The sequence below is a fragment of the Euleptes europaea genome, chromosome 18, assembly GCF_029931775.1.
Source record: "Euleptes europaea isolate rEulEur1 chromosome 18, rEulEur1.hap1, whole genome shotgun sequence".
Classification (NCBI taxonomy): Eukaryota; Metazoa; Chordata; class Lepidosauria; order Squamata; family Sphaerodactylidae; genus Euleptes; species Euleptes europaea.
The window spans coordinates 33,126,556-33,198,436 of record NC_079329.1 but is presented as its reverse complement, the minus strand read 5'-3'; the positions used below and the strand labels follow the sequence as shown (position 1 = coordinate 33,198,436).

General features: G+C 46.8%; 1 protein-coding gene across 1 annotated transcript; it reads right to left on the bottom strand.

Annotated features, from left to right (window-relative positions):
• Window positions 1–15,622: 15,622 nt before the first annotated feature.
• On the bottom strand, window positions 15,623–64,944 carry TLK2 (tousled like kinase 2). Its single transcript, XM_056863053.1, has 21 exons — window positions 64,863–64,944; window positions 63,406–63,477; window positions 62,646–62,715; window positions 60,067–60,113; window positions 58,996–59,091; window positions 48,695–48,862; window positions 46,953–47,048; window positions 44,072–44,164; window positions 42,596–42,706; window positions 40,886–41,022; window positions 36,248–36,400; window positions 34,772–34,838; window positions 33,102–33,199; window positions 31,908–31,989; window positions 29,330–29,421; window positions 28,079–28,168; window positions 26,098–26,267; window positions 23,479–23,617; window positions 17,941–18,052; window positions 17,337–17,444; window positions 15,623–15,814 (listed from the first exon to the last, which is right to left on the bottom strand). Exons 1-21 carry the CDS (start codon window positions 64,941–64,943, stop codon window positions 15,641–15,643), a joined length of 2,256 nt encoding a protein of 751 aa, XP_056719031.1. The 5' UTR covers window position 64,944; the 3' UTR covers window positions 15,623–15,640.
• Window positions 64,945–71,881: the final 6,937 nt, after the last annotated feature.

Sequence of the window (71,881 nt, the reverse complement as noted above, 5' to 3'; positions counted from 1 at the left end):
GAGAACCGGGTTTGATTCCCCACTCCTCCACCTGAAGCCTGCTGGGTGACCTTGGGCTAGTCACAGTTCTCTTTGAGCTCTCTCAGCCTCACCTGCCTTACAAGGTGTCTGTTGTGGGGAGAGGAAGGGAAGGAGAAGGTAAACTGGTTTGATTCTCCTTAACAGGTAGAGAAAGCATATAGAAACCTCAACCACCGCCACCACCACCTCCTTCTCCTCCTCCTCCTCGTCTTCTTCTTCCTTCCATCCTGCATGCACAATGGCATTCTGCCACCCAGACACCTCCTGGAAGGCAGGAGTCTGGGCCTTCCTGCTCAGTCTGTGCTTTCTCTCTCCCACAAACTACGAGAGGTGGCTCAGCCCAAGCCTGATGAGACAGCCACCTGGGGTGGAACCAAGAGCACAGGGTGACCTGCCTCAGCCAACATGGCACAGGTGATAGAGCGTTGAATTAGGATCTGGGAGGCTCGGGTTCAAATTCCCACTTTGCCACAAAGTTTGCTAGGTGACCTTGGGCCAGTGACTGTGTCTTAGTCTAAGATCCCTCACTGGATCGTTGTGTGGAACAAGAGGAGGAGGGGAGATAACCGTGCCTGCTGCCCTGAGCTAGGCAGGGTGAGGTGACAGTGTGTGAGGGGTGCCAACTCCAGACTGGGAAATTCCTGGAGATTTGGGGGGGGGGGGTGCAGCCTGGGAAGGGCACGGTTTGGAGAAAGGAGACACTTCAGCAGGGTAACATGCCATAGAGTCTAACCCGCAAAGCAGCCATTTTCCCCCCAGAGAACTAACCTCTGTAGTCTGGAGACCATCTGGAATTCTGAGAGATCTCCAGCCCCCATCCAGAGGTTGGTACCGTATTCAAAATCGGGCTACAAGTACAAAATGGGAGAATGAGGAATCAAAGTTATGCACTTGTTAGGAGCTCAATAAAGCACATCTAAAGCAATATGCAATAGGTTGTATTCTGAGGGCGATCCTCACCTCAACAATATCCCAAGGATATAAATACAGAGCAAGGACTTGTTAATATACAGTAAGAATACAAAAAGGTAAGTATATATACAAGAATAAATCAGGTGCACAAAAGTTAACAATCCAGAATGGATTTATATATATGGATTTGTATTTATATCCTTGGGATATTGTTGAGGTGAGGATCGCCCTCAGAATACAACCTATTGCATATTGCTTTAGATGTGCTTTATTGAGCTCCTAACAAGTGCATAACTATGATTCCCCATCCAGAGGTTGGCAATTCTTAATATATGAATACAAAATGATTGAAGAGGAACTAATAACAATAATAGGAAGAGGAGCTGGTTTTTATACCCCAATTTTCTCTATCTTTAAGGAGTCTCAGACCGGCTTACAACCACTTTCCCTTTCTCTCCCCACAACAGGCGCCTTGTGAAGTAGGTGGGACTGAGATAGTTCTGAGACTAGCCCAAGGTCACCCAGCAGGCTTCGTGTATAGGAGAGGGAAAACCAACCCGGTTTAACAGATTAGAGTCTGCCTCTCTTAACCACTACTTAGGGTTGCCAACCTCCAGGTACTAGCTGGAGATCTCCTGCTATTACAACTGATCTCTAGCCGATAGAGATCAGTTCACCTGGAGAAAATGCCCGCTTTGGCAATTGGACTCTATGGCATTGAAGCCCCTCCCCTCCCCAAACCATGCCCTCCCCAAGCTCCAGCTCAAAAACCTCCCGCCGGTGGTGAAGAGGGAACTGGAAACCCTACCACTATACCATGCTGGTTCTCTGTGGTGGGAGAGGGCACCTAGATCCCAGAGGATATGACTGAGGAGAACCTCTTGAGGGTCACTGGCTGCCCAGGCTACACGTATGTGTGTTTGATTCCCCGCTCCTCCACATGAGCGGCGGAGGCTAATCTGGTGAACTGGATTTGTTTCCCCACTCCTACACATGAAGCCAGCTGGGTGACCTTGGGCTAGTCACAACTCTCTTAGAGCTCTCTCAGCCCCACCTACCTCACAGAATGTCTGTTGTGGGGAGGGGAAGGGAAGGTTTGAGTCTCCCATAAGTCGGTTTGAGTAAAGTGCCATTAAGTTGCAGCCGACCTAGGGCGAACCCGTAGGGTTTTCGAGGCAAGAGACTTACAGAGGTGGTTTGCCATTGCCTTCTTCCACATCGCAACCCTGATGTAAGCCCTGTTGTAAAGGGAAGGGAGTCGAAAGGCACACACTGAAAGATGAGGGATGAATGTGTGTTTCTAATCAATGTCCCAGATGGTGTCTGGGAAGTCTGGTGGTAATACTAGTCTAGACTCACTAATATGGACTGCGATCATGTGATAGTCAAATCACCAGTTAAAAATAAAACGTGAAGCACTCCAGCCAACGGCTTGCTCTTTTCACGCCCTGCTGCTCCAGCATTCACACCCAAGAGGGGGAAGAGGAGTCCAGACCTGCCAAGCAGCCCAAATCCGCAGGGTGGGACAGTCCCCCCCGCCCCCAAAGGGGTTCACGTTCAACCAAGTGGTCTCCCTGGTTTACCGGGAAACTGATGACAATGAAACGGGAGGGACCATGGCTGGAGCGATGCGGTGGAAAACGTGGCTGGAGACTAACGCAGCATGGAGCCCACGCAAGAGCCTATTCTGTGGCAGCGACTATGCCAAATAGGCAATATTTCTCTACCGCTATTGTTTCCGTCAGAGCCAGCGTGGTATGGTGGTGAGGAATGACATACTCTAATCTGGAGAACTGGGTTTGGTTCCCCACTCCTCCACATGAAGCCTGCTGGGTGACCTTGGGCCAGTCACAGTTAAGAACATAAGAACTTAAGAAAGGCCACGCTGGATCAGACCAAGGGCGAAAACGCATGGTCGCTTTATCCTCCTTTAATCCCTGTTTCAGCCAGGATTCAGCCTGGATCGAACACATGCGTTTCGCCTAATGTGCGTTCGATCCTGGCTAAAACAGGGATTAAAGGAGGATAAAGCGACCGTGCGTTTTCGCCCAATGGCCCATCAAATCCAGCATAGTGGCCAAACAGGTGCCTCTAGGAAGCTGACGACTGCAGTACTATCTTGCCTGTGTCCCACAGAATAGGCATGCTCCTCTGATGTGTGTGTGTTAAGTGCCATCAAGTCGCTTCCGACTCATGGCGACCCCATGAATGAAAGTCCTCCAAAATGTCCTATCTTTGACAGCCTTGCTCAGATCTTGCAAATTGAAGGCAGTGGCTTCCTTTATTGAGTCAATCCATCTCTTGTTGGGTCTTCCTCTTTTCCTGCTGCCCTCAACTTTTCCTATCATGACGGTCTTTTCCAGTGACTCTTGTCGTCTCATGACGTGACCAAAATACGACAGCCTCAGTTTAGTCATTTTAGCTTCTAGGGTCAGTTCAGGCTTGATTTGATCTATAACGCACTGATTTGTTTTTTTGGCAGTCCACGGAATCCGTAACACTCTCCTCCAACACCACATTTCAAAGGAATCTATTTTCTTCCTATCAGCTTTCCTCACTGCCCAGCTTTCACACCCATACATAGTAATAGGGAATATGATGGCATGAATTTATCTAGTCTTGGTGGCCAGAGTCACATCCTTACACTTCAAAATCTTTTCTAGCTCCTTCATGGCTGCCCTTCCCAGTCTCAATCTCCTTCTAATTTCTTGGCTGCAGTCTCCCTTTTGGTTGATGGTGGAGCCAAGGAATAGAAAGTCTTGAACAATTTCAATTTCCTCATTGTCAACCTTAAAGTTGTGTAATTCTCCTGTAGTCATTACTTTTGTTTTCTTGATACTCTGATACTAGAGAGAATAGGTATGCATCATGACTAGTATTCATTTTGACTAGTAGCCATGGATAGCCCTCTCCTCCATGAACATGTCTACTCCTCTAAAGTCCTCCAAGTTGGCCGCCATCACCACATCCTGGGGCAGGAGGTTCCACAATTTAACTTAAGCGTTGTGTGAAGAAATCCTTCCTTTTATCTCTCTCTCTCTCTGTTTGTGTGTATGAAGTGCCAACAAGTCGCTTCAGACTCATGGTGACCCCATGAATCAGTGTCCCCCAAAACGTCCTATCTTTAATAGCCTTGCTCCTTGACTGAGTCTGAAAAGGTTTCATAAATCCCCATACCAGCTCAAGTTAGCCCTATGAATGCCAGCTTGGTGTGTATGATGGGTGCCTTGGAAACTTGCCGGGTGACCATAGGCCAGTCATGCACTCTCAGCCTAACCTTCCTCACAGGGTTGTTTTTAGGATGAAATAGAAATGGGGAGAATGTGGTATTCTACTTTTGTGTCCCCATCGGGGAGAAAGGCAGGATTTAAATGAAATTAGTGAGTTTTTTTCACTTTACTTGTGGTCTCTTTGCGTGCTGTACTGTCAAGTTGCTTCCAACCTATGCTGACCCTATGAATTAATGACCTCCAAAACATACTATTGTCAGCAGCCTTGCGCCGGTCTTGCTGATTGAGGGCCATGGATGCCTTGATTGAGTCAATCCATCCCTTCTTGGGTCTTCCTCTTTTCCTGCTGCCTTCAACTTTTCCTAGCATTATTTTCTTTTCCAGTGACTCTTGTCTTCTCATAATATGGCATTGCTGGGGAGGGGCGGGATATAAAATAAATAAATAAATAAATTAAATAAAGTACGATAGCCTCAGTTTGGTCATTTTAGCTTCTAGGAACAGTTCAGGCTTGATTTGATCTCAAACCTATTTATTTGTCTTTTTGACAGTCCACAGTATCTGTAAAACTCCCCTTCAACACCCCATTTCAAAGGAATCAACTTTCTTCCTGTCAGCTTCATTGTCCAACTTTCACACCCATATATAGTAACAGGGAATACTATAGCATAAATTAATTTGACCTTGGTTGCCCGTGACACATCCTTACACGTACAAATCTTTTCTATCTCCTTCATGGCTGCCCTTCCCCGTCTCCCCTTCCTTGATTGCAGTCTCCCTTTTGGTTGATGCCTAGTTGGCCTCAATACCCTTTTAGGTATTAATAGGGAAATCCTATTAAACTCCCACAAATAGAAGGGTAGATCGCAGCATCATAGAATACCTTATGGTATGAGAAAGAAGTATGACATGACCCAGATTACTAAAAAGCTTCATACATTTACACAGGCTCTGGGCAATGCTCCTCAACACACCTCCTGACTGAGAGGCACAATGAGAAAACTGTAAAGAAAGTGCACAATGTCTTAACCAGGAGGACTTGAACTTGGTTCTCTCAGAGACACAGAGTGACACTCTTGAGGCTTTGGACCTCATGGGTAGTCTAGATTCTATGTTAGAAGGTTATGGATGTCCTGTGTAGACCCATAATCTAAGCAGGGTCATCTCACATGCACACATGAAGCTGCTCATACGGAATCAGACCCTTGGTCCATCAAAGTCAGTATTGTCTACCCAGACCGGCAGCTGCTCTCCATGGTTTCAGGCAGGGGTCTTTCACATTACCTACTTGCCTAGTCCCTTTAACTGGAGATGCTGGGGATTGAACCTGGGACCTTCTGCATGCCAAGCAGATGCTCTACCACTGAGCCACAGTCCCTCCCTGACTCGGTGGTTCTAGATAGAGACCTTCGATCCCAAATAAAATTGTGAAAATTCTAGGGTTGCAAAACGACTCCAATAATTCAGAGTTGATTACCTATTTCGCAATTAAATGTAAACAAAATCTGCACATTTCAAAACCAACCTGTGATTGAGATGTTGAAGGGACTTAACACTTTAAATATGCAAGCCCCATAATTCCCGGTTATTAAGAAAGGCTGCCTTCAACATTCTCACTTCCCGTTATAGCAGTGGTTCCCAACCTTTTTTTGACCAGGGACCACTAGGACTTTTTTGTTTGGTGCAGGGACCCCAAGGTTCAAAATATAAATTCCGAGAATTTTAAAATCAACTTTAATCATAACTGTTAGTTAAACATTAAACTTAGAATAATATTTGAATATATATTTTTATAATAGAGAACTTTTAATTGAAAATATTAATTTATTATGGGTTTATAACTTTGTTTCGCGGACCTTAATTTTGTTCTTGTGGACCCCTGGGGGTCCGTGGACCCCGGTTGGGAACCAGTGCGTTATAGGAACATACCAGAACAAAAATGCAGTCATCTAAAGAAAAAACATAAACCGCGTCCTTAACTCTGCCTCACTGAAGAAAATTTACTGATCCAAAAATCAACCATCAACCAGACAACTTTGGCTGATTTATCACCCAGCTGCACACAGCAGAAAGCTTAATTCATTGTTCTTGAGTTCATTCCATGTCTTCTGTTTGCTGTAGAAGTTTGCTGGTTGACCTCAGGCCAATCACACACTTTCGGGCTCCTGTACCTCACAGGGTTGTTGTGAGGTTAAAACGAAGGTGCGGCGAATGATGTAAGTCAGTTTGGAGCCCCCACTGGGGAGAAAGGGGGAGTACAAATGAAGGAAACAAATAAAACGTATTATACTGGTATTTATTCCATTGCTTTTACAACTCTAATCTGCCTTGAGTCTCAATGAGAAAGGCAGATGACACATGAAATAGACAAACAGGTGGAAAGTTGCCCACCGAGCGTTGAACAAGTGGTTGACGTGCCAGCGCAAAATCATTTCATAACGTATTTTGGACTAGTCAAAAAGGGCAAGAGTCCAGTAGCACCTTAAAGACTAACAAAAATATTTTCTGGTAGGGTATGAGCTTTCGTGAGCCACAGCTCGCTTCTTCAGATCAGTGCTGAAGAAGTGAGCTGTGGCTCACGAAAGCTCATACCCTACCAGAAAATATTTTTGTTAGTCCTTAAGGTGCTACTGGACTCTTGCCCTTTTTGACTACTGCAAACAGACTAACACGGCTACCCACTGTGTATTTTGGACTACAACCCTTCCTGTTACGGACACAACCTGAAAGACAAGATGATCAGCACAAGCCAACACTCATGTTGATAACCCCAGCAGGCCCCTGGCTGTCGCTCAGCACCTCTGCTGGAAGGGCAGGTGTTGAGAGGGTGTTTGTCCGGCCTCAGTGTGACCCAAGGAGGAACCAGATAGGTCTGGGGGGAAAAATCAGGGAGAGGAGGAAGAGTTCTCCTTGACAGTGACAAATTCACCTGCCTGGCTTTTCATGGCAAACGAGAGAAGGGGTTAATTTAGAAAGCAATTTATCAGCCACTTAAAATAGCAAGGCGTGGATGGGGGCCCTGTCAGCACCCAAGAGGAGCCCGCTAGAGGGATTTGGGGAGGTCACCCGTGCTCAGTATCTATTTATACACACGTCAGCACCTTTCTGTTTCTCTCTGGCTTCCACCTTCCAAGATCACAAGCAAAGAGGCAACCTCTGGGGTCTGTCGGGTGAAGACGGGGCGAACGTTAGACAGTTCTTAGTTCTTGTTAAACATGCATAAAACCTGGTTGCAGATTAGCAGGCAGGGATGTGTGTGCATAGCCGACTCTTTTCCAGTGATACCAGTTTGCAGAGCTCTCATGTTCAGCTTGCTTAGAATACCAAGCAGTGTGTGCGTGTGTTAAATGTGTGTTAAGTAATTTCTGACTCATGGTGACCCTAGGAATCAATGTCCTCCAAAACAGTCTCTTGTTAACAGCCTTACTCGGGTCTTGCAAACTGAGGGCTGCTGCTTCCTGGATCGAATCAATCCATCTCACGTTAGGTCTTCCTCTTTTCCTGCTGCCATCCACTTTTCTTAGTGTTATTGTCTTTTCCAGTGAGTCTTGTCTTCACATAATGCGACCAAATTACAATACTCTCAGTTTAGTCATTTTAGCTTCTAGGGACAGTTCAGGCGTCACCCCCATCAATATGCCCGCCACCTGTTATGGCTTTGAACTCCTACACCTATATTTATTTATTTAGCCATTTACCCAACTTTTCTCCCCAATGGAGACTCAAAGGGGCTTACAACCATCCTCCTTGTCTCCATTTTATCTTCATAACCACCTCCCTACCGAGTAGGTGAAGCTGAGAGTTACCAGCCCAAGGTCACCCAGCAAGCTTCCACAGTGGAGTGGGGATTTGAACCCAGGTCTCTCAGAGTGTGACACATTAACCACTACACCTGAAGAGGAGTTCAATATTAAAATGAGAGTACAAGCTTTGGACATTTTGATTCTTTTTTGATCCAATGCACACAAGTCACTGTGCATCATTATCAATATATCTAATTTTCAAGATGGCCAAACCTGTGGATACTTAAATCCAGAGACTGGGGTCATGATCAGATAAATCTCTCTGTACGCCCTAGGTTTGGAGAAAAATCTGAAATATAAATAAATAAATAAATAAATAAATAAATACATTTTTTGGGGGGGGGTTAAAGGTGCCCAAAATAATCAAAGCAGCGCCTGTAACTTTTTGAAATGAATGCCATCAGTAGCCATTGCTATGCAACTACACAGTATTGCCAGACTTCAAGCCTTTTTTCATCAATAAAAGGCAGGGGAGGGGCGGTAGCGGCTCCTTTCAAGGGCTCATTGGGACCAGACCTGGCAGTAACCACTGGGTGACTTGATACCACATAGCCTATATGACTCACCCAGGGCCAGTTGAGGGCCCCTCAGGGGAGGGGCTGTGGCTCAGTGGTAGAGCATCTGCTTGGCATGCAGAAGGTCCCAGGTTCAATCCCTGGCATCTCCAGTTAAAGGGACTAGGCAAGTAGGTGATGTGAAAGACCTCAGCCTGAGACCCTGGAGTGCTGCTGCCGGTCTGAGTAGACAATACTTTGTTTTTGGGGAGGGGTGTGGGTCAGTGGTAGAGCATCTGCTTGGCATGCAGAAGGTCCGGGGTTCAATCCCTGGCATCTCTAGTTAAAGGGACTAGGCACGTAGGTGATGTGAAAGACCTCAGCCTGAGACCCTGGAGTGCTGCTGCCGGTCTGAGTAGACAATACTGACTTTGTTTTTGGGGAGGGGGTGTGGGTCAGTGGTAGAGCATCTGCTTGGCATGCAGAAGGTCCCGGGTTCAATCCCCGGCATCTCCAGTTAAAGGGACTAGGCACGTAGGTGATGTGAAAGACCTCTACCTGAGATGCTGGAGAACTGCTGCCAGTCTGAGTAGACAATACTGACTTTGATGGACCAAGGGTCTGATTCAGTATAAGGCAGCTTCATGTGTTCAGCTGCTTGCTACTATTTAACAGGAACCACCCCCCATGAACCAGTGTTGCGGTTATTAGAATTTCAGACCAGAATCTGGGAGATCCAGAATCCCCATTCTGCAATGGTGCCCACTGGGTGACCTTGGGAGAATCACACACATTCAGCTTAACCTAGCTCACAGGGTTGTTGTAAAGATAACACGGGAGGGGAATAATGCAAGCTGATTTGAGCCCCCCCTGTGGAGAAAGGTGGAATATAAATGAAGTGAAATAAATAAATAATAAACATAGCTGAAAGTGGGAGGCAGATAAAAGGTTGATGGGTCGGTGGGTCGGTGGGTGGGAAGGAAAGAAGGAAGCAAGTCAAGAAGAAATAGCGTGGGGAAGGGGAGACCGGGAAACGAGGTGCCCGTATGCAAGTCGTTGCAGGTTTCCCACTGCTCGACTGGGCCTGGCTTGGTGGCAGGCATCCTGCCACTGGGCCTCCTTGGTAGAGGCTGCCTGGGAGAGGGAAGGAAGGAAAGCTGAAGATAGGGTGGCAAATAAAGGTAGGTTAAGGGATTTAGGGAAGGGAAAGAGGAAACCATGGGGGAAGTGAAAATGAGATGACCCCTGCAAGCTCTTGAGGGTCTACCACTGTACCTGTGTAATGCAGACTATGCCATTTGGCCAAGGACCACCTCTATCTCTTTGCTGTAATTTGAGCCCTCCACTCCACTATTAGTATTCAGTGGACATCTGTGCCCTTAGCAACAAAACACATCCAGGTCATTAAAGCATCCTGTGACTAACGGCTAAATTGCCAGGAATAAGATCTGTGTATACATGACAGCCAGTGTAGTAGTTAAGGTGTCGGACTAAGATCTGAGAAACCCAAGTTCGAATCCCAGCTCTGCCATGAAAACTTACTGGGTGACCTTGGGCCCGTTACACACTCTCAGCCTCAACCCTGGCAAGTGTGTGGATGGGAGACCTCCAAGGATTACCAGCGGCATGATGTGGAGGCAGGCAATGGCAAAGCACCTCTGAACGTCTCTTGGCTTGAAAACCCTACGGGGTCGCCATGAGTCAGCTATGACTTGACGGCAAAAGAAACAAAAAACATGCATTTACTTAAGACTTCCAATAGCTAAGATGTGTTAGTCCAGAAGGTTTACTTCCATTTTTGGATTATGTAAGAGAACCGACTAGTCCAAGGTCGCCTGGCAGGTTTCATGTGGAGGAATACAGAAACCAATCCAGGTCACCAGATTAGAAGAAAAGTTGGTTTTTATATGCCAACTTTCTCTGCCACTTAAGGGAGACTTATAACTACCTTACCTTCCCCTCCCCACAACAGACACCCTGTGAGGTAGGTGGGGCTGAGAGAGTGTGACTCGCCCAAGGTCACCCAGCTGGCATCGTGTGTAGGAGTGGGGAAACAAATCCAATTCACCAGATTAGCCTCTGCAGCTCATGTGGAGGAGTGGGGAATCAAACCCGGTTCTCCAGACCAGAGTCCACCACTCCAAACCACCGCTTTTGACCACTGCACCACGCTGGCTCTTAACCACTACACCATGTTGGTTCCTGTGTGAGCCCAAACTACCTACCCAGACATGAGGCTCTCCACTGCATCTCTGAGTGATTTGTTGGTCTCTTCTGTTACTGGTATGCAATTCTCCCCTATGTCTGCTCTGGAGAGGACTGGAATGCTCAAGTCATTCTCAACAGAGATGCAGCAGAATTAGCTGCCTTCACAGGAGGCTGTCTTTTGTCTCTGTACGAGTCAATGGAATTCAGCAGCAAGGAGACATACCCCGAGGCCCGAAGTGCAGAGATGGGTATGCCTCTCTGAGGGCAGGCAGTTCTCTCTGAACTCTCTCAGCCTGACCTACCTGCTGGGGATGTGTGTGTGGGGGAGGTCATTGTTAATTTCCTGCATTGTGCAGGGGGTTGGACTAGATGACCCTGGTGGTCCCTTCCAACTCTATGATTCTACCTCACAAGGTATCGGTTGTGGGGAGAGGAAGGGAAGGAGCTTGTAAGCCGGTTTGATTCTCCTTAAAAGGTAGAGAAAGTCGGTATATAAAAACCAACTCTTCTTCTTAAAATTCTTTCTTGCAGGACGAGAGCAGCTCTCTCTCAGCACTCTGGAGAGCCCTGGCAGCTTTGGAACTACTGGCTTTGATATTTACGCTTAGTCTGTCCTCTAGTGACTAAAGAAAGAATCTGCACAAGGGACCCTTTCCATGAACTGCCCCTTAAATCCATGAGAAGTGATCCAAATAGCCAGTTTCCCTCCTTTACTACTGTAACATGATTATACACCAGGCCTCCATGCTTTTAATTCACTTTTTCTCCTTTGAAAAAAACATAAAGTCCAGCGGCACTTCAAAGAAACGTCTGACGAAGTGAGCTCTGACTCACAAAAGCTTATGCCTGGAACACATTTTGTTCGTTTTTTAAGGGGCTATTGGACTTTTTCTGCAGATTAACATGGCCACCCCTCTGACACTAACTTTAAAAAAGGCATCCAGACACCGTCTCAATCAGGGCAATTCTGTATAAATTATGCAAGTCTATACAATTGCTAATTTTTTAATCATTTTGGGCCTCTGCTCTCTGGGTCAGATTTCACTGGGCATTCTGCATATACTTTCAAGCATATTTTGCAGCCCGAGAAGAAAGAAGCCACCTAAAAAAAAAAGTATAGTAGATTTTGCTGAGTACTGAAATTCCTGCTTGTAAAGCATTTACTGTGGCATATTCCTACAGGAGAATTATACAACTTTAAGGTTGACAATGAGGAAATTGAAATTGTTGAAGACTTTCTATTCCTTGGCTCCATCATCAACCAAGAGGGAGACTGCAGCCAAGAAATCAGGAGACTGAGACTGGGAAGGGCAGCCATGAAGGAGCTAGAAAAGATTCTGAAGTGTAAGGATGTGTCACTGGCCACCAAGATTAAGTTAATTCATGCCATCGTATTCCCTATTACTATGTATGGACGTGAAAGCTGGACATTGAAGAAAGCTGATAGGAAGTAGATTCCTTTCAAATGTGGTGTTGGAGAGTGTTACGGATACTGTGGACTGCCCAAAAAACAAATCAGTGGGTTATAGATCAAATCAAGCCTGAACTGACCCTAGAAGCTAAAATAACTAAACTGAGGCTATCGTATTTTGGTCACATTATGAGAAGACAGCAGTCACTAGAAAAGACAGTCATGCTGGGAAAAGTTGAGGGCAGCAGGGAAAGAGGAAGACCCAACAAGAGATGGATTGACTCAATCAAGGAAGCCACAGCCCTCAATTTGCTAGATCTGAGCAAGGCTGTCAAAGATAGGACATTGATTCATATGGTCACCATGAATCGGAAGCGACTTGACACTTAACACACACACATTCCTAGTCCTACAATGTGTATTTGGGAGAGAGGAATACCTGACTTGCATCCAGGTTTGCTTTCTTCTCGCAGCCAAATTCCTGCATACCGTCCCAGCTGAGCCAATGAGAATTGTTGCCCAAACTATGGATCCATTTGGCATGGATGTTCACATTAGGGAATGAGCGACACACATCTTTCTTTCACCTTTCTGACGGGCTGGCTGTTCCCACTGTCCCTCTGCTGCAAGCTGCTCCACGGACTATCTTGCATACGCATCTCTCAACCACTCAAACATGTAACAGACAAGTGAGGAGGTTCAGTATCTTAAAACTTGTTTAATATCCATATTTTCATCTGTTGGGCAGAGCCAAAACAGTCTGGCCTAGTTTCAAGTTACAAACTCATACTTTTCTTTTATTTCAGTAAAATGAACTGTGTGGCAATAAAAAGGATTAGTTATCTGAAATAAAAACCCATTTGAGCAACAGCTTTAGTAAAAATAAAGGGGGAGGAAAGTCACAATCCGTTTCTCACCCAAACTGACGCATCACCTATTTTGCTTGTGAATGCCACAAAGCAAGGCGGAGGCTGGCTTAAGGTGTCCCTGCTGAGGCACCAGTGGGAACTTGGGAACTCTTGAAAGCCCTGATCCATAGGGAGAGAAAGGCATGGCCAAAAGCTGGGCAGGGCATTTTTGGAAAGTTTAAACTCCCAGGGTCATGGTTCTCAGTGGATGACCCAAGTGTGATGGATGCAAATTTTAACCTGTCCAAAGCAGACGTGCTTGTGGAGTGGTTTCTAAGGCAGGAAAGCCGAAGGCTGGTGCTTGAATAAGGACAGGGCTGCACATCTTCAGACTGATGGTGGGGGGAAAAGAAAACATCCCTCTGCTTCCAGCTGGCTGAAATAAAGGCTGTGGAAAGGGGGGCTTGCCATTCCCGACAGGACAGACACCAGCTTTTGCTTTCTGACAGTTTTCATGTGACTCCAAGCTGCATTTTGGTGAACAATTTTGGTGAAATAATGCCCCCTTCCCCCAGAACAACAGATGCTGGTTTTCTTCAAAGTTAAGAATTGGAGAATGGATGGAGAAAGGGAAGCATCCAGCTGTATGTTCTCTTCCATATATATTCAGAGGCAACCAATGATTTGATGGGCTGGGGAGATGATGTTGGCAACGCGAATAGGCTGTACCAGAAGGTAAGTCAAATCTGGAAAATGCAGTGTTATGCCCCTAGTCAATTTTAGGCTCTCTGCCCAGGAGAAAGGGTATGGATATCAGATATTCCTCTGGGAGAAGAACCAATGATCAGCCAAAAGATGGTAAGTTCTTCCCCAATTCTCCCCTGGTTCCAAGGCATAAAACACCTTGGACCTACGAGAAGAACCTCCTGTCCTCTTAGGGTGCTCATGGCACCTCTTCAGGGTGAGATTTAAAAAACAACAACAAAGCAACAGAAATGAGCTCTCTTAGTGCCTGGAGTAGTACTGGTGTCACATTCAGTCTTCTCGCTTCCTTGGGCAGATCTTATTCAACACCATTTGAACAGAGGACTGCCTTGACTACTGGCCAAATGGTATATCAGACCTAGATATTTGTGCATCTTGGTCTCCCGACTTGCTCGGCAAAAGTTGCTAGAAGTGAGGACGTGTGTGCACTGTGGCTGCTTCCTTATGGTGCTCTTGCACATCTTGTTCCCCCCTCAAGTTTTCATGTGGCTTAGTGCCCCTTGGCTTTGCCTCTGCTGTTTCCAAGCGCATTGCTGCCCATGGCAAGTTGAGGAGGAAAGATGGAGGCTGGATCAGGAGGTGGGTACAGAACTGATGCCCTGGCCAGAGAGCCACAACACTCAGTGGTGCTGAATATTTTCAGAAGACAAAAAAGATCGTGGCCACATGCAGGAGTAGCATTCTGCCACATGTTTCAAGAAACTGGATTAGTCTTTGGTTTTAATGTTTTCGGTAGAAGGGGAGGAATTGGAAACAAGGTTGGTATGTTTAAAAACAAAACACATCTGAACTGCTAAGGGATGAATGCTCACACCCGACATTTCAGGATCAGAAAGCCAGCTTGTTCTTAAGGATGGGTTTCCTTTAGGTTGTCAGCTGTAGCCGATGCATCTGAGACTGCACGGAAGCCAAAAAGCCGGGGGAGGGGGGAAGGGAGGTTTGACTAGAGAGCTTGATCAGAACCAGCATCCACAAGTGTTTCAGAGATCATCCTCCAAGAGACTCCCACATGAGGAGAGCCAAATTCAGTTCCCCTCCCTTAAGAGACAGATTTACACTGGGGTGGGGGTGGGGAATAATTGTCAAATGGTTGCCAAGAAGCAGTTTTTAAGGAAGAGGGGAGAGAAATCTACCTGCTCACAGCTGCAACACAACCTTGGCACTAAGCTGCAGCTCTCCTTCCCTGAATGAGGGCCAGATTAAGAAGGGGGGGAGGGGCTGCCACATCGACCTACTAGTTAGTTCACCTTATAACCAGTAAAAAAGTGTTACTTGGAAAAAAAGAAATTATTTGGGTAACTCGCTAATACTAGCGCTGCCAACAGGCTCGATCTCCAGCTCCCTTGCAAAGGGTACAGAGAGGCCTATCACCAGTTCCCTAGTAGAACTTCATCGCATCACCTCTGTGGGTTTCTTTCCCTTTCCCTCCATGGGGATAGAGCCTAAAATTTTATTTAAAAGAAAAGAACATGTTTTTTTAAAAATATTGACATTGGACTAAGTCCAGCCTCTTCCCCCACCCTGCCCCCGAGTCCACAACTCGCCACATGAAGCGTGTGCGCCCGGCATTGTGGATCCACAGCTCGGGCCCGCAGTGTTTGGAAGTTCGCAGTCCGTGGAACCATCTTTTCCCCTCTACTGCCCAGAGCAGGTCATGCCTCTGCAGTCGCTCAGCAAAAGGTCAACCAACCGCCTCGCCCGTGGCCGCGCAGCTGGGCTAAGTCGCCACAGATCCTCGCCAAGAACCGATGATGCCTCACTCGAGGGGTGGGACAAGAACGCAAGAGGAAAAACAAAGCGTTTGGCACCGGTTTCTTGAGGCCGTCTGGTAGGTTCCTCGCACCAATCCCAAGGCCGCTTGTCAAAATGTGTCTCTCTCGCTTCCTTTCTGCAGTTCTGGTTAACTTTTTTCTTTTCTTTTTTCCCCCGACAGACCTATTGTCCCTGCTCAGTTTGAAGAGCTGTTATTAGAGGATCCAGAGGTGGAGGCGATGGCAGCTCCGGCTGGGCTGCTCGTGGATACGGATTTGCGGATGTGAGGAAGCAAGTAGGGGTCGCATGCCAATTGCTGGACGTCTATCCGGTCCTCTTTTCGGTATGCCAAGCAGCGCCTGATAAATGCCTGGAGGACAAAGCACAGGGAAGAGAAAGCCGGCATGAAAAGCTGCTGCTGGGAACGTCTTTTGGGGAAGAGGGGCAATGGTCAGTGCTCCCAGAAAGATGCCTGGCTTGCCTGTACCTTTGAAGAGCAGGCCACGGACAAGTCCTTTGCTTTGCAGACAAGCTGCCTTGCCCCCATTTAAAGTCCAGTTCCCTGAAGACTTGGAGACGATGAAGGGGTAGCCCGGTCACAGGGGCCTGAACCCTGGAAACAGCTTTGGAAGACCCTTCTATTGGGGACAGATCACGATGGGTAACCGTGTTAGTCTGTCACTTGCTGTAGAAGAGAGCAAGAGTCCAGTAGCACCTTAAAGACTAACAAAATTTTTGGCAGGGTGTTAAACAAACGTATGTATTAATTAAGATGACATTATAAAAATGATAAAGATATGGAAGATCTAGATGGTTGTCTGGATCCTAATAATCTCCAGAATGGAAAAACTTTCAAAAATCTAGAACGTGGAGAGGAAGACGAGTAATGTTTTTGCTGGCTTTAATATGTGTACCTGAGTTTTTTATCTTTTTATTATTACTTTTATCTGTAATGGTATGTAATTTTGACTGATATTTTTTTTTGTTTTCTTTCCCCCAATTTTATGTATGTAATAAAATTTAAAAAAAAATTCTGGTAGGGTATGAGCTTTCGTGAACCAGGTATCTGAAGAAGTGAGCTGTAGCTAATGAAAGCTCATACCCTGGCAGAAATGTTGTTAGTCTTTAAGGGGCTACTGGACTCTTGCTCTTTTCTACTGCTAGTGACAGACTAACACGGCTACTCATCGTGAAATGTTTAATGGAGCTGAAAAACAAGGGGCTACTGGACTCTTGCTCTTTTCTACTGTCACTGCAGACAGGCTGTGGAGTCAGCCCAAAACATGGAAGACCCTGGATAATTATGTCTGGAATTCGTCAGATTGGAAAAAGGCTCTTTGAGGGAAAGATCACCCCCCACCAGAAATGCTCCCACTCCTCAACCCTCCCCACCTCCCTGAAGTCCCATAGGGACTAACACAGAGCTGGCTGCAGGGACGGAGCTATCTTTGATGAAGCAGACTGGAAGAGAGTCAGAGATGCTTTCTAGACTGAGGACACATAATTCAGAAGCATGATTGATCATATCCCACCAAGGTATCTAGAGAAGTGGATATGTTAATGGAGAATAGGGCTACCCATGGCTATTAGTCACGATGCATGCCTATTCTATCCAGGATCTGAGGAGCATGCCTTTAAGATGAGGTGATGTGGAACACAGGCAGGATAATGCTGCTGCAGTCATTTTGTTTGTGGGCTTCCTAGAGGCACCTGTTTGGCCACTGTGTGAACAGACTGCTGGACTTGATGGGCTCTGATTTGATCCAGCATGGCTTTTCTTATGTTCTTATTGCCACCGCTCTGAGTGAAAACTTGCAGGCCCCTATCAAGTGCAGATCAGCACCAGATTTTCCCAGCTTCATCATCCGCAGCAGATATACACCCTCCCTTACCTTTGCTTCTGGTGTGACTCCGGGCTTGGGAGGGAACTGCACTTCTGTAGCTTTAAGGATTGTGTTCTCCTGCAGAATGTCTTGTTGTGACTGGTTGTGTCCAAAAGGCTGCAAGGAAGGATAAAAAAAAAAACCCTTTTATACCAATGAGAGGGGGGTGTTGAGCAGAGAATGTGAACATGCACGCAAATGTGCACCTAATAAAATGCATGTTCATTAATCATGTCTCGAAAAGGGAATCATTTTTTTTAAATTAAAAAGCAGAAAGCAAGCTGAGAAGAATCTCAGGACTCTCAGTTCTTTGTCATGTCTTACACAGGATTCCATGGAGGATTGAAACCTTCCTACTTCTTACAGCAGGAGTTTGATAACATGGCTTGCTGATTTCATCTCTACCTCACTTTTCTCCCCAGTGGGGAGACAATATGGCCTAATTTGTCTTTCCCCCATTTTATCATCACAACAATCCTCTGAGGTGGATGAGGCTGAGAGGGTACGACTGGCCCAAGGCCACCCAGCGAGCTTCCACGGCATAACTGGGGACTGGAACCTAGGTCTCCCCAGTCCAGGTCTCAAACTGTTACAAGTTGCCAGCTTTCCTTACCTTTCTGCCATAGAGGCACTGGTAGAAGATTACACCCACTGACCAGACGTCAACTTTATTTGAAATCTTTGGAGGCTCTTTTCCAACCACAAAACACTCGGGCGGCAGATACCTGAAGAGGAAAGAAGAGACTGCCATCTTTAGACAAGCCCTGTTCATCCTCTTCTCTGCCCACAGCGCTTCACTGCACAGGACGGAACTGACTTGAAGCTACTCATCTTCCATAGGGTCAAGTATAAGATTCATGCAGCATATGGAAGATGTCTTGCCAAAACTACGTTCGGTGATACAGAAAGTTATTTATGTTGTGTAATCAAGTATACATATACTTAGGTAGGTAAAGGTAGCCCCCTGTGCAAGCACTGGGTCATTCCTGACCCATGGGATGATGTCATATCCCAACGTTTACTAGGCAGACTATGTTTACGGGGTGGTTTGCCAGCGCCTTCCCCAGTCATCTTCCCTTTACCCCCAGCAAGCTGGGTACTCATTTTACTGACCTCAGTAGGATAGAAGGCTGAGTCAACCTTGAGCCGGCTACCTGAAGCTGACTCCCGTTGGGATCGAACTCAGGTCGTGAGCAGAGCTTTTGACTGCAGTACTGCAGCTCACCACTCTGTGCCATGGGGCTCTTATACGTATACTTAGAGTAACAATAAAACACATGAAGCTGCCTTTTACTGAATCAGACCCTTGGTCCATCAAAGTCAGTATTGTCTACTCAGACCGGCAGCGGCTCTCCAGGGTCTCAGGCAGAGGTCTTTCACATCACCTACTTGCGTAGTCCCTTTAACTGGAGATGCCGAGGATTGAACCTGGGACCTTCTGCATGCCAAGCAGAGGCCCTACCTCTGAGCCATGGCCCCTTCCCAAAAGAACAGGCTCCTACTCCAAGCAACTTATCATAAAAAAAGTGGTGGGTGAAATCCAGACTTTTCTAGTCCTTCTCTTTGGCTGCGCCATGCCTCATTTTTTAAATGTTGAAAGCATGTAAAGACACTCAAATTATATTTTGCCCCAAAAGACTGCACTGCGGCTAGACTGTTGCCCCTTTTCCCCCTTTCATGATGCAAAAACCAGCCGTCTCCCAAGTCAAGAGAAGAGGGGGACGCACAGTTCTGTAAGTGGCAGCTCTTTTAATAATATGATTTTTTGCCTATAATTATAAGGAATTATGCAAAGATCTTGTGTGGCCTTTATTCCTTCTCTGTGCCCCATTATGGTAATCAAAAACCCACAAACAGCAACATTATCACAGATAGACCGACGACCCTTAGAGAAGGGTTTCACATTTATAGAACTTCCTTCCTGTTGAGGTTTGCCCAGGATTCTAGTCTGAGGACAATACAGAAGCCACGAGAAAGCATTAGATGACTGCTGTTAATTAAGGAAGGCTATTTTAATGTTCGCTTTCTTGAACAGAAGTCCTACACTCTAGGTAGCTGTAACAGGGCAGGATTGTACCCAACAAAACACAGACTGTAGTTCACAAAGGGTGGCCAAAACCTTATTTTATAAGTGTTTCTCTGTCCCCCAGACATCCAGACAAACAATAGTCAGAATGGAGACGTCCCTGTAAGTCGAGTGAAGTTGAATCTACTGCACATGTCTTTTTCAGGTGCTCTTTCTACCAGGAAGTCTGATGCAGGCTAATTTCCCCCCTCCTTGACCTAATAAAGGATAGCTCCGAGGAAGGGAGGCTAAGGAGTCTCCCTATGGGATGGGTCAAACTAGAGGGTGAAGCAAGTAGCGAAATTCTGTGCCGCAATATATAAGATCTGCCAGACAAAGCTGGGGCTTGGTAATTTAACTTAAAATGAAGAATGTTTTATTAATTTGAGGTTTGTTTAAATTATATGAACTGTCTATGAATTGTATACCCTAGTTTTAGCTACTGTGTATTTTCCAGTTTTAATTCTGTAACTGATATGAATTTTAATGACATTTGCCGTATTAATAAATGAATCTGACAAACAATAGAGCCTGTGGCTCCATGTAGCATACTTAAACCAATCATACTCGGAGTTGGAGTGACTGGGGGGAGGCCTGCTCTGGGTGCCTGATGGATCCTGATGGGTGCCTGTTGGCGCTTGCGGAATTTCACCACCTTTATTTATTTATTTTATTATATTTTTAGCCCTCCCTCCCTGGCCAAAGCCAGGCTCAGGGCGGGAAACAACAATAAAATCACAAGAGTGCATATAAAGGTAAAGGTGCAAGCACTGGGGAATTCCTGACCAATGGGGTGACGTCACATCCCGATGTTTACTAGGCAGACTATGTTTATGGAGTAGTTGGCCAGTGCCTTCTCCAGTCGTCCACATTTTACCCCCAGCAAGCTGGGTACTCATTTTACTGACCTCGGAAGGATGGAAGGCTGAGTCAACCTTGAGCTGGCTACTTGAAACCGACTTCTGTCGGGATCGAACTCAGGTTGTGAGCAGAGCTGTTGAGAGCAGCACTGTAGCTCACCACTCTGCACATATACATATTAAAGCATCTTACTAAAATCAATTCTCAGACTATTACCTAATCATTAAAATAGATGGTGTACAACTTAAAGCGGCACCTTCTGCCACGGTGATATTGCAGCCAAGCAAGGCAGGCCACCCCCTCATGTGCCCCAAAAAACAAACCAGAGAAGGGGTGGGGGATGGGGGGGTAGGGAGGCCAGCACTGATGAACTACCTGTGGCTGCTCTCGGTTATAGGCCCTGCGGAACTCTTTCAGGTCCTGCAAGGCCTTGATGTCATTAGGTAGAGCATTTCACCAGGCTGGAACCTTAGCTGCTGACGATTCTTTCAAGGCTCTGACTGCTCTCTGGAATAAGGAGATGGCCTGGACCATTGACCCTAAGCCCCTAACCCCCCACCCCCCAATAAAGCTGAGCAATCTCCTAGTTTGGGGGCAGGAAACAATTTTCCTCAGGTCCAGATTGGCCAGGGATCCTGGAGGTTTTTTTTTTTTTTTTTTTGCCATCTTCTGGGTTTGGAGTTGGGGTCACTGTGTGTGTGTGTGTGTGGGGGGGAGGTAGTTGTGAATTTCCTGCATTGTGCAGGAGGTTGGACTAGATGAACCTGGGGGTCCTTTCCAACTCTATGATTCTAGTTCATTGGGGAATTGATGGCCATGAAAAAGGAGGGACAATGGCTAGAGCACTGCTGGCAGAATACTTAGAGCGAGTCTGATTGATCACGGCATAGAGCCCCCATGAAAGCCTATTCTGTGGTGGTGGTGATGCCGAAAAGCCAATATTTCTCCACCACCACTACACCTGCAAGCAATCGTCCAGATAAGCTGTTTTGTGTGGTTCGGGGACTTATACAGTAAAGGGCTGGACGAGGGGAACAAGGTGAAACTTAATCCAGACAAGGCAGAGGTTCTCTGGGTTAGTAGACAGGCAGATCTGGGACTTGGGAGCTCTCCTGTCTTGCATGGGATTATACTCCCCTTGAAAAGCCAGGTATGCAGCTTGGAAGTGTTGTTCGACACAGCAGTCACCTTAGAAAACCTGGTAGCTTGGGCCGCTTCTGCTCAGCTGTGGCTGGTGCACCAGCTGCTCCTGTTTCAGTTAGATCTAACCACAGTGATCCATGCCTTAGTTATATCCAGGATGGACTACTGCAATATGCTCTACTTGGGGCTACCCTTGAAGTGTGTTTGGAGGCTGCAGCTAGTGCAGAACAGTGCAACTAGACTGCTGGTTGGGGCCAGCTATCGGGAGGATGTGACCATGAGACTACAGCAAATACACTGGCTACCGATCTGCTCCTGAGTCCAATTCAAGCGTTTGACATTTAAAGCCCTATATGGCTAGGTACAGGGTTTTCTGAAGGACAGCCTTCTCCCATACATACCTGCCCAGGAATTAAGATCACAGGCAGAGGCCCTCCTGACCTATCAATCAAATAAGCTCATCTGGTGGGCACACGATAGAGGGCTTTTTCAGTGGAAGTGCCACAATTATGTAACAACCTCCCCAGAAAGGTGTGCCTGGCCCCCTCACTGTCAATCTTCAGGAGGGAGTTGAAGAGAGTTTTATTTAGGATTTGGCTGATGGGCAGCCATTTCCTGAAGGGAGGCGTAGATCTGTGGCGGCAGGGAGCAGTGCAGCCAGTGCACTTCCCGGTCACTGCGGAGAAGAAAAACCTATTTTTTAAAAGTAAAAACTAGCAAAAGGGCAAAAAAGGCCCATTGACTTGAGCAGGGCTATGCCACCCATAAAAGGTGGCATAGCCACACCCACACACCCAAGCTGAAAGGGGTGAGGAAGCTGCCTAAAAGCTGCTCCACCCCTGAGAACGCCTCCCCCACACCGGCACGGGCGTTCTCTTCCAGGATTTAGTTCCCGGAGTTGCTGTGCTGGCAGTGGGGGCCGGTGGAGCTCCGTGGCTTCTGGATGCCAGTGTGTTTGCCCCCGTGCCAGCGAAGGTGCCGCTTTATTCCGTGATAAAGTGACACCTACACTGGCGCAGGGTCACGCCAGCTCCTAAGGAGCTTTGGCCCCCTGCTTCAGGACTGCAGCCTTCGTTTTTATTTATTGACAGTTCTAATTGGAGCTTTTACATTGTGAGTTGTTATGGGTTTTTGTAATTGTTTTATTCTATTTACATTGTTTTTTAAATAATCCCTTTATTTATGTTGTAATTCTGCTAGGGAGAAAGGAGGCTAATAAAATGTTTTAAATACATAAATAAGGCAACTTTCTTCTGGAAGCTGTGACCTAGGTCACTCACCTCCAGCCATCTTTTCTTCCCAACTGCTCCTTGCACTGCACAGACATTTATTTCAGGAATGCAGTTTTCATTCATTCCTGAGGTTTGGCTTTTTATTAAAGAATGATGCCCAATCTGCAGGCAGTCAAGGTGGTGAGGAGAAGAAGAAAAAGAAGAGTTGGTTTTTATATGCCAACTTTCTCTACCACTTAAGGAAGAATCAAACTGGCTTACAATCCCCTTCCCTTCCCCTCCCCACAACCTGTGAGGTAGGTGGGGCTAAGAGAGTGTGACTACACCGAAGTCACCCAGCTGGCTTCATGTGTAGGAGTGGGGAAACCAACCCGGTTCACCAGATTAGCATCCACCGCTCATGTGGAGGAGTGGGGAATCAAACCTGGTTCTCCAGATCAGAGTCCACCACTCCAAACCACCACTTGGTGTAGTGGCTAAGAGCGGTGGTTTGAAGCGGTGGACTCTGATCTGGAGAACCGGGTTTGATTCCCCACTCCACATGAGTGACGGACGCTAATCTGGTGAACTGGATTTGTTTCCCCACTCCTACACACGAAGCCAGCTGGGTGACCTTGGGCAAGTTAGAGCTCTCAGCCCCACCTACCTCACAGGATGTCTGTTGTGGGGAGGGGAAGGGAAGGTGATTGTAAGGCGGTCTGAGTCTCCCTTAAGTGGTAGAGAAAGTCGGCATACAAAAACCAATTCTTCTTCTCTTAACCATCACACCATCCTGGCTTGGCCTATGGCAACCTGTCAAAAGAGGCACCTCTTGGTATCGTGTCTGAAAGGAACACATTGGGGCACTCACCAGTAAGTGCCAGCCCCTTGTGACGTCAACTCCATGCCGTCGACAGAGTTATAGCTATCATCGTCCATGATCTTGGAGAGGCCGAAGTCAGTGATCTTGATCTCCCCACACGCAGTACCGTTCACCAACAGGATGTTACCTGGTGGAAGGAGAAAAACCTTAAAAGGGGGAAGACTCTGATTTCGCACTGGGAGGAAAGCAGCAAGCACCTCCAAAACAGAATGCAGAATTAGACCAACCATGCGTGTCTTTTCAAGTCTGCATGACAACTACAGCCAAAAAGTCACCTTATAATACAGATTCTGCATGCCTAATCTTTACAGAGTCAATTCATCTCCTGTTGGGTCTTCCTCTTTTCCTGCTGCCTTCAGCTTTTCCTAGCGTTATTGTCTTTTCCAGTGATTCTGGTCTTCTCATAATGTGACCAATGTATGGTAGCCTCAGTTTAGTCATTTTAGCTTCTAAGGACAGTTCAGGCTTGATTTGATCTAGAACCCACTGATTTGTCTTTTTTGGCAGTCCACGGTATCTGTAACACCCTCATCCAACACCACATTTCAAAGTAATCTACTTTCTTCCTGTCAGCTTTCTTCATTGTCCAATGTTCACACCCATACATCGTAATGAGGAATACTTTGGCATAAATTAACTTGATCTTGGTTGCCAGTGAAACATCTGCACACTTAAGAATCTTTTCTAGCTCCTTCCTGGCTGCCCTTCCCAGTCTCAATCTCCTTCTGATTTCTTGGTTGCTACGGAACAGAAAGTCTTGAACAATTTAAATTTCCTTGTCCACCTTAAAGTTGAGTAATTTCCCAGTAGTCATTACTTTTGTCTTCTTGACGCTCAGCTGTAGTCCTGCTTTGGCACTTTCTCCAATAACTTTCAGCAGTAGTTGTTTCAAGTTTCCACTATTTTCGGTCAGTAATGTGTATCATAGGCACATCTCAGATTGTTCATGTTCCTCCCCGCAATTTTCACCCCACCGTCATGTAAATCTAATCTAGCTTTCCTTATGCTCTGCATAAGAGATAGGGGGATGAAATACATCCTTGTCTAACACCTTTGCCAATGGGAAACCATTCTGTTTCTCCATATTCTGTCCTAACAGTAGCCTCTTATCCAAAGTACAGGTTGCGCATCAAAACAACCAGATGCTGTGGCATACCCATTTCCTTCAAAATCAGCCATAGCTTTTAATGATCCACAGAATCGAAAGGTTTGCTGTAATCTATGAAACACAAGATGATTTTCTTCTAAAATTCTCTTGAATGCTCCAGTAAAACCAACATAAATTTACAATATAATCTCTGGTGCCTCTTCCTTTTTTGAATCCAGCTTGAACATCAGGTGCTTCTCTTTCCATATATGGTAACAGTCTGTTGTAAGATTTGGAACATCATTTTACTCGTGTGTGAAATTAATGCAATGGTCCGATAGTTGCTGCTGTCTTTGATATCTCCTTTTCTCGGAATTGGAATGTAAATTGATCGTTTCCAGTCTGTGGGCCATTGTTTTGTTTTTCATATTTGTTTGCATATTCCTGTCAAGATTTTGATGGACCCCATTACTTGGAATAGCTCTATTGATATTCCATCTGCTCCTGGTGATTTGTTTCTCCCAACTGCTCTCTGTGCAGCTTTCACTTCACTTTTTAAAACTGTAGGTTCTTCTTCAAAAGATTCTTCTTGGAAGGAATCTGTCATTCTTTTTTCTTTTTAATTAAAAATTACAAATATATAATATTAAAAAACTCTGAATAAACGAAACTCGACCAGTACTTATACAACTAATAAAACCTACAAAACATATAACTTTCTAAATAAACACTCTCTTTATGAACCACCACCAACAGAATCTAAACTTTTAAGCGTGTTCTCCATCCTGGAGGAATCTGTCATTCTTTCATCTCTTCTGTATAGTTCTTCAGTGTGTTGTTCCCACCTTTTCTTTATTTTGTCCATGTTCAGTTAACGTATTTCAGCATACCTAACCACGCTTTAAATTTCCCTTTGATCTCTTGGATCTTGTGGATGGATTGACTCTGTAAAGGAAGCCATGGCCCTCCGTTTGCAAGACCTGAGCAAGGCTGGTGACAATAGGACGTTTTGGAGGACACTGACGGCAGCTGACACGCACATGTCTGATCCCACCCCACCAAACTGGAACAGTGCTCATGGTAAGATCTCATGGTGTTCCACGTAGTACAAGCACCCTCATCCCCTTGCCAGGTGAGTGGTCATGCCCCATGTTTAGTCTGGAAAAGAGGACGTTGAGGGGGGACACGACTGCTCTCTTTAAGTATCTGAAAGGTGGTCACTTAGAGGAGAGCAGGGAGCTGTTTCTGTTGGCAGCAGAGGAGAGGGCTTGCAATGATGGGTATAAATTAACGGGCGGAAAGGTACTGGCTGGACATCGGGAAGAATTTTTTTTTTTACAGTAAGAGCACTTCAGCAGTGGAACCTACTGCTTGGATCCAAGCATAAAAGTTCTACACCGCTTACAGGGGTGTGTGGTTGGCGCTGGGTCTTGGGAAAGTTTCGGATGGCACAACCCAGCTGGCACATGGAGTGCCCTTCCCCTCCCCGGCCCGCGTTCTCGACCCCTCCATGAACGTACCTGGCTTAAGATCGTAGTGGATAATGGGTGGCTTGATTTCGTTTAAATATTTTAAAGCATTCACAATTTGCATGATTATAGAACGGGCTTCCTTTTCAGTCATTAGCTTGTGCTGCTTCAGGTAGAAGTCCAGGTCGTTCCCCTCACAATATTCTAACACCGTACAAAACCTAAAGAAAGGGAAGCCAAACGCAATAGTTTAGGATCTTTGAAATGCAGACTATAAGGTCTCCTTTCCTTCCCTGAGACTCCTCCGACAGTGACACTTCACGGGATGAGTTACCCTGGCATAGCCCACCATTAACTTGCTTGATTAAAAAAAACCCTGATCCAGATAAACAAATCTGAGTCAGAAAGCGGCTGCTGTGAGAAAAATGAGGGACTTTTCAATTATCCATTTCAACAGAAAGTGTTATTTTTCAAATTCACATCTTGCCCTTCTGGCCAAACCAGGTTCTCTCAGCAGCTCACAATAAAAAGCATACAAAAAAAAGCATTTAAAATGCACCTATTACAAATAGAGTTCAAGGAACACAGACTCCTAAAATAAAAACAGAAAGGCAGCCGACCAATTACAGATTATTAAACTTAATTGTAACCAATTTCTGTTCTGCCTTCATTGTAAACTGCTTTGGGGACCACTGCTTGAAGAGTGGGATAGAGTCAGGGTGTGATCCTGGTAGAGCCTCTGCTTAGCATGCAGAAGGTCCCAGGTTCAATCCCTGGCATCTCCAGTTAAAGGGACTAGGCAAGTAGGTGATGTGAAAGACCTCTGCCTGAGTCCCTGGAGAGCTGCTGCCGGTCTGAGTAAATACTGACTTTGACGGACCAAGTGTCTGATTCAGTATAAGGCAGCTTCATGTGTTCATGCCTCCTTAACTATAGAGGCTCAAGTCACAGCCATGCTTTTTTCCATCTCCGCCGATGGCTTTTTTCCATCTCTGCCAGGCCAGGTGGTTGGTGCCTTATCTCTGCTGCCCCGATCTAGCCACAGTGATCTGTAGACTACTGCAACTCACTCTACATAGGGCTGCCCTTGAGACAGATTTGAAAACTCCAGCTGGTGCAAAATGCTGCAGCGATGCTTCTTGCGGGAGCCCTGCTGCGTGAGCATATTCAGCCAGTACTACGACATCTACACTGGCTCCATTTGGAATATTGGATCAGGTTCAAGGTGCTGGTTTTTACCTTTAAAGCCTTACACGGTCTGGGACCTTTATCTTCGTGACCATCTCTCCTTAACAAGAATCTTTGCTACGCGTTACATTTGCGCACATCTCCTTAAGAGGCACATCTTCAAATATAGTTGGGAGCAACCAATAACAGCTTCCCCTCACAACTGCTTAACACAGCTTGTTTCCAATTAACCTTTCCTTTTCCCATCCACACGTGGGATATCAAGTCATAGCAGTTCACGTGCTTCACATTCTCTTTCAATTCCACGCTGCACAGAATTTCACTCCACATTCATGACAGGGAACATATAGGTGGGGGGTGGAGGTACACTGGATTAACAAACTTGGAACAATATGATTGATCTCATGCCTGATCTGCATGTTCTGAGCCTCCAAATTGTGGAACTCCCTGCCCCAGGATGTGGACATGTTTATGGAGAGGGGTATTCATGGATACTAGTCAAAATGGATACTAGTCATGATGCATACCTATTCTCTCCAGGATCAGAGGAGCATACTGAATATATTAGGAGCTGTGAAATATAGGCAGGATGGTGCTGCTGCAGTGGTCTTGTTTGTGGGTTTCCTAGAGGCACCTGGTTGGCCACCGTGTGAACAGACTGCTGGACCTTGGCCTGATCCAGCATGGCCTTTCTTAGGTTCTTATGTTCTACCCCCCCTTCTTCTCCACCTGAGGGAGAGCTCCAAAGGGCAAGGATTGCCTGAATGCTTCCCAAAGGCTTCAGCGCGAGCACTGAGTGAAATAGCTCACTTCTCTGCACAATTAAGAAAAGAGCGGCACTTACGAGTCGGTATCCAGCGAAAAGTAGTCATACAGCTTAACTATACGAGGATGATCCAGCTCTTTATGGATTCGGTATTCTCTACATGCATGCCTGTAAGAACAAGGCAGGGGTCCTCATTGACGTTACTTCCCAGCCCCTCTCTTATCCCTCTACAACTTGCAGGTTGCAAGACGGGAGAAAAGAAACCCACGTCAAGCTAGCTTGAGTTAACATCTCAAACCCTCCAAAAGATTCGTCCCGGCCACCAAAAGCCAGGCCCGCCCCCAAGACAGCCTCCCTCGACACGGCTAGAAAAAGGTCAGGCTCACATCCACCAGAAGGGAGCCTCAGAGAGCACTGCCTTCGACCTGCGCTCCCTCTGAACATGATGCACTGGGGGGGGGGGAGAATAGTTCAGAGGCCCTTCTTTCAGATAAGGGAGGAGACAGCCTTTAAAGCATGTGGAGCACAGGGCATCCTCTAGGGGAGGGCCCCCCAAGTGTTTTTAGGAAGTGGGTGGGGCCAGCTAGGGCTTTCGCCCAGCAAGGCTTCTGATTGGCTGTGCACTTTTTTTGAAGTACTGCTTCGGCAGCAACTGCCACCACAGCACAAAGATCTGCACTGTGTTACTGAAGTTAAGCTGTGGCGATCATTTTGTGGCTGGCTCCGCCTCCTGCAGCAGCCATTTTGCGGCTGCCATTTTCAAGACTGAGACTTAACCTTGAACCGTAACAAGGAGACAATGCAGAGCCTCCATGGGTAGCATGAGTATATACAGGCTCTTCCTGGAGAACATTCCCTGAAAAATCTCTGCTCTCATTAGGGTTGCCAGGTCCCTCTTCCCCACCGGCGGGAGATTTTTGGGGCGGAGCCTGAAAGGGTGGGGTTTGGGGAGTGGAGGGACGTCAATGCCATAGAGTTCAATTGCCAAAGCGGCCACTTTCTCCAGGTGATCTGATCTCTATCGGCTGGAGATCAGTTAAATTAGCAGGAGATGTCCTGCTACTGCCTGGCAGTTGGCAACCCTAGCTCTCTTCCCTCTTTCCCATCAGAAGTTTCTGTTCTGTTAAAGTGAAATAATTTATTATGCTCAAACAACCAGTGACTAAACTATTTTGTTCACAGCAGAGAGAAGCCTTCTGCTGTTCCCTAACAAAAGAGACAGGAAACAAAGTTTGCATTTATGTACCTTTCCCCCATCAGCACATTTCCATTCAGAGCCTTTAAAAACAAACCATGCACCCCACAAAGCTAAGGCCTAGAAATACTTACTTGTGGTAGTTCTCTTTCTTCTCATCCCGCCAGTTTTTGTTTAACTGGTGAATTTTTACCGCTACATACCTCTGTTCTGTTAAATCGAATGCCTGAAAGAAAAGCACCGATCAGAAACTCCAAAATACAAGCAAGGACATTGCTTGTGATATGCTGGATTGATCTGAAGGGGAGCCTGTTGGTTTGTCTTGGCCAACATGACTGGAATTTGAACGCCATCTTGGGATTTTGTTTGATTTTAATTGGGATTTTACTGTCTTAAGTTTTAGCATTAGTGATGTACATTTTAAATGATGTAACCTGCCCTGAGCCTGGCTTTGGCCAGGGAGGGTGGGCTAGAAATGGCAAAATAAATAAATAAATATGCGAAGGCCCAGGCAGAAACCCCCCCCCTAAGAATTTGTCCTCCCCCACCAAGGTCCCCTCCATGCTAGTCGTTTTCAGTAGAAAAACTGGACATTAAAAAAAAAAAGATTCCAATGAAATATTTTTTTTTGGAATGAGCGAAATGCTTTTTAAAACAAGGTTTTACTCACTGAAAATGAACAGTACGAAGATTTTTATTTAAAGTAATTTACACAATTAGAGAATGATAACATATTTGCAAGGATATACTTGTTTTTAAAGGTAATTTATTTCATTCACAATTAATAGGCATGTATGATGACATTCTACTGAAGAGTTCAGTGGTTTCAGCATTACAAAGTTTCACTCAATATTCAAATATGCTGCCAGTCCTATTGTGACTGCATAAGACTGTTTCTGCCCAAATAACATATAGTGTTTACTACAAAAACTGTGCTTTCTATTTTCATCTTTTATTTTTGTAGCTTTTAGGCAGCAAACACTAAGGCTGCAATCCTGAGGAGGGGCAAAGCCCAGCGCAAAATGGCACCTAAGCCAGCACCGGGGCAAACACAACAGTGCCGTGGAGCCGTGCTGGCCTCCACCAACAGTGCAGCCAAGCCGGCAGGGAAATCCCGCAGGGGAAAGCCCTCGCCGACATGGAGGGTGTTCCCAGGGGCAGAAGCTAACATTAGTCAGCTTCCAGACCCCTTTCGTCCTGGGGACGTTCCCTTTTGCGCTGCCACGTTTTTATGCCACCAAAACAGGTGGCGTGGCGCCGTTAAACACTATGGGGCATTTCTGGGTTTCTTCGTTTTCCTTTTAATTTTTCTTTTGCGACCGGGAAGCCTCTGTGGTGGCGGTGTGGCTGTGCTGCTCTTGACCACTGTCTATGTACACCCCCCCCCTTTGGATTGCATTGTAAGACGCACATGCTAAGGCAGCAGAGGGTGTCGCAGGCCACATCTTTAATATAAGGCATATTAATAATTTTGCTTGTCAAAAACAAGGCCTTAATACATTTAAATGACATAAACGTTCCAAACAGTGCAATTTCATATGCCAAGTTATACATGCATTTGATAATACTAAAGCCATAAAATAAGTCAAGTTTCAATTCCCCACACCCATATTTTTTAAAAAACCCTGTGAAAACAAAAGCCACTGCCCCAGGCTTTTACATTTCCAGAAATTTCCTCTCCAGACACAATAACTCCAACACAGTCTTCAAAAATCTTACTTGTTGAAAAAGAAATCAGAGCTAAACCAATTGTAAACTATAAGTTGATGTTGGTGCAGGGAAAATGCTGGATAGCCATACCCAAAAGAAGTGCCAGTAGCTAAATTATGGAAGTCTTGCACGCTATCCCCACCTATTCGCACAATCTCTATCTCCTTTGTGAGACAGGGCATTGCACTTTACAAATGAGTGGCTACGCAAGTCACAGTGGCCGCAGTTTTCATAAGCAATATGCTTCATATTATAAATGCGTGTTTAAACAAAGCCCATATTCTACCTTCTGTGTGTCAACCTGGATGCAGTTTTTGCTAAATTGGTTTATTACCCTGACAGTACTTGCAAATATGTACATTCTGTAACACATACTTGCAAACCTGTCATGTGGAGAGTGAAACAAACATGCTACATAGCAAGACTGATCAGGAAAGCTCCCCCAGCTGTCATACACATGTGTGAACATGCGAGTCATAGAATCATAGAGTTGGAGGGTACCACTAGGGTAATTTAGTCCAACCCCCTGTAAAATGCCAGAAATTCAAAACTACCTCCCCACCCCCACCCCCTGCCCAGTGACCCCTACTCCATGCCCAGAAGATGACCAAAAAAAAAAAAAATCCTCCCGGTCAATCTGGCCTGAAGGAAAATTGCATCCTGACCCCAAAGTGGCTATCGGCACTACCCTGGGCATGCAAGAAAGGGCCACGAGAGCCAAACACTGATGAAAACCTTCCTGCCCTCCCTCTCATGATCTGCCTAAGGTCACAGAACCAGCACTACTGACAGATGGCCATCTAGCCTCCGCTTAAAAACCTTCAAAGAAGGAGTCACTCTATTAGCCCATCTAGCTAAGAACCACCTGCAGCAATTCCCCAAGGTCTTTCATGCAGTCTTGCTACCAAAGGTACCCAATGGCCAACACTTTGAATTCTGCCTTATTTTACCCATGAGTCAAATTATGAAAAATAAGTAGTGTGGAAATAAGATCCAACTCACCTTATATACCTCACTAAAACCCCCTCTGCCCAGAAGATGTAGCAACAAGTATCTGTCGTTTAGTGTTGGATGGTCTTTAAATCTGGGAGAAAGAGATAAGAAGAGGACTTTATCCACACAGAAGCTGTAACATCCTGGGTCTTAAGAACTATCTGAATAAAAATGGGCAAAACTCCTGACCAAGGTTCACATCTCTGCCCTGAACTATAGGAGATCTACGTGTCTAGATGATTCTGGGGAGGGGGGAAGAGCTAAGCTGCACCTCAGTTTTGTTAATTGGTTCGAAAAAGCTATGGTCTTACACAAAGAGCTGTGCAGTTAACCAACTTTTATTTAAAATATTCTATATCACATTTCCCCATAAAACAGCCTACAACAAACCAGTTAAATATAACCTAAGCAGAGCAGAAATCAATGAAAAAACCAAACATACCACATAACCCAGACTTCAGTTCAGAGGGCCTAAATCTCTTGGGTTTTCTTTTTTAAAAAAAGGGTATTTGATTCTGAAGCTATTATATTTTGGTCACATTATGAGAAGACAAGAGTCACTAAAAAAGACAGTCATGCTAGGAAAAGTTGAGGGCAGCAGGAAAAGAGGAAGACCCAACAAGAGATGGATTGACTCAGTAAAGGAAACCACAGCCCTCAGTTTGCAAGATCTGAGCAAGGCTGTCAAAGATAGGACATTTTAGAGGACTTTGATTCATAGGGTCGCCATGAATCGGAAGCCACTTGATGGCACTTAACACGCACACACATTTGATTCTCCTATGAGCTTTCTGGCGCAAGGAGTCTAGGGGATTACGTTCCCACTTCAGCCACAATCCAGCAGATGTAAGATTTATGCACCTTCCAGCTCTCAAAGCTGCTTGAACTTGATATTGGGGGGGGGGGGGGAAGGGGGCTATATTAAGCAGCAAGTAGCGAATACTGAAAGTCACCTGGGAACACTATCAAGAATAAAGTGGCATGTACATTATTTTTCTGAGTTGCCATCTATCCTGACAATTTTTTTTAAATACACCTGCATCTCTAAAGGCACAAATGTTTATGGCTTCTAACATAGGACTCTGCCCAATTCCTTCAAGCCACGTCGGGGCATTACTCATTTCATTATCAAGACAGGTCCTGGAAATGTTTTCGCCTTTCTCCACTTCTCAGTTTTGCAGTTTTTTCATGCCTGATACTCACTGTGAGTTATCTTCATTATGAATCCTTTTTAATTCCCTGATATGTAGATTTCTAACCCTCTCTAGCCGCTCCAGTTCTGCCTGGATCTCTGCTTCTTCCTGCACCAAAAGAAATATCACTTCAATTGTGATGCTGAATTCAAACTCTAATAGAGAATTTAGCAGAAGGGGACCCATCTGGCTTGATTAAAAAGAGTTACAAAGGAAGAAAGTTAGCTTTTTTAGAGATTCTAATATCCAGGAGATCTACATTGCTGTTTTTGATTCCTAAAACTAAGTACCATTCTTGCTTTACTTTTTTTGTTACCTAGGCACCAATCAAAGAAAATTAGAGCTATGTAGTAGATTCTCGCCTTCACCTGGATAGCCCCAGGCTAGCCCAATCTCAGAATCTAAGCAGGGTTGACCCTGGCTAGTATTTGGATTGGATACCTCCAAGGAATACTAGGGTCCTGATGCGGACACATGCAATGGCAAACCACCTCACTGAACGCTTCTTGCCATGAAAACCCCACCAGGGGTTGCCGTCAGATGTGACTTGACAGCAAACCCCCCCCAAAAGCAGATTCTCATCCCTACCCACAGAAAACATACATGTGCTTTTACCATCTGAAGCAGCCCTCAGGCTGAATGGTATGTCTCAGAAGAAGAAGTTGGTTTTTATATGCCCAATTCTCTCTTAAGGGAAGGAGAATCTCCTCCCCTTCCACTCTCCACACAGACACCCTGTGAGGTAGGTGAGGCTGAGAGAGCTCTGAGAGAACTGTGACTAGCCAAGGTCACCCAGCTGGCTTCATGTGGAGGAGTGGGGAATCAAACCCGGTTCTCCAGATCAGAGTCCACCACTCATAACCACTACACCATGCTGGCTCTGTCCAAAAAGACAATGCTCCAATGTATCGATTCACCCCGATTGACACAAACATCATCTATTTGAGTATGGAAGCTTCTTATAGCGACCATCCATTACCTGAAAAGGTATCGCGTTTAGTATGGCTAACATAAACTATATCGGGGAACAGTTTGTTTACATGTTGGTTTTCAGATGTGTTCTGAGGAATCCTGGGATTCCTTGGAAAGTTATATAAACCTTCTCTGAAAAAACCAGCAATAGCAGAGGAGCTTCCTTGATAAAAGCTTGCTCAGAACCATCCATCGCCACCCCCACCCCCATTGTGCAGCCACAGGGGAACTGTGAGTACGTTCTCAGGTATTTTCTTGGTTTGTACATGTCAACAGCGCTGCCCCACAAACCTGGCTAGCATTCCTTATTCAAAGAACAGCATGTGCCTACAACATCCTCTATGATGCGCAGGGTTCTGTGGAAAACAAGCTGTATAAAATATTTAAAAGCCCCCAATTTAGATATGCACAGCATGGGACAACAGGGCGAAAAGAAACAATCTTTCAGTCACTTCAAGATATTCAGGAAGTTCGACATATGCTGAAGAGCCCAACACCTAAAGCGCTTAACTAATTAAATGAACAGAGGCAGGAATTCAGACACTAGCTGAAAATAGATTTTCTAAAGCTATTTTGCAACGGAGCCTGTTATTATGCCAGCTACTTGCATCCCACATTTCTACCACGTCAAAGCACTCAGGACTGCTCAAAGGATAAAGAAAAAGATACAGCACAGTATTAATACCACCGTAAAAAAAAGCCTTTTACCTTTTTAAGATGACCTAGCCGGAGCTTGAAGATTTCTTCTTGTTCGTGATATTCTGCTAGCGTTAATCTGCAGGTACACAAGTTAACTGGGTCAAAGATTAAACTGCCAAAGTGGTGTGGGGGACAGAGGCCCACACCAAAAGAAGCCGAACCAGGTCCTCCCCTTTGCTCTCCCATGGGGTGGGGCTCACACCTCTGCTGATCATGGTGGACACAAATTGACTGACATCGCCAGATGCCAGAAAAATGAAGGAGTCAAGCCATCATCAGTCCGCCTGAATCTGGTTCTGTTCACTCTCAAGCCATTGAGGCAGAGGTCTCTCCAAGCCCGGCTACCAGAGGTCTTTTAGCCAGAGGTGCCAGGGGTTCAGAAGCTGGGACCTTCCAAGCTCTTCCATCAAGACATGCCCCCCTCCCGATCTCCTTCCCACTACAGGTGCAGAAAAGAGCAACCAAAATGATCAGGGGGCTGGAGCAACGGCCCTATGAGGAGCGGTTAAAACACTTAGGTCTGTTTAGCTTGGAAAGAAGGCGATCAAGGGGAGACATGATAGAGGTCTATAAAATTATGCATGGTTGGAGAGAGGGGACAGGGAGAAGCTTCTCTCTCTCTCCCATAATACTAGAATGCGGGGTCATCTGCTGAAGCTGGAGGTTCCTAACTGATAAAAGGAAGGATTTCTTCACACAATGTATAGTTAAACTGTGGAACTCCCAGCCCCAGGATGTGGTGATGGCTGCCAACTTGGAAGGCTTTAAGAGGGGAGTGGACGTGTTCATGGCCACTAGTAAAAATGGATACTAGTCATGATGCATACCTATTATCTCCAGGATCAGAGGAGAATGCCTATTATCTTAGGTTCTGTGGAACACAGGCAGGATGGTGCTGCTGAAGTTGTCTTGTTTGTGGGCTTCCTAGAGGCATCTGGTTGGCCGCTGTGTGAACAGACTGCTGGGCTTGATGGGCCTTGGTCTGATCCAGCACAGCCTTTCTTATGTTCTTACAGATCCCAGAGCAGTTGCACGCTGGCCTCCAGAACTGCCCCTTCTCCCAACACATGCTTGGAGGTTATCCCCTCACCCTCCCGAGGAAGGACGTATAAAGCTACCACGCCAAGTTACGTGGATCGGAGAGACGCCTGTCTTTTACTCAGACAGCATTCCTGGTTAAAATACAAGACCTTGTCTGGGCAGTAAAGAGCCTGGCTCTGGAGACTGTAATCAAGAATCAGCAACGCGCCCAATGCAAACCAAAATTCCCTCCCTGAGCAGACACCTGAATTCTGCTCCTCCAGCCGTAACAGCAACACTTGCCAATTTTCTCTCATAACCTCGCTTATAACCGAGGGCAGAGTTGCAAATGAGACTGGGCAGAGGGATGCTGACTGGGGCAAAGTTTGAGAAGTGCAGCCCTAAATTATTCCAGGCAATTAGAGAGCCTCAGAAAATGCCAGGAAGGTTTCCTGCCATACTCACGCCTCGTTTTCTGCTCCATTGGTCTTGTTCTTGCGCTGCTTCTGCTCATTGCTCGTCGGAGGGGCCTGCCCCATGGCAGGTGGCTTCCGCTTCGCTAGCATCTTCCTCTGCCTTTCTATCTCTTCCCTCTGGGAATTTATCCTCTCCTGTTGCCTAAGCCAAAGCAGGGAAACACACACATAAAACGAGAGAGTTAGAATAGAGTTTCTAACCGTTCTAAGCGCTTCAGCCTTCCACATCCCCAGAATAGTAGATTTCTGGTCACTAGCCTCCAAGGAAGGAGAATACAGGAGTTTAAAGCAGGGGCTCTGGGAATCTGGTTGGCCACCAAAATGCTAGGCAGTGCTAAATTCAGCTTCTGATAGTTGAGCAGAATCCAGAGAACCTAAGAGGCAGGAGTGGCCTCCTGCAGAGAAACTGACACCTGCAGAGAAGGTGTCCAACTGGGGATTTCAGAGGTCAGAATGCAGCCTTAGGCATCCCGTTCATGTCTGTGTGGCTCTCATTTACATGGTCCCTTCACCTTTTCCTATCAGATTCACCTACAGGAATGAAAGTAGCGGACTCATGATACCTGTGCAGGGGGGGAACTCCCCCCCTGCCTGGTGGCAGCAGCTCCTGCTCCCCTACCTGCCTGCCCAACTGGGAGCACAGATGCCACCTTCCTCAAAATGGAAAAAAAAGACTATGCTGAATAATTGGTAATAAGCAAACAAAAAACAGCACGATGGCTCAATATCAAAAGTACAACACGAATACCTATACAAAAAAACTACTAACAGAAACTCTATACTAAGTGCCACAAATAAGAACATCCAGCAGATAAACAGAAAACAATATATAGGAGCAAAGTTTCGCCGAAGCTTCATCAGCCTGTACACTCCGTCAATAGAATAAAGACCACAGAGGGTTCAAAGGCAAATGCTGCATTCTATTGACCGAGTGTACAGGCTGATGAAGCTTTGGTGAAACGTGTTTTTGTTATCTGGAGGGCACGTACCTATTTTGTTATTTATCAAGCCTATGATGACTTTCAAGACTCAGATGCAAGGCCCAGCGTTTTCTGTGTTATTTACAAGCTGAGTTCATCGGACACAGCTGAGTGATTCCGGACTCTTTTGCGGACTCTTCCGGCTGCTCCAGTTGCACTTTGCACCTATATATTGAGCCACTGTGCTGTTTTTTGTTTGCTTCTCACCTTCCTCAAAATGGCAGCCCAGATCTCATGACATAGCCTTGTGAGATGTTGGTCTTTCCCCCTAAATCTTAAGGTTGGGGTGGGTTTTTTTTGCAGACAAATGAAAATCTGGAGTGGGGTGCCCCCAACTCTGTAAGAGAAATACTGCATATCTGTACCTGACCCCCTTTCTGTGAGTTTTTTGATCTGCCCAGGGGACAGGTTCAGAATCAATATGTGATTAAAGTAAAGGCTCCAAATTCTGTTTATGATAAAACAGCCACAGTTTTTTCATTATCTGTGTAAAGCATACAAATTAAGTTAACATATGTAGATGAGCCCTCCCCAGGAAATTCATCCCAACTATGGGACTACAGAACCTAGAAAAGAACAGAATTCTAGAATACAGAGAGGATACAGAGAGGATTAAGTTGATCAACTTCCACATTTATAGACATATGTAAAGAACATTAGGAAGCTGCAATGCAGTCCTTTCCTTATGTTCAGATCCCATTATGTGTATGTGTAATCATCGTTGGGTGGGGCAAGACAGGCTAGTATGAGCCACATCAGTGCCATGAACGAGCCTCCTGATTGCAACCATTCGGGACACGTAGGTATCACAGAAAAGGGGGGAGGGGGAACCACACTCAGATTTTAGCTGGGCTAGACAGCCTGTCTCTTGACCTAACTCTGGAGATTATTCCCTTCTTCCTGGAACTGCTATGCATGATACTGGTCATTCAAATCTTTTGACTGGTCTTCCTGGGGCAACGGAAGACATTTGTTAAGCCAAACATTTTACAGCTAATAGCCACTAAGTTCTTATTGTAACCGTTTAAAGACACATGTTCCTGCATTTACAGTTTTGCCATTGATTGCTTTAATAACCTTCTTACAGTAATTCCAGAGAGGCAGCAGTGTTAGTCTACTCCAGCAAAATTACACGGCACCCAACAAGACCTATTTCAGCGTGAGCTTGCATGAGCCAAAGCTCACATCCTCAGATATGCAGGTTTACATCCACAGGCTTTCTTAAATACCAAGCCAGGGGGAACATTACGAAGACAGGTTGGTGTAAAATGAGATCCCATTGAAGAAATCAGTTCAGCGGAAGTGGGTGTGAACTGATTTCTCTGTTCACTGTATGTTGTTTTACATCAACCTCTCTTTGTAAAATTGTCCCCTATGTCCCTGGGCTATTGTCCCTTTGTCCCTGGGCCCTAGCCCTAACCAAGCCTATAGACGTACACTTCCATGCACCTGACTCTAAAAAGCTCATGCTGAAAAATTCTGTTGAGCCTTTAAGGTACTATCTCAATCAATCAATTTTATTAATGTTTTAGTCACAGACCTTAGAGATATTCAGATTAAAACCATACACAATATATAACCCACAACACCCAGAATTACATGAATAAAATTTTTAAAATGTTAACAGTCACGTATATACAGTGAGGGAAAAAAGTATTTGATCCCCTGCTGAATTTGCCCGTTTGCCCTCTGACGAAGAAATGACCAGTCCATAATTTTAATGGTAGGTCTATTGTAGCTGTGAGAGACAGAATAACAACAGGAAAACCCCCAGAAACCCAGAAGACAAAAGTCAGAGATTGATGTGCATTATAATGAGTGAAATAAGTATTTGATCCCTTTGCAAAAGATGACTTAGTACTTGGTGGCAATTACAGAGGTCAGACGTTTCTTGTAGGTAGCCACCAGGTTTGCACACATCTCTATTTTGTCCCACTCCTCTTTGCAGATCCTCTCCAAATCAGTAAGATTTCGAGGCTGATGTGTAGCTACTCGAACCTTCAGCTCCCTCCACAGATTTTCGATGGGATTAAGGTCTGGAGACTGGCTAGGCCTTTCCAGGACCTTAATGTGCTTCTTCTTGACCAACTCCTTTGTTGCCTTGGCCATGTGTTTTGGGTCATTGTCATGCTGGAATACCCATCCTCGACCCATTTTCAATGCCCTGGCTGAGGGAAGGAGGTGCTCACCCAAGATTTGACGATACATGGTCCCGTCCATCATCCCTTCGATGCGGTGAAGGTGTCCTGTCCCCTTAGCAGAAAAACACCCCCAAAGCAGAATATGTCCCCCTCCATGTTTGACGGTGGGGATGGTGTTCTTGGGGTCGTAGGCAGCATTCCTCCTCCTCCTCCAAACACGGCGAGTTGAGTTGATGCCAAAGAGCTCAATTTTGGTCTCATCTGACCACAACACTTTCACCCAGTTCTCCTCTGGGTCATTCAGATGTGCATTGGCAAACTGCAGACGGGCCTGTACATGTGCTGTCTTGAGCAAGGGGACCTTGCGGGCTCTGCAAGATCTGAGTCCTTCACGGCGTAGTGTGTTACCAACTGTTTTCATGGTGACTATGGTCCCAGCTGCCCTGAGATCATTGACAAGTTCCCCCCGTGTAGTTCTGGGCTGCTTCATCACCGTTCTCATGATCATTGCAACTCCACGAGATGAGATCTTGTATGGAGCCCCAGACCGAGGGAGGTTGACAGTTATGGTTAGGGTTGTCACCTTCTCACCAAGCTGCTTGGCAATAGTCTTGTAGCCCAGTCCAGCCTTGTGCAGGTCTACAATCTTGTCCCTGACATCCTTGGACAGCTCTTTGGTCTTGGTCATGGTGGCTAGTTTGGAATCTGATGGATGGATTGCTTCTATCGACAGCAGAACCTAACCCTAATCTGGCTGGTTGATAGGGGATCAAATACTTATTTCACTCATTATAACGCACATCAATCTCTGACTTTTGTCTTCTGGGTTTCTGAGGGTTTTCCTGTTGTTATTCTGTCTCTCACAGCTACAATAAACCTACCATTAAAATTATGGACTAATCATTTCTTCGTCAGAGGGCAAACGGGCAAATTTAGAAGGGAATCAAATACTTTTTTCCCTCACTGTACATATTATTGCTGATTTAAACATTACAGTTCCCCTAAAATATTCTTTCTATGGGAACTTCAGAGCCCAATTTTCAACAAATTTCTTCCTTAACTTAGACACTAACATGATAAAAAAAAAACCACACTAAGCGTAATCTTAGAATTAACTTCTGCCATTAAAAATCTAACTCGGCCCTCAACTGTATCTAATACATCTGGGATATGCTGGGTTAATGTAAAACAAATGGAGTCATAAAATGGGCAACTAAGCCAAATATGTGGGAGGTCCTCCATTGAACCCATGGAACAGGGACATAGCCTTAGATTATGGGGAATTTTTTTTATATCTACCATGGTCATAAGTTACTACCTGACTCCTGTGTAATTCTCATAAACAGTGTATCCTCTAATTAGGCTACCTGCTCTGAACAAAACCCACATCCACAAAGAATACAGAAAGCTCAAATCACATGCGTTTCGTAAGACTGTCTGATCAAGGAAACGCCAGCTCATCTTTTCTGCCTGGAAATAAGGCAAAGGGATACCAGCAAGACTTACTTGATGAGGTTTTGGAAAGCGTAACCATCCGTCCACTGCTCGGTGTAAGAGGCCCCATGCCGGACTGTGGCAAAGTGACCCAGCCGCAGCCGATCCTGCATGCTCTTGTCTCGGCACGCCATCTTTTCTTGCTTTGACTGGGGAGGGAAGGGAGCAGTGTATCAGAATGCCCTCGATTTACCCAAGTGCTGGCCCATCGGTGGATGCAAAGTATTGATTTGCGCAAGCAAGGGACTGGGAGTGTAGAGCAGAGGCTGCTGTGTGAACAGGTGAACTGGCTCAGTTCACTGATGTAGTTTAACAACCAGCTCAGGGTAGAGGCCGAAGAGGCCCATACCCAAAACGGACAGTTGTGGCGTCGGTGAACAATCCCTGGAAAGGGTTACAAGCCAAAATGAAGTGATTTGGGTCCTTTTGTAAATTAGCTTGCTTCTTTCAGTCTGTCCCCATTTTAAGGCAGAGACCTGTAACAGGTGGCCCTATAATAAAATCACCTGTGCAGCAATTCTGAATAGCAAGGTACATTCCCAGTGGCTGCTCCACTAGAATGAATACAAAATATGATTCTCTAAAGCTGTTAATTTACGCTGTGAATTCCAGGGAAGATGTTTCATGCATACACATCTCCTTTCTAGTGGATAAAATTGGAATTGAGGAAGCTACGCAAAACGACTGAATACCTGGGTGTCGTCTTCAGCTTGTCTTCAGCTTGTGACCCTCATCTTCAATTCGATCTCCAATTTGCAATCATGCACATTGGGCTTGAATTAGACTTATTATGTACATGAAGAACTCGAGTATGCTATGTGGTTCTGAATGGCATCTGCAATGTTATCCATAGTAGTATTTTTTTTGGAGTTGTGCATTGATATTTTGGGATCACATTACAAAACTGTTATTTAGGATCTTCTATATACTTGGTGGCCTCGTGGTGCTGTTATTTCTTTTCCACTAGAATGAACAACAGAGCCCAAATCGCAAGGCAACAGAGGCTGCTTGGAGGTTTATGATGAATTCTCACCTTAATTTCTAATGTGACAAGCAACACCATGAATGCTACTCTTTCCCCCAGCCCCAATGTTACATTTAAATGGGGAGCATTTGTGCAGAACACATCTTTACTGCACTTCAAATGGGGGGGGCCCTCCGGCTCCAAGGCAAAGAAAGCCTTTAGGGGAGGGGTTGTGGCTCAGTGGTAGAGTATCTGCTTGGCATGCAGAAGGCCCCAGGTTCAATCCCTGGCATCTCCAGCTGAAGGGGCTAGGTAAGTAAGTGATGTGAAAGACTTCTGCCTGAATCCCTGGAGAGCCGCTGCCAAAATAGACAGTACTGACTTTGATGGGCCAAGGGTCTGATTCAGTAAAAGGCAGCTTCATATATTCATATATGTTAAGGCCCTGGGTTCAACTGCTCGAGCCGTCTGAGAGCAACTCCCAACCAGAATGAACTGTACTGGGCTGGCCGGGCAAGAGACATGACTCAGCATGGGGCAGCTTCGCAAGCATCATGCTCTTCCTCATGCCCACTTAAGCCAGCTGCATTTGTTTGGGGCTTTGTGATTTCGATTGTCCTGTTTATCGGCATCCAAGCAGGCAGGTAGCAGGAAGATACCAATTCAAAGAGACAGATTTACACATAAGTTTGAAGAAGGCAAGGAAGGGGGAAAGACCGGACTGGGTCGGAGGCGACAAAGAGAAAACCCAAACTCACCTTTTCTATAAGGAGCTTCTTGCTCATTGTTACACATCTATTCAACCGTTCTTTGTACTTCTCAAGCATTTTCTGTTGTTCGTCTATCTGCCGCCTCAAGTCACAGTTTGCCTAAAGGTATAGCAATTTTATTTATTTAGAAAAAAATTATTCCTAAGCAGGTGAGCAAGGGACAAACCAGATAGATAGATAATTTATTTACAGCCCTTAGCCAGATAAAACACGAAACATGGACTAATAAATTCTTACAAGCAAAGAATTACAGTCTGAGTCTTATAACACTTAAAAAGAAAATTACAACCGAGACACATCTGTCAATTGTGCTAAGAGGCTGTTCTATGGCGTCGAATTTTCATTGCTGCCATGCAAAATTTCGCAACCTGAAGAGTGATTGAGGGATTATCCCCTTGTAGGAGCGTCACAATCCTTTCTCCTGCCCTGTCAGGTCCCATTCTCGATAAGAGGGGCTCAAAAAACTTTGAATGGCGCAATGTATAAAAACTGCAATTCAGGAGAGCATGCTCAATAGTTTTTAAGTCCCATGATTTGCAGGGGCAGAATCTCTCCTCCCAGGGTATCTTCTTAAATTTCCCCTCTAGCATAGCAGAAGGTAAGGCTGCACATCTGGCCAGGGTAAAGGCCCTTCTATAATTATTTATCTCTAAATAGTGGAGATAGACTGCTGGTGCTAGGATGTATTTAGAATGGAGGGTGCCATGAATAGAGGCGCCCTTGCTAAATCTGCTTGTCTATGTCTTTAATCCTTTGGGATATAATTAACTTAGCTTGTTCCCACCCTAACTGAAGTAGTGCTAGGGGTGTAAAACCCAAGTTATTTAATTTGTCTTCTATGGTTATCACCCATTTTGACTTAAAGGTGTCACAAAGGATCAGTGGGAGAAGGCCCTTAGGGTTGAAGTTAATTTTTAGCCAGAGATGAATCGAGGACAGGACAGCCCTTGCCTCCACCTTCACCATGCCAGTTTCTAAACGGATCAAAGCATTTGGAACACATATTGGCAATTGTAGGGCAGCTCTAAGGAACTTGGATTGGACACGCTCAATGGGAGTAAGACAAGAGGGTGGAGAATCAAGTTGTGTTCCATACAGCATTTGTGATAGGGTTTTTGCCTGATAAAGTTTAAGTGCTGCTGGAATATAAAAGGACAAAACAGCCAAAATGTCCTTGCAGGCATGGGGAAATAACAGCTGAAGACACGACAGCTACTGAAGACACAGAATAGCATCCAAGCATCGCATGAATATTTGGGACATCCAACATGGAGAGCTCTCAAATGACCTTGAAGGAAATAAAACTGCCTAAAACAAAAGTCAATTGTCCTCTCAACAAAATTCTCACTTGTAATTATCTGAATACTAAAACAAGATTAATTAAAAAAACACACAACAAAACCATTCCTACAGAAGTTATCTCTGAACGAAGGTGGGGCAAAATTTGCACACGTAAATACTTACTCTTAGTAAGTCATCTATTCTTCCTTCTTTCTTTTCCAAATCAGAGTTTTTACTGTTTTCTAGTGCAGATATTTTCTCCACTGTGAGATCAGACTAGAGATAAAAAAATATCCACAAGTTGGCTCAACATTTTAGGGACCGAAAAGCAGTAAGATACATTTTTCTGCCTTTTTGTATCTTGACTAGACGAGGATGCAAAGAATGGAACTTTTTTTTTTAAAAGGGGGGTGCTAATGAACCTATTGTTGTTTAGAATTCAGTTATTATAACCCAACCTGACTCAATCTGGCAAATGATGTAATTGGAGCTGAAAGCTCTCAAACTTTGCCATGTAAGCTTCACTTAAGCCAGGAAAGAGACTGCTTGAATGTTCCCATGTGCGCCAGACCAGTCACAGGCCATTTATGCATGTGGTTTTTTGCTTTAGGTTTGCTGCTCTGTAGATGCACATTTTCCCCATCCAAATTCTCAAAACTCAAAAATAAGCCCCCATGCAGAGTTTTGAGAATTCGGATGGGGGAAAATGTGCATCTAGAAAGCGGCAAATCCAAGGCAAAACCTCCCATGCATAAATGGCCCAGAGAAAGCAAACTGCACAATCTGTGCCCTGCTTCATGCTCCCTGAAAGAACAAGCAAAAAACCCCTGCAGAAAATGGCAAATTGAACACACTGCTCCCCCCCCCCACAGCACTGCTGACCCATAAAAGGCAGGAAGAAGAAGAGTTGGTTTTTATATGCCAAATTTCTCTTCCTTTTAATGCTTACAAACTCCTTCCCTTCCTCTCCCCACAACAGACACCTTGTGAGGTAGGTGGGTCTGAGAGAGTTCTGAGAGAACTGCAACTAACCCAAGGTCACCAAGCAGGCTTCATGTGTAGGAAACCAACCCGGTTCTCCAGATTAGAGTCCACCACTCCTAACCACTACAGCATGCTGGCTGGACAGGGACAGCAGGCGAAACTGAACTGATTTGGGATACAGGGGGTGCCCAGAGCCTTTCCCCACATTTTGCCTGTGAATATTTTCTCATGGTCCAAGGAGTGCTTTATATTCAAACCTGGATTCACATTACAGGTTGAGTATTCCTTATCCAGACTGCTCGGGACCAGAAATGGTCCGTATTTTGGATCTTTCCGTATTGTGGAATATTTTGGAATTTTTGCATATACATAATGAGATGTCTAGGGGATGGGACCCAAATTCATTTATGTTTTATATACACTTTATACATATAGCCTGAATGTAATTTTAAACAATATTTTTAGTACAGTATATACTCGGGTATAAGCCGACCCGAGTATAAGCCGAAGTGCCTAATTTCACCCCAAAAATGGGGAAAAATTAGGCACCCATGTATAAGCTGAGGGGGAAATGCACCCCCTCCCCCCCGCAGGCTTACCTGACCAGGCTCCAGGCGTGCGGGCAGGCGGCGGCGGCGGCCCCCTCCCTGCGCACAGGAGGCCCTGCAGGGTCAGCTGGCAAGCGGGAGGACCGGCCCGGGTGAGGTGGGGGGGGGAAGAAACCGCTGCCGCCCTGCAGAAGGCGGGGTGGGGTAGGGTGGAGAAACCGCCGCCGTCGCGCAGAAGGCCGATCACGCAAAAGGCGCGACAATCGCGTAAAAGGCGCAATTGGTTGGGGTGGGGTGGGGAAGAAACCGCCGCCACGCAGAAGGCGTGATCGGGTGGGTGGGGAGGAGAAGGCGGGACAGCCCGCCCATCAGCTGGCCGGCGGGAGCACGCTGGGAGAGGGCCTGGCAGGCGAATTACCGTATTGACCTGAGTATAAGCCGAGGTGAGATTATTAAGCCAAAAATCATGGCTAAAAAACTCGGCTTATACTCAAGTATATACGGTAATGTGTACACTGAACCATCAGAAAGCGATGGTGTAACTATCTCATCAGATTTCTGAGACTCTGGGATGTGAGTCAGATCCGTGTTGCCTGGCCGCTCGGAAGATCTGCCTGCCTGTTCGAAAGGCCCGGTTTTCAGGTCGGTTTTCAGATCAGTCTGGATATTGGATGTCCAGATAGGGGACATTCAACCTGTATCAGCTTGCCAAAAGGATTCACTGACAGGCACTGAGCAAGAAACTTCCCTCTTAAGAAGTGACACCCTCCCTGGGTGAGGCATTCAAGGTTTTCTGAACTCCCACTGCCAAAAATATAATCCTGCCAACAATGGCTAGAAACTGGCACTAGAAACGGGACCCCCAAGATCTCAACATACAGCTAGCAGAGTCACCAGGACCAGATGCAGCTGTGCAAATTGCAGGGGGCAACTCTGAAGAGTAAAAAGTGGTTTAAAGTGGCAGATCTCGTCAGTGCTGAGAAGGAACCCTGAACCTATTTAAGCAGAAGTTCCAGCTGTCTGGCTCTAACTTGCTTTTCCAGCAGCGCTAGAGTGGGGAAGCAAGCAAGAAGAGTTTGTTTTTATATGCCAACTACCACTTAAGGGAGACTCAAACCGGCTTACAATCACCTTCCCTTCCCCTCCCCACAACAGACACCCTGCGAGGTGGGTGGGGCTGAGAGCTCTAACAGAGCTGTGACTTGCCCAAGGTCACCCAGCTAGCTTCGTGTGTAAGAGTGGGGAAACAAATTCAGTTCACCAGATTAGCTTTCACAGCTCATGTGGAGGAGTGGGGGAATCAAACCTGGTTTTCCAGATCAGAGTCCACAGCTCCAAGATGGCATTCTTCTGGAATCTGCAGCCCCGGCACTTCGAGAAAAGGCCATCCCTTCAGGCGAGGCACATAAACTCATGTCTGAACCCCCTCCATATGCACCAATAGGTCACCATTCCTTGGCCTTCTCTCTCTCTCTGCAATGTGCCTGGCCCAAGCCTTATAACATACATGATGCTGCTCATCAGCCTCATACCTGTGTCTGTTTATGCTGGACGGAAATCTGTTTTTGGGAGGTGCAGGAATGCTCTGTGTTCCCTGAACTTGTTGAGGAAGGGCTGCCCTGCTGGGCCTGCAAGAAACAAAGTGTAAATGTAGGTATGGCTGTGGATTAACAGGATGGCAAAGCGTTATGCCCGATGCATTCTTCCCTGTTGCTACAAATCAGACTAGACTGTCTACTCGCGTGCTCTCGACCTCGACAGGGAGCAAGTTTCACACCCAGTTCCCTGGTACCCAAGATGAAGATACCGGGCATAAAAAGCTTGGGACTCCTACATGAAAAGGACACGCTGTATCCTGACGAGGAATTCTGTCCTCCCCCACCCCAATGCACATTTGAGATAATTTGTATTGTAGATTCATGAAAAAAAGCTGATGCTTACAAGCGACTGAAGTTAGAATTTTCATTCTGGATTGCAAAAATAACTATAATCTGATCACTTTCCGCCTTCCTTTTCTTATGAATGCACTTCAGGTTTCTTCCCTCCCCACTTTCTTTTTTAATAGGAAGTACCACAGAAAAGAGTGGGCAGGTGAAACCATGAGGAGTGAACAATTTAAAGCTGGGAGCCTTAGCCGTCTCAACAAGTCAAAAGGTGCACGGCCCCACGCATCTTCCAACAGGCAAGTTGCCTTGCCTCCTAGTCCAAGCTATCAGCACAAAACAAGTAGGACATCTGTACAGAGCAGAAAGCTATCTTGGAAGCTATCAACAAGACCAAAGATCGCAGCTGTTACACGCATTTTAGTTCCACCTTATTGATGTCACTTGCATGACATCACGGCCACGAGTGACTCCAAACTACAGCTGATACAGAAACATCAATACAACCACCACCTCCTGAAGCAGAAACCCTGCCAACAATAATGAGAAAGCCATGTCATCCCTTGGGGGGGAAAAAGAAAGAAAGATCTTGGTACATAGCCTTGGGAATTGAAAGGACTGGAACACGATTCCAAAGAACCTTGGCTTTTTATTTTAGACTACAGGTTGAGTATCCCTTATCCGGACTGCTTGGAATCAGAAGTGTCCCAATTTTGGATCTTCCTGTATTTTGGAATATTTTTGGAATTTTTGGACATACATAAATGAGATGGGACCCAAGTCTAAACACAAAATTCATTTATGTTTGATAAATGCTTTATGTATACTCTATATACATAGCCTAAATGAAATTTTAAACAATATTTTAAATAATTTTGTGTACACTGAACCATCAATGGCACTGCTGAGGGCCTGTGAGTAATGCCTGCATACCGGCTCAAAAGGTCCGGTTTTCGGATCCGTCCGGGTATTGGATGTCCGGATAAGGGATACTCAATCTGTATAAACATATGGAATGGGGAATCATTTCACCACCATCAGTGACAGGAGAGGTTACAAGGCAGGAACATGGCACAGAGGAGAGGACCCAGTGCGAATGGCGGAAGGAGGACCCTCTGGCTAGGATAAACGAAGCCGGTTGAGAAGAGGAGACATCGGGGGCAGTCATCCCGAAAGGGTCAGCAACTTCAGCTCTATACGTCCCACCATTTCCACTGCTGTACCTCCACCAACTCCAAACCACTCAGGCCTAGAACCATTTGAGAGAGAGGCAGATTCTGACGAGGGTGTCCACACAAAGAAGGTGTCGCTTAGGGGCACCGGTGCGTCATCCGCCCCGAATCAGACCCATTCCATCCCCTGTCGGGTTTGGTCATTTAGACCATGCTCACCGCAGTAAATGGGAAACAGAGGCTTACGGCTCTCTGGGCCAGCTGCTCGCCCTCTAGCCGCTGCTTCGCCAGCATCGCCGACACCAGCGTTGGCAGAGCAGAATGCTCCTCCGGCAGTTCCTTGGCTGCGCCGCTCTCTACCCCGTAAAGCGGCTGCTCCACTCGCCGCTGTAATACATTTAAAGAAAATTACAAGGCGCTTTTGAATAAGGGGGGAGGAAAAAAGAAGTCAGGGAAGAGAATAAACTGAATTTCTTCCAGATGTACTGTTGACAGATGCAAGAACTTGACAGGCAGCTTGTGGAATCGGGGGCAGGGGCGCAACCTTGGTATTGAAATGTAGTCCCATAGCGACTGGAGATTGATCCGGATTAAAGGCAAATGGAATAGACGGTCATGATGCCTTCTGTGCTAGCACTTCCTGGACACTTGATATTTTAAAATCATTGCTGTGCCTTTCTGTGCCTCTGATCTCTCCTCCCCCCGCATCAAACAAATCCAAATTTTGTACCAAGAAAAGTGGATGACAACCAAACTACATTTAATTTGCTAGTTTTGCATAATTTATTTCTCCTAGTCAAAAAGGGAACTATGCAGAATGCTGAAGCCGGCCCCCCAACTACCAGAAGTCTCACTCAGTACCCACCCACAGCTTCTAAGATTGCAAAGGGGTTGCCCAAACACTTTCAACTCTTATACAGCCAGAAGGGCAAGAAACTTGCTTAAAACAAAACAAAACTCAGGATGCTGAATTCTACACACAATACCAGATTCCATGCACTAGTGTTTACAGTCGTTAAGACTGGGAAAGCAACATCTGAAACCAGGTATCTGCTCCGTATTATGCATTTTCTGGGCAGCTGTCTACAGTGCCTCTGATCACAGGCACTCACTGGCTGCTTTTGTGTATCAACAAATTACTAAGAGTACCACTTTGAAGATTTGCCTCATTTTTACCCACAGCAAGCCAAGAGTGTTACAGCCCATTCCTGAGGGGGGGGGAACTCCGTGGGAGCCAGCGTGACCCCGCGGCAGCATAGGTGCCACCTTATCATGGAATAAGGTGGCATCTACGCTGGCGCAGGGACAAATACGCTGGTGCTGGCCCCCGCTGCCAGCGTAGACACTCCGCCAGGGCTTTCCAAGAAGGGAAAGCCCGCACCAGTGTGGGGCAGCATCCCCAGGGGTGGAGCTGTCTATAGTCACCTTCCACAGCCCTTTCACCCTGGGAATGCCCCCTTGAGCGGTGGCGGGGCTGTGCCAGCTTTTTCAGTGGCACAGCCTCGTTGTAGGCAATGGGGGATTTCTCCCCTCTTCTAGTTGTAAATTTTTTTATTATCTCTTTTTGCCTCTGTGGCGGCCAGGAAGCCTCAGAGGAGTCAGTGTGGCTCCGTTGTTCCCGGCCACTGCAGATCCACCTCCCTTTCAGGAATGGGCTCTTAGACTCCCAGGCCTCCCCTGCCCCCAAGCCCAGGACGTTACGCACAAGCTCACACACATGCAGCCTGATCCTGTGCAGGTTTACATGAAAGCTTCGCTAAGGCCAACAAGACTTCCTTCTCAATGTGCACAGGAGTGTAGCTTTAGAAAATCTTTAGCCAGTTAATGCCAGAGTCTTTTGTGGATCTTCCTCATCTACTCTGGGACCGAGAAGGTTGCACGGATCTAAAGATTTCTAAAACCAGCTTTTGAATTAAGCCCAGGCTTTAATCAGAGCTACTGACCACCATGGGAAACCCATGAGCTCCAGAAGCTACTGTTACTTTTTTGGACAACATGTTCTTGGTCTATTTGTACATGACTTTGAAAGTTTCCTGCCCTTTCTAGAAGACTACACGCATTCAGGAAAAAAGGAAAAAGAGACAGGGCACGTGCATTTCTGATGACGTATTTGGATCTCATTGGCCTTGGTTAAGCTGCCAAGTCAGGGGCTACAAGACTGTGCTAGTGCCATTGTTTTTAAAAAAGCATATGACTGCTTCAACCTTGGAAAGCATCATGCAATCACAACAAAAAGCACAGAAGCCCCGGGCAAGCTGCATTAACAGCAAATGTTCTCAGGGATCCACTGAACTGGAGTATGCCCAACTATACATTTACACCAGTTTATTATGTCAGAGTTACGAACTTTTCTAAACTGTGAGTTTGCTGTTATACTGTGGATGGCCATGGATGTGGGTGGGGGACAATTCTGAACTGGGATGGAGCTGGGGTTTCTGTTTTGTATATTTTGGCTTTGTGTCTATCTTAGGATCACCTAAGTGTAGGGAAGAAGGGACAGATGTTCCCAAATGCGAAGTGAACTACATTTTCTCAGCCTATGTGCAAGAAAGGTCTCTCCCCCTCACAATTCTCATGCAAGAAGGTGGACATCGCAGCATAGATACATCATCTCAGCAAGCGAAGTACAATTCTACACCAGGGTAATTACACGTAGGGTGGTATTATGTGCACATGACTTCTGGCCTGTAGTTTGAAGTCAGAAGACAGATCGAGAACTGCTTTATTAAGCCAGTGGCTGGCTGTACTGTGAACGGCCGGAGGAAGGGGGAGAAGGCAGCAGCATACCCAGTTTGACAGGCCTATCCAGCATGAAGTGACTGAACTAGTCAAATACAGTGGTACAGGTTCCCTCTCTTTAGTCATACCATTTTCCAGCTTATTCCATGTATGCTTTTATAAGAGCAAATGAAACTGGAATATGTTCTCTTATATTTTGCTGTCTTCTCCACAAGACTGCCAAGCAGATAAACCCAAGAATAATTCAGCGCTATGACTAAAAGCAGCATAAATCAACAAACCTGGGGAATTCTCCCTCTGATGACACAAACTGAAGGATGGAAATCGAAGGCTGAGCTGGCAGAAAGACAATGAAACAGCTCTCTCTTTCATCCTGGGATAAGCAATCCATGTGGACACCAGCAAAGAGACCATCTCCAGGGAGGAGAGAGGAAAGCAAGAGCACCCACCCCGAGAGAAGTGCCTTTTTACAAAGAAACACTCCAAGAATAAAGCGAGCAGCTGGGACTGAAACATCGAGGAATTCCCTGTTTGAGTAAATGTCTGGCTACCTTACAGATAATACATTGTTTATTTAAAATATTTATAAGGCTGCCTGAGCATCTCAGGACACACAGCTTTTATTCAGAGTTTTTGCTCAGTCCAATTGCATCTCGCGCGCTGTTTACCCACACTCCTGCTTCTCCTACTCCTTTCTCTCACCACCTTCCACCCTTCCAATTTTGCCACCATGGCAATCACCACAACATGCAAACATAGTTTTTTGACCCCACAACTTCACAGGGCAAGGCGTGACAAAACACTCATGGGGGAGAGGACTGGGCTGGATGGCTCAGAGAGGCCATGTGTAAGCTCTTGTCCCATGATAATCCCATAAACAGACATCAGCAGACAAGCAGTCCAAAGAGAGTTGATTTATTATTAGGAACCGTGCTGGCAGGTGTCTCGGAGGGAGGAGGGGCCGGACCCGTTGAGGGGAGCAGGGTGGATGGCTCGATCGGGAGGTCGGGTCCCCGCAACCCGGGACTCGCACCGGTAGGCTGCACGGGTGGAGGAGTCCATGCCGGTGAGGGAGGCAAGGGGATCGGAATGGACGGCTTGACCGCCGTGGTCGGGCGTTGGGCTTCCCCGCCCTTCCGAGGGCGGTAGCATTGGGAGCCGAGTCTGCGACCGGGTCTGAACTGCCAGGGTGGGCAGTATACCTCTTTGGGCAGGGGTGAAGAGAGACTCTGTGGGACGCTCGACCTTGGTAGGATATTGGGGAAGCCTAGACAAAGCATCGGCCAGTAAGTTTTGCTTCCCTGGTACATGTTTCAATATGAAGTGGAATTGGGCAAAGACGTCCGCCCATCGTACCTGTTCCGCGGACAGTTTGCGAGCCCCCGTTAATGCCTCCAAGTTTTTGTGATTGCTTCAAACTTCAAAAGGGACTTTAGATCCTTCTAAAAACTGTCTCCATGTTTAACCGCAGCAGCCTCCTTTTCCCAGATCGGCCAATTGAGCTGAGATTGCGTGAACTTCTTAGAGAAGGGCACAGATGCAGTTGACCATCCCCCCTAGCTGCAGCAGCACACCTCCCATGGCTACCTCAGACGCATTACTTGGACTACAAACATTCGTTCACCATCAGGGTGCTGTAAAACCGGTTCGGAGATGAATAGTTGTTTGAGACTGTCAAAAGCAGTTTGACACTGGGGGGTCCAATTTACTCTGGCCGTAGGCAAGGTGGCCGCGCTTCCCTTTCCCTTAGTTTTAAGGAGGTCTGTGATGAGCAACGCAATCTGGGCGAAGTGGGGGAGGAACCCTCTGTAGAAATTTGCAAACCCTAGAAATCTTTGAACCTGCTTACGTGTGGAGGGGGGTTCCCAATTGATCACGGCTTGCATCTTTTCTGGGTCCATCGTAAGTCCTTGATGCGATATTATATAGCCCAGAAATGTTAACTGTTTTTGGTGGAACTCGCACTTGGACACCTTAGCGTAGAGCTGATTGTCTCTGAGACGTTGCAACACTTTCCTAACCAGGGCGATATGTTCATCCATAGTCTTAAAATAAATAAGAATGTCATCTAAATAGACCACCACCCCCTTGAATAGCAAGTCGTGTAGGATCTCGTTAATGAGTTGCATAAAGACCCCCGGAGCCCCTTTCAATCCAAAAGGCATCACTAGAAACTCAAACATGCCAAAGCAACTGGAGAAGGCTGTGAGGGGTTCATCTTCTCGAATTCTGATTCTATAATAGGCTTCGACCAAATCCAATTTGGTGAAAATGCGTCCCTCCTTTAGTTGCCCCAGAAGATCTGAGATCAGAGGGATGGGGTAGGCATTGGTTTGGGTAACCGCATTAAGTTTTCGAAAATCGATGCACAAATGCAAGTCACCAGTTTTTTTACGCATGAAGAAAGCTGGGGCCGAATAAGGTGCGGTAGAGGGTCTGATGAAACCTCGAGCCAGATTCTTGTCTAAGAACTCACGGAGCACTGTTCTTTCAGAAGTGCTCATGGGGTAAATTTTGCTTTTTGGTAGTTTTCCATCCCCCACCACCTCAATAGCACAGTCTGTCCTGCGGTGGTGGGGGGGTAGCACATCACATTCCTGTACATTAAAGACATCTGCGAAGTCCTGATACTCAGGAGGTAGTTGGGATGAATTAGAAGTGTCTGACGCCAGGGCAGGAGTTGATTGGATTACAGTTTTTAAGGCACCGACTTAACTTTGAGTGCCTGAAACGTGGCCTCATTGATCAAGGAGCGGGCACATCCAGAGTCTATTAAAGCTTTCACTTGTAACTGGGGGCCCCTTCAATAATGTTGCAATACTACATCCACATAAACAGTCTCTCCCACCTCACTCACCATTAAGGGAGCCTTGGGTTTTGCAGAAGTGTCTGCGGTGTCGCTCCATTCACCGCAGACCCAGTCCGTTTTTTTGATTGATCCAGGGGAGACTCTTAAGTTCAGAGCAGGAGGGTCCCAGTGGCTGCCTTCCTTCAACGAAGCAGAGCTGTCCCCTCCTGAGGCAATTGTAATCCGGGACCCTGGCAGGTCCGCTGGCGACGGCTCACTTGCAGACTCCTTGATGTGAAGGGCTGGCGGCGTCCCTGTCCTGGAGCGACGCTACGATCAGCTGTGGCGCCTCTTCTCCGAGCTCATCCTCTCCCACGAGGCGTCCCCTCCGGCCGGGGAGTGGGAGCCGGTTGCTCCGGACGCAACTGACAGGCTGCAGCGAAGTGACCCATGGCACCGCAAACGAGGCAGGCTCCCCTTTGAAACCGCGACACTCTGTCTTGCAAGGGTTGAACTGGTCTCCGCGGTGCAAGAGCTGTGGCCTTGGGAGGATTTTTCTGGCCTCCCCCCTCCTTGGCCGGAAGTCGGGCAAGAGAGATGAACTGGCGGTGGCTTGCCACTTCCTCCGCCAGTAGGATCCACTCCTCCAGGGTGGCTGGATCCCATTGCATATAAGCCCAGTTCAAAATCTCGGGGTGTAATGCTTCTCGGAATCGACGATTTTACTAGCGAGTCGTTGAAACTCATCAGCAAACTCCCTGACCGAAGAAGATCCTTGCTGGAGTTGCAAAAGGGCAGCCTTGGCTTTCTCCCTCTGGAACGGGTCCTCAAAACATCGTCTTAACGCTCGCATAAATTCGTTGAGTGAGCGGATGGATCAGGCCCGGGTATCAAACTGCAGGATCATCCACTGCTGCCCTCCCAGTCAGAAGAGAAGAGACGAATCTTACCCGACTATCTTCCATGGGGAATGCATGCCCTTGTTCTCTCATATAACTGTCCACTTGGTGTAGAAAACAGGGCAGTGCTTCTGCGGAGCCGTAGAAAGTCACTCGTAGTCGGGGCTGCTGCCAAGGTACAACCGGTACCACCGGTTGGAGTGGGGCCCCTGGCTGAGCGGGCAGTCCTGGGGCAGCGCTGGTGGCGGATGTCCAGGAGCCTGCCCAGGAACTAGCTGCTGCCCTGGGGGTGGTGGTGGTACCGGAGCCGGCATGGGCGGAGGAGCCGGCGCGGGCGGTGGTACCGTTTGGGCCTGATGCAAGCGTCCATACTCGCGCACTAGCACGTCCATCTGGTCTTGCATTTGGGCCATACGCTCCAATAGTTCTCGGTTTTGATACTTCAAAACGTGTATCTCCTCCTCAGCTCCCCCAGTCCGTCAGGCTTGGCTAACACGGAGGTTTGTATTCCAGTCGTTTGAATCCTCCTTGTCGGGCTCCACATCTTCATAATAATCCTGCACGTCAGAGGCGAAGACGAGCTGCCGTCGACGGGCCACATCCCGGGGCGGACAGGGTTCTGGGGAGAACAAGGGCCATTCTAGTCCTCCCCACCCGCCTTTCGGTCGCGCTCCGGACACCAAGGACGCCTGCTCCAGGGCGGCCTTTTTCTGAGCAGCGGCCACCTCAGCCAAAAGTTGCTCCACCGCCCTTTGTTGAGCAGCCTGAGTCTGAGCCTTGCCACTTGCTCCAGTAGCAACTGAATTTCCTTATGCTTGCCCAGTAGCAGTAAAACCTTGCGGGCAAGTTCCATGGAGGAAGAACCAAACTCTGGATGTAGCACCTTAACCACATCGTCCTCCGACGCCAGGTCTCGCGGTAAATCCATAAGGGACAACACTGTCCTGGCGGCCAGGTTATGCGCGTCCCGGCTGCCCTGGTTGAGGTCTGGAACAGTTCCACTCCCATCTCCCGCCATTGGGAAAGAGGAAACGGACCCTCGGATTGGGACCGGCGGTTCCCGCTGCACCCCGCGAACTGCAACCTCGTCAAACAGCTGGGTTAAGAGAGTTGCGTCCTCTTGCGCCAACTGGGTCTCCTCCAGCAAAACGTCCAACCACCAAAGTTCGTTATGGGCGCGGACATCAGCGCCCCGCGTCTCCCAGGGGGCCGCTGCCGCCAGCTGATGCCACTGATCCACGACCAACCCAGTCAGCCGGTCGGACTTGGCTTGAGTCTGCTGTGCCTCCGCAAGGATAGCACGCAGTAGATCAGAATCTTCAGGGAGCTGACCCAAAGCTCTAACCCGCCCTCCTGACAAACCCTCCAGGGCTCCAGCCAGGGATCAAAAAAAAAAAAAAAAAAAAAAAAAAAAAAAAGGACACAGGACTAGTGTCCAAATGTAAGCTCTAGTCCCGTGATAATCCCATAAACAGACATCAGCAGACAAGCAGTCCAAAGAGAGTGGATTTATTAAAAAATCCACAGGTTAACAGAAGCTAAGAGTCAAATGGACACTAGCGAAAACTATGGGAACAGTACAGGGCACATATGGAAGAGCAAAGGGCAAATCGGGATGGATCTGGATACCATGGCAACCCCCCTCCCAGGAGCTGTCGGGGTGCTAGGAGTCTTCCCCCGGGGAGTAGTCTAAACACACTGTTTACAGGATACAGGCCAAGGCCAGCACCTGGAGAAACCACAACATTCCTTCTCAGACCATGTCTGACACCATGAAAGAGGCTAAGGACTCAGCTGAAAATTTCTACTCTAAGCATTACTTCCCCAGAGGCTCCAATCAGGAAAGAGCAAGGAAGGAAACTCTGGACAAGGAAGGGTTAAGATTCTGGGAGGGCCGAAGAGAAAAAGGAAGAGGGCCTAGTGGTAGAGCAGACAAGGCAGGAAGTGAGAGGTTCCCTTCCACCAATGACTGCGATATTTGCTCGTTTGGATGGTCCTCTGCCTATGGAGCAAGAAAGCGTAACAACCTCAGCCTGGATTCCCTCCACAAGTGATAAGAGAACAGGGCCACAGCACGCGGGACCAGAAAACAGGAAACACTCCAGAGACCGGGATATGTGTGGGACCAGGTTGCTAACACATGCTAGGTAGGATGGCTGAAATCTTAATTGTGAGTGTCAGGAACCGATCCTGCCTTTCATGTAATAACTCTCACCAGCGTCACAGGGATGGGACGCTTCTTAGCTGTCTGCATATAGAGCTTAAAATGTTGCAAATGCTCAGCAGGATCCTAAATGTCCCTTCCTCAAGTCTTTCTCCACTGGAAAAAGGCCCTTTCCGCTTGGTGGATGGGAGCCCTAGAGGGTCAGTCTGCTGTTACCCTGTAAAAGTTAGGAGTAAAAACACAGCACTATGCCAAATTAGCCTGTCTCCAATTCAATCATCTGAACACACTGTACAATACTTTTCTCAGCTTAACTGGGCTCTGGGGCTGATTGCCCCATAGTGTTGTCACTGGGGTGTATGGAGGGAGAAGATCAGCTTGCGCCTCACCTCCCCACCCATCCCAAGGAGTCCCATAGACCATTTTGCTTCTGCTGAATGAAAAACAAACAAGCCACTTGTTTCCATTCACCTGACTGTAAATGGACCGTAAGGACTGTGCATGTGCAATCCTAAAATGTTGGGGCATTTTCCTTCCAATACAGGGTGAATTGCAAAATTAACATATTCCTGCACAGATAGGAGTTCCCTACAGATTTAGAAATATTCCTCCTCCTTGTGCCAGGCCCCACTGTGTAGTTTTCATGATCCACATGGGGGATCAGGCACAATACTTTGAAAAGAAAATAACTTTCTTTTGTTCTCTGCTCTTATGACAACAGTCTTGAGCACAAACAGTTCCAACAACAGAACAACAAAAAAGGAGCAATAATAACAATAATAATTATGCCTATGACAACTAGGGCATTAGGTTGCTCAGATCTATCTTCAATTTGATTACATGGGGAAAAAACTTGGCAACTACCAGGGTGATATTATGATCACTTCCAGCCAAAAGGATCTGTAGCTTACAATGGGCTGGAATGCTAACCAGATCCTTTAGAAAGGGAGAGACAAACATAGTTCTATACCTATGAAATTTTGGACAATCCACTAGCAAGGTGTCAAGGCTTCTGATACTGAGCTCATCGAAGGTATAGAGGTGTTTCAAAATATGATTTTTAATAGAGGTCAGACTGAGGCAATCGATGTCATTAGGGGAGATTCAATAGTTCAGGCGAGAGGTTACTAGTTTCTGCCAGGTTTTTAAAAGCGTCCATCCTCAGTAAAAAGAGCCCACCTGTTTCTGGGGAGGCGAAAGTTAGCTTCAGCCAAAATCTAAAAGCAGATGCCTAGACCCTTGCCTCAAATGAAACCTGAACACACTGCACTGTTTTCACCATTCAGTCTTCCAAGCAACCTGGAATATTTTGTGTGGCAAAGGCTGAGAAAGGCATGGAGATTACAGTATGACCAACTTCACGGTTAACTTCTCACCTGGAGGCAAGTACTGGTTCTTTATGATTCCAACCACTCTACAACAAAATAGGTGAATGCGTCGGCAAATTCTTGGCATGCAGCCAAAAGCAGCAGTGCTAAAGCTGCTTCCATCCAGCCTCATGACCTTTAATGAAGAACACGCTGAGTCACGGAAACTCCCACAACCTTCTGTTTGGCCATCGCACCTACAGAAGTATCATTCCCCCTGGATCTTCTCAGTTTGAGCCAATTCATCGGCGGACTAGCAGCTACTGGCATGCAGGCCCTTTAGAAAACAGACCCTAATACTGAGCTATGGGCAGTAAATCCAGGACATAAGAATTGTGGGGAGAAAGAACAGAAAATGAGGAGAGATCCAAATGCCAACACCTGCCCCATGGGAACCCTGCACCCCATCCTCCCCCCAAAAGGGCTGCTGAATGTACTGGCATGTCAAGCTTCACTTAAAAAAAAAAGTGAATGCCAGAAACCTTTGTTCAAGAGACACTCTGAGATGGCACAGCGCTCATAACACAAGAGTTCATGCTCTCTCCCTTCAAGGGAATACTTACAGGTAAGGAATTTGATAAGGAATGCTGTGGTGATGACCGTGCGACAGGTGGCACGCTTCTCCCAGGGCTCGTTCCAGGGCCGCTTCCCCCAGCAAACTAAGAAGGGGCAGGGGAGAGAAGAGATCAGCAACTTCATGCCAAACAAATAGAACTAAGTAGACTTCAAGGGTACTTTGGAACTATGGCGCAGTTTGCAGGCAATACCAGGGACAACCAGAGGACGGTAATGAAGATGGTGAGGGGTCTGGAGACCAAGTCCTATGAGGAAAGGTTGAAGGAGTTGGGTATGTTTAGCCTGGAGATGAGACGACTGAGAGGTGATAGGATAACACTCATCAAATACTTGAAGGGCTGTCATACAGAGGATGGTGCGGAGTTGTTCTCTGCTGCCCCAGAAGGTCAGACCAGAACCAACAGGATGAAATTAAATCAAGAGTTTTCGGCTACACATTAGGAAGAACTTCCTGATGGTTAGAGCGGTTCCTCAGTGGAACAGTCTTCCTCAGGAGGTAGTGGGCTCTCCTTCTTAGGAGGTTTTTAAGCAGAGGCTGGATGGCCATCTGACAGCAATGCTGATTCTGTGAACTCAGACAGATCATGAGAGGGAGGGTAGGAAGGGTTGCGTCAGTGCTTTGCTTTCGTGGCCCTTTCTTACATGCCCAAAAAAGTGCCAATTGCCACTTTGACACCAGCAAACAATTTTCCTCCAAGCTAGATTGGCTGGGGACCCTAGAGGGTTTTTCTCCTATCTTTGGGGCACGCAGTAAAGATCACTGGGGGCATGGGGGGAGGTAGTTGTGAATTTCCTGCATTGTGCAGGGGGTTTGACTAGATGACCCTGGAGGGTCATGTTTATATGATTCTAACCAGAATCAAGATCTGCTTCTTCTGCCCCTAAACCAATTTTGAAGATGGACAACATGGCTGCTTAGAACAGTCGCTAAACCAGAAGGGGCTCCAGCTCAAAGGAGCTTATGCAGAACTGAAGACTCCCTGCCACAGACTGGTAGGCAACAAAACATACTCCCACACAGAACAGTACCTGACAGCTTGCACACAAAACTGGCTTACCTCGAAATAATCACTAATTTTATGCCCCCTCGGAGTGACAACTTTGCCTGCAAGGAAAACAACAATATTACCGATCAGGGGGCATTCATTCTTTTAAAACCATCTCAAAAACACTATTAGGATTCAGGGTCAAATTATTCTTGCCAAAACTGCCTTTGTTTTGTGAAAGGCAAGAAGGTGAATGGTGCCCTCCATATGGGAATGCCTGCTGATACTGGGGCACTGGCCGGCTTAGGGATCCACATGCTGTTAGGTCAGAGGCCACCTGCTGATCTACACTGCTGGAGTAATTTATGAGAATAATGTGTGCTTTGTGTGGCTACCTTCCCTTTTTTAAGTGCACGCTGGATGCATTACCTTGCAAACAGCTGCTGCCTTTTCCCAGGACTACTATCCTGTGCTTCTGGTGGCTTGTCAGTATCGGACTAGAAGGGCTGGCAGCTACTTTGTTAGTAGCCAAGACATTAGTGGGGACCAAACTATAACTCCAGAAAGGGCTGCTGATGGCAACGCCCCCCCCCCCCAACAACCTAACAAGCACATGAAAACAAATCAAACACCCCGCCTGGTTCTTTAGAATTTTGGCTCCCTAAGGATTCCCCTCTCTGTAGCCCCAACTCTGGTATTATGTACAATTCATAAGAGACCACTTAAGGCACATGACTACTTTCATGGATTCTTTTAGAGGCATCATGGGAGAAAACAAGAGAGCCTGAAAACAGGAAGAAGAGCTGGTTTTTATACTCTTCTTTTCTCTACCGTAAGGAGTCTCAAAGTAGTCACCTTCCATTCCCCTCCCCCACAACAGGCACCTGGTGAGGTAGGTGGGGCTAAGAGAGTTCAGAGAGAAATCTGACTAGCCAAGCATGCTTCATGTGGAGGAGCGGGGAACCAAACCCGGTCCTCCAGATTAGAGTCTGCCACTCATGTGGAAGAGAGGGGAATCAAACCTGGTTCTCCAGATTAGAGTACGCCGCTATTAACCACTATACCACGCTGGCTCTGAGACAGCAGAAGAGCAACCCATGCCAACCCTATCAAGGAGAATTGCAGACCAAGAAGGGATTTGGGATGGGAGAAAAGGGGAAAATGAAGCTGAGTAGGAGTGTGGCAGAGGAGCAACAGTGATGCCAAAGGAGGAAAAGGCATCAGTGGGAGCCACAACTCCTGGGGGAATTTCTGGCTGCTGTTAGCCACAACTGGTATGGATCTGTGCAAAAGATACTGCTCTAAGCTTTGGAGTTGCAGCTTCCAAAATGCCACCTTCAAAACCTCACCTTCAAGGTAAGGGTTGCCTCAATTTTTTTTTTTACTTTATTCATTTATATGAGTCCACCTTATTCACTGAGACTCAAGGCAGATCACACAGTGTAAGTGAATGCAATCACTAGGATGCAACATCTAATAATCGACACAATCCAACTGGAATTACAGAAAACTGAAACCAAGTAAAAAGCAGTAGACACGATTTGTTAAACAGTGCAGAAAATGGTAGTAGATAAGTAGAAGACAACACAGTGAGACCATACAGCAAACGGACAGTGTGCACTATACAGAGTGGTATAGCTCACAGTCTTATTCCTTTTATTAAAGAACCCTCCTGAACCATTCTGTTACATTATAGCTCTATTAAAAAAGGTAAAGGTCCCCTGTGCAAGCACCAGGTCATTCCTGACCCATGGAGTGATGTCACATCCTGACGTTTACTAGGCAGACTTTGTTTGCGGGCTGGTTTGCCAGTACCTTCCCCAGTCATCTTCCCTTTACCCTCAGCAAGCTGGGTACTCATTTTACCGACCTCGGAAGGATGGAAGGCTGAGTCAACCTTGAGCCGGCTACCTGAAACCAACTTCTGTTGGGATAGAACTCAGGTTGTGAGCAAAGCTTGGACTGCAGTACTGCAGCTTACCACTCTGCGCCACGGAGCTCATAGCCCTATTACCTTTATAAAAACTGCCCTCTTGAACAATTCTGTTTTACATAATTTTGAGGAATGACAGAAACATGGGAGCCTTCCTGACTTCCTCAGGAATTGTAATTTGTGCGTATGCTAGTCTTTGACTGTAGCAATAAAGATTGATTGACTTCCTCAGGCAGGCCATTCCTCAAGGAGGGAGCCTCGACAGAAAATGCACGTGTACAGACAGTTGTTGATCTTGCCCACACGCAACGTTTCCTGTACAGGAGCACGTCGGCGCCCAAAGCAACCTGAAAACTGCTTCAAATCGACAGATGCATGACCACTGCACATTACTTTCTTGTGAGTTTAAAGCACTGGGAAGCCAGGTCTAACTGCAGCACAGCGCATGTATGTGAAAAAAAACCCCCAAAACTGGTGAGAGTAAACCAAAAACTGGCCAGATTAAGCCAGTGCAGGGCTAAAAATGCTTTTCATGTAACGGGGACAACAAATTGTCTCTGAAGGGAAGGGCTCTGCAAAAAGACCGGGATCAAAACAAGCTGCCCAATGCCCCCAGGAGGCACACGCATGCTGTCAGAGGACAGGAGAATTCTTTAACCACTGGCCTCATTACTGACTGTTTTCAAATCCTAATTAGTGGGCCTGCAGCACAGGTTACCTTGACTGGTCTCGAAGGGCTCTGCTTTCCTCTTCCTGTTGCGCTGATCATTCTGTTTTTTTTCCGGAGTCTCGAGGGGAGGGAGAGAGAAAAAGAAACACTGAAACCAATGGCCACAGACCTCCCAGGATTTAAGTACATTAATATACACCTAAAATGGATGCTTGTCCACAGTACCTCATACACTTTTCACTTTGCAATCAGGTTAAGCTCACCCTCTTCACTGCTTTTGAGACTAAATGTGGTGGGGTGCAAATCACTGGCTAGTACACCTCCCTCCCAAAGCAAAGTACTGAGATTACACGAGCTTTTAGCCAAGTCTGTAGTATATTTTTGAGTTAAATCATTTATGATTTTTGATACATTTGTTGAGGTGTTCTTGGGTTGTTGTTGCTGTTTTTGCTACAATGGGGAACCTAAACAGCACATAAGGTGATTTACCCTTGCTGGAACAGATCCACACAACTATTTTCACACTGGAGGTATGAAACCAGTGGGTGTAGGCTGGTCATCTTAAAACATCTGCTCTTGCAGGGCTGTTTCAGAGATACAGACTACATTCATGCATCTGAGGCAACAGTGTCTGTCCAGGGGGAGAAGGTTTAGAATGCGGTAAGCAGCTTTTGATGCGATCATTAGTTTGTAAAACAATTGTGGTGAATCTACCTACAGATGGCATGCTTGACCGGGAAATATCTGTTCCACACTGCTGAAACAAGCTGGAGATTCAGGGTGTCGGAGACGCATCAAGCTCACTTACCTCCAATTCCTTATCACTTAGAGAGCCCACACTGCACAAACTCTGATTGGAAGATTCACTGTTTAATGGACCCTAGTGCAAAAGGGGAAAAAATATTCTCACCAACATGCAAGCCATCTCTTTTAAAGCAAAAGCAGATTTATAAGCATTTAAGGACGATCGCCATCCTATATCATGGCATCCACACACTTGTGCAGACTGGCTGCAACCCACAAGTCTGCTAATAAGCCATAAACGACAACGGCCTTGTTTCCAAAAACTCAGTTCTGTTGTTGGACTGAACAGAACCAAAACACAGCCCAGTAAATTCTGCTAGGACCTCCAGGTTCCTTAGCATATGTGCAGTGTTCCCTTCTAGTGTCCACTTCAAGTATGGGCAGCCAGCAAACTCACAAATACTTTCAGGAAATGTACAGCGCTCTCAGCAGACTGTGAGTTCAAAATAAACACCACCCCTGATGCACATTTATTTTTATGTCAAACAAACAAAAACATTCTGACATAAAATGATAAGAATTGGGCTGGATCCAGCCAGCTTTTTCAGTCAATCTCAGCCAATTCCTTTCTTTATTCTAGCCCCAGTCTTACACTGGCTTTTGTTTCTGCGGGTCACATGATCCCAAACAGCCTTTTTAGTAGTCAAAATGTACACACATTCACAAAATACCTACAACGATGGTGCGTGCTGTTCAGAATTAGGGATTTAAGAACCTGCACAGACATCACCAATGTTGAGAGAACAATAAGACAGGATGGGAATGGGATATAATCTTGAACACTTCATTTCAGGAAGTGGAGGAAGAAATATGGGAGAGAGGGAGAAACGGAACAGAAAAGTAAAACTGAACTCCACAGTGTTAATGAGAAAAAAGAATGAAAAGTTACTCTCACCTCTCCAAAAGGATATAAAAAGATTTAAAAAAACACACAGAAGTGGGCCAAGAACTGAACTTTGTAGCATAGATAGACAGAAACTGGAAGGGAATGGAAGGAGGAACAATCAACAGCTGGCTAAAAAGAACAATGAGAGAGATGGAAAAGAAAAGCCCAGGCCCAGAAAATCCCAAACCAGCAAGAAAGAACAGCAATGTCTTGTACCAAATACAGAGCAAGTAGAAACAAGGACAGATGTGACCACTTAGTTTTTGGGCACAGAGAGGTCAAGCATTTTTAAAGCATTTGGGAGTCAGAGAAATTGCCACATTTCAACAGAGTTGTCTGCACAACTGACAACTCATTTGTGCCAGCTCCCAATTATCAAAAATTATGAGATTTGCACGTAAGATCCAAGACTAGTTTCAGAGGTCATGAGATTCTTTTTACAGGACTTCTAATTTCTGAACGTTTTTAAAGGAACACCAAAGTTAACACACAAAAGACTAATAGCCCACCCATACACCTACCTGTGCATGAAGTTTAAAAAAAAGAATTCATAATACAGCTGAAATTACACTAACCTTTGCGACGCCTGCTCCAGTGAACCTGGCCTCAAGCAGTTCCTGCCGTCGTGGGTCCAGGCTATGCAATTCTTCCATCATATCTACTAAAAAAAACCCAAAATGCACCAGGAATTAAAGCTTGCCAAGACAACTCTACTGTGAAAACAAACACGAATCTAAAGTAGCGTTAACAGCATTGATAGATCACATATAGAAAGGTATATAGCATTGCAACTGTGTCAGTTTAGGTGGTATTTATTTTACATCCCACTCTCCCCCCACCAGAACTAAACTCATCAAGGTAGCAGTCACATTTCTCCAGTGACAACAACAGATCAGTTGAGCTCTACCTAATGCACCCAAACAAGCATTAATTGTTCCTTATTTGCAAAGCACCGGCAAAACTAATTTAATTATCTCTATCCATCTAGAGTCTAGATTCTAGACAAAGTGTGCTGTTTGTGTCTCTTTGTAGCTAACTCCCACCTCTCTTACCCCAACAAAGGAGGGAGTGGGCCATGGCAGAATATTTGCTTCATACGCAGAAGGACCCTGATTCAGTCCCTGGATCCTCCAGTTAAAAGGTTCAGGCAATAGGTGAAAAAGAAGACCTGAACCTGAGACCCTTGAGAGCCGCTGCCAGTAGCAGTCGACCATAATGACCTCGACAGATGATGTATGATAGACTTTGTATGATGGACATCATGTGTTTGAGAAGGCAGATGTGTTCAAGGACTGCAGGACACGTTATAACACAACAGAGAGACCACCAGTAATAGAGAAACAGAGAAAGTAACAGGGAAGTACAGACCAAAGTAGTGTAGTTCCTGGTGGTTTATCCCATGAAAAACTACTATGTTAGGAAGAGAAAGGCAAAGGCCAACAAACTGAGAGGCTCCTACATGACTTGTAGTTAAATGTAACTTATTTATTAAACGCTAAAAAGTAACCAGCATGATATACTTTACTTCTGTAACATACCAAGGAGAAATGGTATGTTCCTTTTCAAAGGACCAAAATATATTTTCTATCCTGAAAATGTTGGTGATCCCCCATAGCTTCTTGGAAGAAACAGAGAGATAAGGATCCTGCATTTACAAACCATTCTCCATCCACGCACCTCTAAAGGAAGGGCAGAAACAGCTTGCTCTGAAACCCCAACTACTTCCAGCATTCCTCTAATAAAGTTCATTACCTAGGGCAAGGTACCTGAATCCCAGGGCCCTCGCACACACTATAACCAGAAGATTCCAGATCTAGGATCCTCTGCCACTCTTGCCTGATTTCACTGTCGGTTGTATGAGGCCCCCTTTCCATTTTATACTACTCAGAAAACCTCGTGTCATCCTGCTCGTTCATCTACCACTAGTGCTAGGCACCCTAGCTTCTCCAATCAGAATCATACAACTGGAAGGAACCAGAGGGCCATGGCTTTTATCAATCACTACACCCTTATTTAAGAGCTCCGTGGAAAGGAGTGGTAAGCTGAAGTACTTTATTGTTGTTTTATAAGATTTTTATCCTGCCCTTTCCCTACCGCCAGGGTAGGGCTCAGGGCGCCTGCAGTCAAAGCTTTGCCCATGACCTGAGTTCGATCCAGACATAAGTCAGTTTCAGGTAGCCGGCTCAAGGTTGTCTCAGCCTTCCATCCTTCTGAGGTTGGTAAAATTAGTAGACGACTGGGGAAGGCAATGGCCAACCACCCCATAAACATAGTCTGCCTAGTAAACGTCGTGATGTGACATCACCCCATGGGTCAGTAATGACCCGGTAATGACCTTTACTTTTACCTTTACACCCTTATATCATCAGTAAAGTACTCGTGAAAAACAGCTAGGCCACCATGGAAAACGATGACACTCATTATTTTGCTCAGCTATCTTTTCTGAGGAACTGCAACTGCATTTACATCTACTATATATGCCTTTTATAGCACACGTGTCACTTATCAAGTTATTTCATATGATGTAAGAGATGGACCAGATATGGATGGATCTGCATCCTTGACAACCTTGGCTGTTTTTCCTGTATGCACAAAAGGGCAATTTCCAGAGATACCTCCTCAAGTCAGTCTTCTAATAGTGGGAATCCCAGCATGACCCATTCCTTCACTACAATACACACAATTCCAACTCTCACAAACTGTCTACTGGAAAAGGGTTTCATCTGCGTAATCAGTTACATTACCATTAGTGATGCAAGTACTAATATACAGTGATGTATATTGGTGGTACAGGTACCAATATACAGGTACCAATACATGCACAAGAATTTAGGCATTCATGCTAATCCACTGTTAACCTCTCCTCCGCAGTACAAGTTACCAATATTTGATCTATTATAAATCAAACATGGGAAGCATATGCAATAAAATGAAATACACAATGTTTCCAAAAGCCTATAATCCAAATAAGCAACTGTGTGGCTGGTTAAAAATGTCAAGCAGTCTTCACTCCTATATCACAGTGGGTAGCAGTGTTAGTCTGTTTGCAGTAGTCAAAAAGGGCAAGAGTCCTTGCCCTTTTTCACTCCTATATGTTTTCCAAATCTTAGATGAAAATAAATACGCAGGCATTCAGACAACAAGTATTCATGAATCATGACTTCATCAAACGTTTTTACACCCTATAATTTTTAGTCAATCCCCCAAATGCCACAAATCTAAAATGAAATATATATGAATAAAAAGCAGTAACAAAGTGAGAAATTTCTGCTCCTTTCTCTTTAACCAACAAAGCACCTGAATGGCACCAAATATACAACCCGAGACCCTCAAAATCCTAGTAGGAAAGGGTGGGGGAGCCACAACAAAGCATCTCTGAATGGTTTCCACTAGTCCATCAAACATACAATTTAACGGTATAATAGCAAAACGCATCTAGCCCAATGATTCACATCTTCTCCAGAACATTGTTTCCAGAAGTATCTGTTCTACTTTCATTCCTCCCCCATTAAAAGATAAAGTATTGAAATGTTTTGCATAGAAGCACATGCTTCCAAGGAACGTTCCTGAAGGGCAGCAAATGACCTTTAGAAAGCTGTAGGAAAACAAAACCTCTGACATCACAACAATTGTCCACTATGCCCCTAGGAAACTCATTGGGTATCAATGGTATATTTAAAGTCCACCACATCCAGATGCATTCCCAGAAGAGAAAGCGCAAGGGTTTAGGTTTTCTTTAAACCTACAACCAGCACATAGCACTAACATGGCCACTTCTATGGATTGCTGGTCCTTCTCATGGTTATGACTGTAAGGCCACAAACTGAACGACACTTTGCTTGGAAGTTAATTCTACTGTAAGTGATGGGCCTCACAGATATGTGCTTTTACGGTCACGGTGCCTATTAAGAGAGAAAAATTATTCTGAGAATGTTTACATGCACATTCCTAAACTTCCCAGTAAGGCCTCTGAACTAAAAAAAAAAAAAAAACGTGGAAGCTGACCAGACGCATAGAATGGAAGTTAACACTCAAACTATGAGGGGGAATGATGGAAAACATCTGAATTTAGAACAAATTCACACAAAAATGGACTTCCCACTTAAGGGACTACCAGACCCTGAAAATCTTGGCTGGCATCAGAAAGAAAGCATGTGTGTATGTTTGAAAGAGACTTCAGAGCTTTCATACCTCCAAGGCACGCTGAATTCCTAGAGGAACTGAGAAACTAAAGCCAAGACTGGGGTACGTGTCTGAGGGGAGTTAACTGCACAGAACACAGTTTAATTCACGGCTTTTAATGGCATTAAGCAGAACACATGAATACATTGTCTCCGCACTGCCACAACAGGGCTAAAATTCCACAGGTACTTTCCTCTTAGAGGAAGGCACTGGCAAACCACCTCTGTTAGTCTCTTGCCATGAAAACCCCATAAGGGGTCGCCATAAGTCGGCTGCGACTTGACGGCACTTCACACTCACACTTTCCTCTTCCCCAGCTTTCACTTTAAACAGCGACACGCCCCCAAAATCTATGAAACTGTTCTGACACTAAAAAGCCCCCCCTCCACAGTACATGTGGACACTCAGTACATGAACACTCCTCTTACTAAACACCCCTCACACACCCCTGCTCCCCAAAAGACGCATCTACATTCTAGGGGAACATATCAGAATTAAAATGAGGACATGTGCTGGGATCAACCCCCCTTCCCACCTATGAGCTTTCAAGAGTCACAAGCATCTAGGTCTTAATAGCTGGCCCCCCTCCCCACATGCAAAGAAACATGCTGTGGGGAAGAAACAGGTGTTGCCCGATGCAATAGCACCTCCTATCCATCCTTTGTGTTCCCCTCCTTAAAAAAATAAACATACCCTACCCAAACTTGGAGCTGTTGCAAGCCCCATACCAAGTGAGCGGTGGTCGCCATCACCCCTGAACCCCCTCCCCAGGTTGCCATCACCCCTGAACCCCCTCCCCACAAAACACCACTCCAGAATCCCTGGCCCCAAATAAACATACCCTACCCAAGCGTGGTGCTGTTGCAAGCCCCATACCAAGTGAGCGGTGGTTGCCATCACCCCTGAACCCCCTCCCCAGGTTGCCATCACCCCATAACCCCCTCCCCACAAAACACCACTCCAGAATCCCTGGCCCCAAATAAATATACCCTACCCAAACGTGGTGCTGTTGCAAGCCCCATACCAAGTGAGCGGTGGTCGCCATCACCCCTGAACCCCCTCCCCAGGTTGCCATCACCCCTGAACCCCCTCCCCACAAAACACCACTCCATAATCCCTGGCCCCCAATCCCAAGCCCCCAATCCCATTTGGCCCCTCTGGCTCCAAAACCCAACCAAAGTCCCCCCCCCCCCAATAGCCTCAGCTTAGGACCCTCTGCCCCAGAGGCAGTTACCATGGCAACCCAGGCCCCCCCCAATAATCTTCTAGGCCTTCAGGCCCTTCCAGCCCCCCCCCAGCAACCTCCTTGCGCCCCCCCCACTCACCCCCTTTTCAGCTCCCCAAAGCAGGCCCGCCCCGAGGCCTACACGCGAGGAGGCCGGCTAGCCTCCTCGCCCCAAGCCCTGAGCTGCTTCTCCAAGCACCGCACCCCAAACAATACCCCCTTGGCAGACCCCACAAACCGACCCCCCGGCCCGAGGCCTACACGTCCGCCGGGGCGAGGCTGGGTCCCCCTACAACGTTCCCATAGCAACTTAGGCCCCTCGGCCGAGGCCTACCGGGGGGGGCCCGGTTCCCCGACCCAGGACGTTCCCATAGCAACGGGCCGGGGCGCGGTACCTCCCCCCCAGGCGAGGCCTACACAGGCAGAGACCAACCCCCCGGTAAACCCCAAATGGGGGGGGAGCGACCCCCCCAATGACTATAGGGTGGGGGGAGCGGGCCCTGAGGCCTACCCCGCCGCCCTCCCCGGAAGGGAAAAATAAAGGAAGCCCACCGGCCCCGCCGCGGTCCCAGGGACCCCCCCCCCCGAGGCCTAGGAGGCGAAACCAGACCCCGGCCTGCTCCTCCAGCCGCGGCCGGCGGAGAGGCGGAGAAGAAGCGGCGGCGGCGGCGGCGGGGAGCCTCTCCGTTTTCCCACTCGGCAACGTGGGGGAAGCGCGGGGCTGGCTCACCTGGACTGGCTGGGCTGGGCTCCGCTCCGACCCGGGGCCTGCTTTTGCGACCGGGGGGGGGGAGAAAGAGACGAGGCGGAGGAAGACCGGGGGGGGGGGAAAGGGGAGAGACCGCAGAAAGCGCGAGGAGAGGGGGGGGGTTCAACACTAGTGTCGGAGACGGCGCCTTCTCCGGGAGGGAGTAGGCCGCAAAAGCCGCGGCCTCGCGTAGCCGCCGCGCCCGGCGGGGCGGGGGCCCGTCCTCGGGAGGCTCCCCCAAGGGAGGGGGGACTGATAGAAAGGGGGGAGTGATAAAAAGGAGGGGGGGTTGCCAAAAAAGCTACTCAGTGTGTTGTGGTTGTTTTTTTTTTGGGCAAGTTGCAATCGATGGGGGAGGGGCGCCCAGTTTACTTTTCGCGCCCCCCCCTTCTCTCCCTCCCCCGCCCCCCTTTTCCTAGTAGGGGTTCCCCCCCCCCAAGGCCCAGCCCCCGGATCGATTGGTGCAAAAAAAAAAAAAAAAAGGACACTTGTGAAAGCGCGGGTTGTCTCGCGAGGTTTGCACGGGTGGGAGGAGGGGAAGAGGGCGGGGGGGGGAGAGGGAGGGGAGAGGTCAGCGCGAGGAGGGGCCAGGGGGGTGGGGCTAGAGAGAGGGGGGAGGGCGGGGGGTGGCACGCCTTGGCTCGCGGCGCCGCGCGGAGGTGGCCCCGTTGGTTCCTAGGGGCTTAGACCAGAGTCACTGGGGTTGGGATGGGGGAGGGGGAGGGGGAGGGGGGGTGTAGGCGTGCATCAGTGGAGAGATGGGGAGGGGGTTGCGGGGGGGGGCACGAATTGCACGAGGTTGTCAAAGGAGGGAATAGTGGCCGGGTGGCTGGGAGCTAAACTCAGGGCTGGGGAGTTACAGGTGCATCAAGAGATGGGTGACATTCTTGCAAGAGACCCAAGGTGTGGGGTGCTGTGAGTCGAGGGGCCGGCTGCCTGGGGAGGTGGGCATGGAAAGGGCTGGGGGGGGGGAGTTACAGGTGCATCAAGAGATGGGCAATGTGCTTGCAAGAGACCCGAGGTGTGGGGTGCTGTGAGTCGAGGGGCTGGCTGCCTGGGGAGGTGGGCATCGAAAGGGCTGGGCGGGGGGAGTTACAGGTGCATCAAGAGATGGGCGACGTGCTTGCAAGAGACCCGAGGTGTGGGGTGCTGTGAGTCGAGGGGCTGGCTGCCTGGGAAGTGGGCATCGAAAGGGCTGGGGGGGGGGGAGTTACAGGTGCATCAAGAGATGGGCGACATGCTTGCAAGAGACCCGAGGTGTGGGGTGCTGTGAGTCGAGGGGCTGGCTGCCTGGGGAGGTGGGCATCGAAAGGGCTGCGGGGGGGGGAGTTACAGGTGCATCAAGAGATGGGCGACGTGCTTGCAAGAGACCCGACCGAGGTGTGGGGTGCTGTGAGTCGAGGGGCTGGCTGCCTGGGGAGGTGGGCATCGAAAGGGCT

Bases quoted from the DNA above. Each gene is read 5' to 3' on its own strand.
- TLK2 (XM_056863053.1), bottom strand. From the start codon at position 64,943: ATGATGGAAGAATTGCATAGCCTGGACCCACGACGGCAGGAACTGCTT. The intron at 47,049-48,694 runs GTGAGCATGGTC...TGTTTCTTGCAG, and splicing joins TCTGTTTCCCATTTACTGCG to GCCCAGCAGGGCAGCCCTTC. The intron at 42,707-44,071 runs GTAAGTATTTAC...CTATACCTTTAG, and splicing joins GAATAGATGACTTACTAAGA to GCAAACTGTGACTTGAGGCG.